Genomic DNA, 68,391 nt, shown 5'->3' with positions numbered 1-68,391 from the left:
CTCTTCGCCGTTGCCCTCGAACCAGCTCTTCACGGACTACGGCGACGCTTAGAAGGACTTACCCTCCGTTCCGTAACCTTTCGATGTGGTGCATACGCCGACGATGTGATGTTCTTAGCACGGTCTGGTGACGAAATACACACGGCGTTTTCCTGGCTCCACCAGTATGGGGCGGTGGCAGGCAGTGTGCTCAACCTTCGGAAATCACGCTACATGGAGGTAGGACGAGGAATGCCTGCAGGTCTGGCCGTACCTCTGACAAAGGTCCCGATGCTCAAGTGTTTAGGGATATCACTCCATCGACAAATACAACGCACGGCGGCCTTTACGTATCGTATGGTCTTACGACGACTCCGTTTAGAGGCTCGTCTCAATAAATTCAGATCATTGAACATTTTGCAACGCGCCCAATACGTTAATGTGTACATGGCTTCTCACCTTAACCATTACGCCCATGTACTGCCGATAACGGACACGATGGCTTCCAGGATACAGGCAGTGTTTGGACACGTGGTGAACAATGGTGCTGTTTTCAAGATCCGTTTTGTTACGCTTACTTTACCCTTCGACAAAGGCGGTGTTGGACTCACTCACGTCAAGCACAGAGCGCTGGCACTGTATCTCCGTTCCATGAGGCGACTCTGGCTTTCACCAACAGCCAGTCTCCCAGGCCTACTGATTGAAGAAATGGCCCCACGTACGCTGTACCCACCGGTACCAGTTGGACATTTATCGCCCTCGCTGTCACACATTAGAACGTTTTTCGTAGAGCATAGCTATGTGTTGCGAGTTATATCGGAGACACGGAATCCGACAGCGAAGACTTATTATAGTGCTCTCCAGCACTGGACTCCGGATAACGACATTGTACGGCGCCACCCTACGGTCGACTGGCCACGAGTATGGCGAGCCATCCACGCGCCGTTCCTGTCTACTTTCGTGCGGTCGACGTGGTATGTGGTCGTTAACGAGAAACTTCCAACCCGACAACGGCTGCATGCCATTCACCTAATTGACGACCCTGTGTGCCCCCGTTGCATGACGTTAGACACGGACGAACATAGACTGAACTGTGGCCCCGCGCGTGAGTGCTGGAAACTGATCCGCCAGATCCTGGCTTTCCTGCTCCGCCGCCCCTACGTTTCGATTTTACCCCAAGAACTCTTTCATCCCGACGCTGTCTATTTCCCTGTGACCCGGATGAATGCGGTTAATTGGGTACGAGGAATGGCGATACACTACATATACCGCGATGGAGACAAAGACGTCCTCGATTTATGGTACTATATGATCGACGAGTTTCTGGTCTTAACGAACAGACAGGATTACCGGAACCTTTTTGCGAACTATTTGGGTTCGTCATTCATGGACCCTCCACCCAGCTGGGGTGTGCCGGGTGTGAGAAGACATTAACTTGTAGATGTGATCTTTCCACGATTCCCCTATGGTAACAGAAACAGTCTCTGACTGTGTGCAGCGGCCCCGGGCGCTCCAACGATTGGTGGCTGGTGATGTCCAATGCAATGACGACCGCCCGTTCCTGGCCGCCCGCCTAGCAATGTGACCGCGGCGAGCAAGATGGCCCTTTTTAGTTCACTTTATTGGCAACTTTTTGCGCATGGCTGTGTTGTTTTTTTTTATGCATTATCAAAAAAAAAATGTAGTTAGTAGTTTGTGAAATAAGCATTGTAGGCTGTGATTATATTTTTGTTGAGCTTAATAATTAGTGTGTGTAGAAACACCATTTTCTTTAAGTATTCATTGACATATTTCTGTACATGTTATTTGCATAAGTGCCTTAGTACAACTTCAGTTTTGTGGCTTTGTCATCGCAATTTCCATGAAAGTAACCAAAAAGATGGGAGGTTATTTTATGCACAGACTGATTTTTTCTTTTCTTTTTTTGTAATACTTTTATTTTCCATTTGAAGTGTAAAATTTGAGCTTAATTGTTATGAAAAAAAAGGGTAGCGTCTTAAATTAGAAATAATAATAAAAAAAAAAATTGGTAGAGTACTTGCCCGCGAAGGGCGGGGGTCCCGAGTTCGAGTCTCGGTCCATTTAAATAAAAAAAAAGGGGGGTAGCGTCTTTGATTCATAATCAAAACGTCTAAAAAAAAAAAATGGATAAGGCGTCGGACTTCGGATCCGAAGATTGCAGGTTCGAATCCTGTCACGGTCGTGTTTTTCCATTTCTGAAAAAGAAACATATCTTTTTAATGTAGCAATTGAGCAGTACGAAACCGTCTGAATGTTGCCGTCGAGCATTTTGTGCTTGGAGATGGTCTTGAACCTGAAACACACACAACAAGACAGGTGTTAACTAGCGAAATGAACGGCAGAGTGGCCTCACCGCGAGGTGTGACTGGCACTTGCACATCTAAAACAACGTCGGAAAGTAACTCGTTCGGCTTTTGAGTCACATCAAGTATGTGTGTTAATTTTGACGCCGCTAGCTCTGCAGATTGTCATGCAATTCCTTTACCTCTCAGAAATGATTATGAAATAAAAGTGAAGTACGTGACGAGTGTGACGTTAGGAAAACATTAGGAAGCATGGAGAGATTCTGTATGGGACCACCCAACCCAAACGATTACTGTGTGATCTGATGCCAATCAGGTATCCAACGAGGCAGCACGGCTAGCTCAGTCGGTAGAGCATGAGACTCTTATTCACAGGGTCGTGGGTTCGAGCCCTACGCTGGCCGGAACGGAATTTCTTTCCGCTGCAGATGTAAATTACCGATTTTCTGATTAACGTGATGTAATGGAAATAGCAACTATAAATTTGCCTACGTCTCCATCAGTCGCAAGAAAACTGTATTTGAAGTGAAGGTGATTTTGTAGACATGTGTGAAAGTCATGTTCTGAAGTGCAAGTGGTTTTGGTTGGAGAGAACACGGCTACGTGTCAGATGTGTAGCCAAGCAGTAATGGGTCGCCATTGCTGCAAATATTAGTCGAAAATATGAAGTGTTGTCAGCTGAAGTCTGATGATTCAGACAACCGTACGGACGAAGTACGCAAAAGTGCCGCTAGGCGGCGCCTGTTTAGGTCAGTGGTAGAGCATTGGTCTAGTAAACCAGGGGTCGTGAGTTCCATCCTCACAGGAGGAAGACGAATTTTGGAAATCAGTTGCGCATCGTGGCCGTATAGCAAACAGTATCTGTGATGAGGAACAATTAGCGACAGGAGTATTATTAAGAATTACTCTCAGATGTGATTAAGGCGAATGGCGCAGATAAAGCATTTGCCAAAGCGGTGCGGCATAAGGTTGGACGAGGCAGTCTGAATTACATTTTATAGATGTATTTCTCACAAATCTCAGAGCCTCTCGCGGTCGTCGTCGTCGTCGTCGTCGTCGTCGTCGTCGTCGTCGTCGTCGTCGTCGCCGCCGCCGCTTCTGCAGAAGTAGCAAATGGCCATCGTAGCAAATGCGGCGAGGAACACCCTGCCATCGATTCCGAATGCGCCAAGTGTGTGGTCTTGTTTTCCTGTCTATGTTTGGTCGGTCTCGTAAAAGGTTGAATGTAACGAATGGGTGGGGAAGAGTAAGGGGCAGCGGCTGTGTGGAACGAAAACACAATTCCTCAGGGGGTGTGAGCGTTTCGAAATGAGTCGTATATAAGTTATACTTGGTCGTCAGTGACCGTGTGGCCTAATGGATAAGGCGTCGGCCTTCGGATCCGAAGATTGCAGGTTCGAATCCTGTCACGGTCGTGTTTTTCCATTTCTGAAAAAGAAACATATCTTTTTAATGTAGCAATTGAGCAGTACGAAACCGTCTGAATGTTGCCGTTGAGCATTTTGTGCTTGGAGATGGTCTTGAGCTTGAAACACACACAACAAGACAGGTGTTAACTAGCGAAATGAACGGCAGAGTGGCCTCACCGCGAGGTGTGACTGGCACTTGCACATCTAAAACAACGTCGGAAAGTAACTCGTTCGGCTTTTGAGTCACATCAAGTATGTGTGTTAATTTTGACGCCGCTAGCTCTGCAGATTGTCATGCAATTCCTTTACCTCTCAGAAATGATTATGAAATAAAAGTGAAGTACGTGACGAGTGTGACGTTAGGAAAACATTAGGAAGCATGGAGAGATTCTGTATGGGACCACCCAACCCAAACGATTACTGTGTGATCTGCTGCCCAGCAGGTACCCAACGAGGCAGCACGGCTAGCTCAGTCGGTAGAGCATGAGACTCTTATTCACAGGGTCGTGGGTTCGAGCCCTACGCTGGGCGGAACGGAATTTTTTCCGCTGCAGAAGTAAATAACCGATTTTCTGATTAACGTGATGTAATGGAAATAGCAACTTTAAAATTTGCCTACGTCTCCATCAGTCGCTAGAAAACTCTATTTGAATTGAAGGTGATTTTGTAGACATGTGTGAAAGTCATGTTCTGAAGTGCAAGTGGTTTTGGTTGGAAAGAACACGGCTACGTGTCAGATGTGTAGCCAAGCAGTAATGGGTCGCCATAGCTGCAAATATTAGTCGAAAATATGAAGTGTTGTCAGCTGAAGTCTGATGATTCAGACGACCGTACGGACGAAGTACGCAAAAGTGCCGCTAGGCGGCGCCTGTTTAGCTCAGTGGTAGAGCATTGGTCTAGTAAACCAGGGATCGTGAGTTCCATCCTCACAGGAGGAAGACGAATCTTGGAAATCAGTTGCGCATCGTGGCCGTATAGAAAGCAGTATCTGTGATGAGGAACAATTAGCGACAGGCGTATTATTAAGAATTACTCTCAGATGTGATTAAGGCGAATGGCGCAGATGAAGCATTTGCCAAAGCGGTATAGCATAAGGTGAGACGAGGCAGTCTGAATTACATTTTATAGATGTATTTCTCACAAATCTCAGAGCCTCTCGCGGTCGTCGTCGTCGTCGTCGTCGTCGTCGTCGTCGTCGCCGCCGCCGCCGCTTCTGCAGAAGTAGCAAATGGCCATCGTAGCAAATGCGGCGAGGAACACCCTGCCATCGATTCCGAATGCGCCAAGTGTGTGGTCTTGTTTTCCTGTCTATGTTTGGTCGGTCTCGTAAAAGGTTGAATGTAACGAATGGGTGGGGAAGAGTAAGGGGCAGCGGCTGTGTGGAACGAAAACACAATTCCTCAGGGGGTGTGAGCGTTTCGAAATGAGTCGTATATAAGTTATACTTGGTCGTCAGTGACCGTGTGGCCTAATGGATCCAGTCGGCCTTTGGCTGTGGAGCGGTGCAGTACGCCCCGGCCGCTCCGTGTCGCGTGTCCAGGTGTATTGTTGTTTACCGCGCCGACGCGCTAGTGTTACGTATTGCCGTCACGTTCCTGCACACGATGGCTCTTTCGTATCGGAAAGCCACGATCAAGCTGCAGTTCGACACTACGTACCCTAGACCCAAGGCCCACGAAGTAGAGCGTTTTTTACGCGATGTGGTACATGTTGATCCTAACGAGCTGATCGGTATCCACTTATCTATTGTCTCCAGCGTCGTATATCTTAAGTTCACTGACGACGAAGCATGTGACAAACTTCTCAGACGCTCGACGGCAGGTTATCGGTTCTGCCACTCAGACAGAAACGTGGGTGTGGTGACGCTTGAACGTGCTGGATTGGGAATCCAAAATGTGCGCGTGTTTGAGCTCCCTTTTGAAGTTCCAGCGGATTTGGTCACCCTTGCTCTTCGACCCTATGGAACAGTTCTCAGCCACACGGCCGAAAAATGGAAGACCTTCGACACCTACCCTGTCCTTAACGGGGTGCGACAAGTCCGTATTGACCTGCATCGCCATATTCCTTCGTATCTCACGATCGCTGGTTGCAGGGCAATAATTATTTACGACGGTCAGCCGAGAACCTGCTCCGGTTGTGGCCAGACGGGACACATGCGTACCGAATGCCTGCAACGCCGTCTCGCGCAGACACCCTCGACCGACCAGATTCGTCCGTCGACACCGACCTCTCTGCCGATTACGTATGTTGCGGCGGCGAGACGGGAGACGCCAGCTGTATATGACGACCCCACTGTATTGGTGCGAGCTTTGGAGGACCCTGCAGTAGCTTCCACGGAGCCCCAAGCGTCTTTCAGTGCTGATGCTACTGATGTCCTTTCGTCGGACCCCGGCGCACCGTCACAACGGCTCGCCGACGGTGCGATGGAAGTTGAAGCACAGGATGCAGCGTCCTCCCCTTGCCCTACGTCGGAAACAGAGGCGCGTCAGCGTAAGCAGAAATCACCCAAGCGTCATAAGAAGCGGCGCAAGACAACCGACGACGTAGAACAGCCCGAGGCGACACCGCTGGAGGACGAGGTGCCTCAACCGCTCCACCGCGCCGACACGGGCGACCCTACCGTCTCACACGGTTCGACGTCGTCTCCCACTACCGCTGGGTCTGGACCACATGGGGATGCGGGAGATCACCGCAGCTCCGACACCGGGGATGCACCCTTGCCTCCGTCTGCCTCTCGAGATCCAGTGGTGTCAACGTCCCTGGGCGACTGGGCGCAGGAAATGGAGTTGCAGGATGCGTTTCAGAACCAAGACGATGCACCGATGCCGATGGCAGCGTCTACGCGGCCGGCGACAGACGCCTAGGACGGCATGAGCACCTCTCGTCGCTGCCTAGCACTTCGCAAGACCGGCGCTCCACGTCACGACTACTGCCCTCCTGTCATACCATGGTCACCTCCCGAGACTTGATGGACCAGGCATACCGCCTCGCCACGATCAACGTCAATGGCATTACATCTGATGTCAAGACCCGTATGCTGAAGGATACGTTACGCGCTGCGGATCTGGACGTTGTTTTCCTTCAAGAAGTCCGATCAGGACTCTGTCTCGATGCCTACGGATATGACGCCTACACTATGCCTGCAGATGTGGGCGGCGGAGGTACGGCGATTCTACTGCGGGAAGGGATAATGGCCACTGATGTCTCCTATTTACCGTCGGCCCGGGGGGTCGCACTCACGATTGGTACAGTACGTCTGGTGAACTTATATGCTCCTTCAGGCACCGGCAAAAGGAGAGAACGGCGCACCTTTTTTGCCGAAGATATAGCCCCGCTCTTCCAGGGCAATACCGACCACTTGGTAGTAGGCGGCGATTTTAATTGTGTGCTCCGCCCATCCGACCAGGAGCCACACTATACCACCTGCCCGGCACTCCAGGCACTTGTACAGGACTTGGCCTTGTTGGACACCTGGATCATCCAACACGGCGACCGTCGAGCACACACCTACTTTACTAGTCACTCCGCGAGCCGTTTGGATCGAGTCTACGTCACCCGCGGCCTACGATCGGCCGTTGTCGACGCTGAGATGTGGCCGGCAGCGTTCACGGATCACCTCGCATATGTTTGTACTCTCACCCTTCCCCGCCAGCGCGTCCGCCGAAGTAGGGGTCCGTGGCGCCTCAATGTGGCTCTTCTTGATGAGATACATTGCAGACGCGCAGTCGAGTCCACATGGAGCAATTGCCACCGGCGTTTACCCGCCTACCGTTCTGTACTTCAATGGTGGTTACGGTGTGCAAAACCCGCACTGTGCCGAACATTAGTCAGCTATGGACGCGACCGAGCGCGCTGGTATACTGCGACTACTGATTTTTACTATGCTGCGCTCCGCGAACTGGCTGTACAACCGCCGTCGCCAGAGCGACAATCAGCAGTACAACGCGTCAAGGCACAATTGCTTCGTATCAACGCCGTACGTCTTGCGGGTGTGCGGGTGCGAGCGAGGACGACTGATGATGTTCGTGGTGAACGACCTTCCCTCCACCATATCATTCAAGAACGCCGAAGACGCAAGAGGCAGCTCATTACCGAGGTTGAGACGGAGGACGGGCGACGCGTTGACGCACAAATGGATATCGTCCGAGCGTTCACACAGTCATATCAACTTCTTTACGAGAGGGAGTCCCACATGAATGTAGGGGTCAGGGAAGTCCTATCTGACCTACCAGTCTCTCGGAACCTACAAGATGATGCTACGCTCTTGTCGGCGGTGACTTTGGAAGAACTGCGAGAGGCTCTGTTGCGTGGCTCTCCCAACAAAACGCCTGGCCCTGACGGCCTCCCTCTTGAATTTTACAAGCGGTTCTTTGATCTCATGGGCCCAATGTGGGTCAGGATGTACAGTGAACTCCTGGACGCCGATTTTCAGGTACCATCTGACTTTACTGAGGGTCTCTTGATCCCTGTGCCCAAACCCGGCGGAGGCCGTCGCCCTCTTGATTTTCGCCCGTTGACAATGCTAAACACTGACTATAAGCTGTTGACACGCATGCTCCGTGAGAGGCTCAAACCTACGGTAATGGCGGCCATTCACACTGATCAAACCTGCCTCGGGGGCGACACTAATGTGTTTACGACTTTAAGCACCTATAGAGACGTGGTGGCGCTCATGCAAACTTGCCGCCTCCAAGGCGCTCTTGTTGCGCTGGACTTCGACCATGCTTTCGACCGCGTTAACCATGGTTTCCTGCGTGCTGTTATGGAACACATCGGTGTCCCGCGCCTGACGACGTCTGTTGTGCTTCGATTGATCCATGGGGCTGTCACGAGGATTATGATCAACGGCTGTCGGTCCGCCCCCGTCCGTGTCAACAGGTCCGTCCGGCAGGGTTGTCCTCTTTCTGCCATGCTCTTCGCCGTTGCCCTCGAACCAGCTCTTCACGGACTACGGCGACGCTTAGAAGGACTTACCCTCCGTTCCGTAACCTTTCGATGTGGTGCATACGCCGACGATGTGATGTTCTTAGCACGGTCTGGTGACGAAATACACACGGCGTTTTCCTGGCTCCACCAGTATGGGGCGGTGGCAGGCAGTGTGCTCAACCTTCGGAAATCACGCTACATGGAGGTAGGACGAGGAATGCCTGCAGGTCTGGCCGTACCTCTGACAAAGGTCCCGATGCTCAAGTGTTTAGGGATATCACTCCATCGACAAATACAACGCACGGCGGCCTTTACGTATCGTATGGTCTTACGACGACTCCGTTTAGAGGCTCGTCTCAATAAATTCAGATCATTGAACATTTTGCAACGCGCCCAATACGTTAATGTGTACATGGCTTCTCACCTTAACCATTACGCCCATGTACTGCCGATAACGGACACGATGGCTTCCAGGATACAGGCAGTGTTTGGACACGTGGTGAACAATGGTGCTGTTTTCAAGATCCGTTTTGTTATGCTTACTTTACCCTTCGACAAAGGCGGTGTTGGACTCACTCACGTCAAGCACAGAGCGCTGGCACTGTATCTCCGTTCCATGAGGCGACTCTGGCTTTCACCAACAGCCAGTCTCCCAGGCCTACTGATTGAAGAAATGGCCCCACGTACGCTGTACCCACCGGTACCAGTTGGACATTTATCGCCCTCGCTGTCACACATTAGAACGTTTTTCGTAGAGCATAGCTATGTGTTGCGAGTTATATCGGAGACACGGAATCCGACAGCGAAGACTTATTATAGTGCTCTCCAGCACTGGACTCCGGATAACGACATTGTACGGCGCCACCCTACGGTCGACTGGCCACGAGTATGGCGAGCCATCCACGCGCCGTTCCTGTCTACTTTCGTGCGGTCGACGTGGTATGTGGTCGTTAACGAGAAACTTCCAACCCGACAACGGCTGCATGCCATTCACCTAATTGACGACCCTGTGTGCCCCCGTTGCATGACGTTAGACACGGACGAACATAGACTGAACTGTGGCCCCGCGCGTGAGTGCTGGAAACTGATCCGCCAGATCCTGGCTTTCCTGCTCCGCCGCCCCTACGTTTCGATTTTACCCCAAGAACTCTTTCATCCCGACGCTGTCTATTTCCCTGTGACCCGGATGAATGCGGTTAATTGGGTACGAGGAATGGCGATACACTACATATACCGCGATGGAGACAAAGACGTCCTCGATTTATGGTACTATATGATCGACGAGTTTCTGGTCTTAACGAACAGACAGGATTACCGGAACCTTTTTGCGAACTATTTGGGTTCGTCATTCATGGACCCTCCACCCAGCTGGGGTGTGCCGGGTGTGAGAAGACATTAACTTGTAGATGTGATCTTTCCACGATTCCCCTATGGTAACAGAAACAGTCTCTGACTGTGTGCAGCGGCCCCGGGCGCTCCAACGATTGGTGGCTGGTGATGTCCAATGCAATGACGACCGCCCGTTCCTGGCCGCCCGCCTAGCAATGTGACCGCGGCGAGCAAGATGGCCCTTTTTAGTTCACTTTATTGGCAACTTTTTGCGCATGGCTGCCTTGTTTTTTTTTATGCATTATCAAAAAAAAAATGTAGTTAGTAGTTTGTGAAATAAGCATTGTAGGCTGTGATTATATTTTTGTTGAGCTTAATAATTAGTGTGTGTAGAAACACCATTTACTTTAAGTATTCATTGACATATTTCTGTACATGTTATTTGCATAAGTGCCTTAGTACAACTTCAGTTTTGTGGCTTTGTCATCGCAATTTCCATGAAAATAACCAAAAAGATGGGAGGTTATTTTATGCACAGACTGATTTTTTCTTTTCTTTTTTTGTAATACTTTTATTTTCCATTTGAAGTGTAAAATTTGAGCTTAATTGTTATGAAAAAAAAGGGTAGCGTCTTAAATTAGAAATAATAAAAAAAAAAAAAATTGGTAGAGTACTTGCCCGCGAAGGGCGGGGGTCCCGAGTTCGAGTCTCGGTCCATTTAAATAAAAAAAAAAGGGGGGTAGCGTCTTTGATTCATAATCAAAACGTCTAAAAAAAAAAAAATGGATAAGGCGTCGGACTTCGGATCCGAAGATTGCAGGTTCGAATCCTGTCACGGTCGTGTTTTTCCATTTCTGAAAAAGAAACATATCTTTTTAATGTAGCAATTGAGCAGTACGAAACCGTCTGAATGTTGCCGTCGAGCATTTTGTGCTTGGAGATGGTCTTGAACCTGAAACACACACAACAAGACAGGTGTTAACTAGCGAAATGAACGGCAGAGTGGCCTCACCGCGAGGTGTGACTGGCACTTGCACATCTAAAACAACGTCGGAAAGTAACTCGTTCGGCTTTTGAGTCACATCAAGTATGTGTGTTAATTTTGACGCCGCTAGCTCTGCAGATTGTCATGCAATTCCTTTACCTCTCAGAAATGATTATGAAATAAAAGTGAAGTACGTGACGAGTGTGACGTTAGGAAAACATTAGGAAGCATGGAGAGATTCTGTATGGGACCACCCAACCCAAACGATTACTGTGTGATCTGCTGCCCAGCAGGTATCCAACGAGGCAGCACGGCTAGCTCAGTCGGTAGAGCATGAGACTCTTATTCACAGGATTGTGGGTTCAAGCTCTACGCTGGGCGGAACGGAATTTTTTCCGCTGCAGATGTAAATAACCGATTTTCTGATTAACGTGATGTAATGGAAATAGCAACTTTAAAATTTGCCTACGTCTCCATCAGTCGCAAGAAAACTGTATTTGAAGGTGAAGGTGATTTTGTAGACATGTGTGAAAGTCATGTTCTGAAGTGCAGGTGGTTTTGTTTGGAGAGAATATCGGCTACGTGTCAGATGTGTAGCCAAGCAGTAATGGGTAGCCATAGCTGCTAATATTAGTCGAAAATATGAAGTGTTGTCAGCTGAAGTCTGATGATGCAGACGACCGTACGGACGAAGTACGCAAAAGTGCCGCTAGGCGGCGCATGTTTAGGTCAGTGGTAGAGCATTGGTCTAGTAAACCAGGGGTCGTGAGTTCCATCCTCACAGGAGGAAGACGAATCTTGGAAATCAGTTGCGCGTCGTGGCCGTATAGAAAGCAGTATCTGTGATGAGGAACAGTTAGCGACAGGCGTATTATTAAGAATTACTCTCAGATGTGATTAAGGCGAATGGAGCAGATAAAGCATTTGCCAAAGCGGTATAGCATAAGGTGGGACGAGGCAGTCTGAATTACATTTTATAGATGTATTTCTCACAAATCTCAGAGCCTCTCGCGGTCGTCGTCGTCGTCGTCGTCGTCGTCGTCGTCGCCGCTTCTGCAGAAGTAGCAAATGGCCAGCGTAGCAAATGCGGCGAGGGACACCCTGCCATCGATTCCGAATGCGCAAAGTGTGTGGTCTTCTTTTCCTGTGTATGTTTGGTCGGTCTCGTAAGAGGTTGAATGTAACGAATGGGTGGAAAAGAGTAAGGAGCAGGGGCTGTGTGGAACGAAAACACAGTTCCTCAGGGGGTGTGAGCGTTTCGAAATGGGTCGTATATAAGTTACACTTGGTCGTCAGTGACCGTGTGGCCTAATGGATACAGTTCGGCGCTAGCGGCCGTGCGGAGCGGCGGTCCGATACTTCCGCCTGTGCGGCGTGTGCGAGTGTTTGTTTACTTGTGGACTTAGTCTGCGCGCGGGCTAATAACAACGATCATGGCGAACAAGTACAGAAAAACTACATTACGATTCAATTTCTGCAAAGACTACGAAAGACCAAAGGCTTTAGCAGTGGAACGATTCATACGTGAGGACGTCAAGATACCGCCAAACGATATTGTCGGAATTCACCTGTCCATCGTTAGTCCCACGGTGTATGTTAAGATGGTAAATGACGCGGCGTGTGAGAGAATTCTACGGGCGACAAAAGCAGGTCTCCGATAATGCCATAGTGACGGGAATGTCGGCACGGTAACTGTAGAACATGCTGGTCTGGGTGTACGGACAATACGTGTTTTTGAGCTGCCATTTGAGTTCCCGGCTGACGAAGTTATTGAGGCTTTTAAGCCATACGGCACGGTACATGGTCACACAGCAGAACGCTGGACACAATTCGCCACGTACCCCGTGCTTAACGGAGTGAGACAGATCACTATTGATCTTCAGAAGCATGTACCGTCCTATCTGACAATTGGTGGTTGTAGGGCGGTGGTGATTTACGATGGGCAACCACGTACATGTTCTGGCTGTGGCCAGGAGGGACACCTCAGGTCGAACTGTCTGCAACGGCGGATTACGCAACTGCCTTCAGATGTGCGGGAGCCGTCGCCAGAGATGACAGTACTACCGATCACCTATGCCAAAGCCCTCACTGCGTCCGCTGATGACCGAAAGGACACAGCCCCGGTGGAAGTTCCCGATGGCACTCTCTGAAACCTTGTAGCAGACGTCGGGATGACAGAGGATGCTGCTCCATCTAGCATACAATCTACGGCGACAACACCAGTTGACACCGAACTCCTACCAAGCACACCGATAGTACACGAAGCAGTTCCAGCCACTACGGATGCTGTTCCGTCTGGAACGCACTCTGTGACGACAACATCAGTTTCGACCGAACTCCCGCCAACTTCAACGATGGGACTCGAAACACTTCCAGTTCCTACGGATGCTTTTCTGTCGGGCAGCCGTGATTCCCTACAATCTGAGGACACGGAAGGAAGATCACGCAAACAACGTTCCCCGAAAAGGAGGAAACGGCGTCGTCGCACGACATCTCCTAGGGATGACTCCCCTTGCCCCGACGACGATGCGCCTGTGGAGCAAGACGACACAACAGCCTCTACGAAGCAGCATGAGGCAATGGAAACTGTTCGATCAGACCCGCAGCGGTCTGTCACATTGACGGTAGCGGGACGTGGTGATGCTGAAGAGGAACGACAACCAGTTGGCTCTCCAGACGCAGATGCTGTGGCTATGGACACGAATATATCACTGCCTGCAAAGATGTGGTATGACGATATTGAGGAGGCGCCGGACGTCATACAGAGGCAGAAGGCACTCACAAAGACGGCCTAGTAATTGCTGAAGGTGAAGAGAGAGGGGCGAGAGAACGTCTTCTAACTCAGCCCCCAGCGCCGATGCAGGGAGATATTGTTGCGCCTCGACAGAGTGGGATTCAACGCCATGCGAACCGTATTGCGACATTAAATATAAATGACGTGCGTTCACCAACCAAAATACACCTACTGAAGGAAACGATTTGGGCATCTGATGCGGATATTGCTTTGCTGCAGGAAGTCCACATACCTGCACTCCCACACATCGCAGGCTACCAATCCTATTCGTCACATGGAGATCACAATGGGAGTGGGGTGGCAGTTTACGTGCGAGATGGCTTACCCGTGGAAAACGTGTGTTACCTTCCGTCGGCCCGGGGAATGGCTTTCACGACGTTTGGGACACGCATCAACAATCTTTATGCACCGTCGGGAAACAATCGGCGGCGGGAAAGGGCGCGATTTTATGCAGAAGATATTGCACCACTTTTCCATGGACGTTATGAATGTGTAATAATTGGTGGAGATTTCAACTGTGTTCTCAGCCAGAAAGACCAATGGCCGCAAGCAAACATCAGCCAGGAGTTGCGAATCGTTGTCAGCGACCTTGTACTTAGTGACACGTGGGAATTACGACATGGAGATGCACCGGGATACACCTATGTGACCAGTCATTCGGCGAGCAGATTAGATCGCATTTATATCTCACGGGCTCATGCAAATGATGTCCAGGACGCGGAACGCTGGCCATTGGCATTTTCCGATCACAGCGCTTACATCTGTACGGTGCTTCTTCCCCGTAGAGAGGTGTGGAACAGCAAGGCCCCGTGGAAATTAAACATTCAACATCTACATGGTCCCGAATGTCGTCAACGGATCCTTGAGACATGGACGATGTGCGAGCGAAAGGTTGGAAGGTATGCGACGAAGCTTGATTGGTGGCTGACTTGTGCTAAACCGGCGCTTCGCCGTACGTTCATCTCATATAGCAGGGAGATGGCCGAATGGCGCCGCCGTACGACCGACTTTTATTTTGCAGCTCTGCGCGAACTGGACGATGATCCGCCGGGACCGGATGTCTGGATCGAACGCAAAAGGATAAAAGCTAAATTAGTGGCTTTAGCTCGGAAACATCTTCAGGGAACCATGGTGCGCGCCAGATGTCACGATACGATACGACACGAGATTCCTTCCATGCACCACGTCGTGAATGAACGAAAGCACCGACGACGCGTTTTGGTACGGGAGTTAATTACCCGCGAAGACCGAAGAGTGACGCGTCAAGCGGACATTGTCTCTGCATTCGTCGACCATTACCAACACATCTATCGGGAGGAAGCAGCCCGTGTTGATAACCTCGCACGTATAGCCACATACGTCTCCCGTACACTAACGGTGGAAGACGCTGGAACCTTATTGGAAGCTATTAGCTGTGAGGAAGTACATGATGCGATCGCAAAGGGTGCGTTGAATCGCTCCCCAGGCATTGATGGACTTCCTGCTGAATTTTATCGAGAATTTCGCAACGAAATGGCACCGCGATGGACGGAAATGTACAACGAGTTGTTAAATTCCGATGCACCTATTCCACCGGCTTTTATGGAAGGCCTCTTGGTGCCAGTACGTAAACCGAAGCCAGGAATTACGATCACACATTATCGCCCCATTACCCTGCTTAATGCTGACTATAAGATCTTTGCACGGATGCTAGCGTCCCGATGTCGTATGTTAATTCGTGGCGTTCTCTCCCCAGAACAGACGACACCGGGTGGATCGGTGAATGTGCAAACAGCTACTAGCGAATGCCGTGATGTAATAGCGCTGGCGGAGGAGTGCCGGCTTAAAGCGGCGATGGTGGCGGTTGATTTTGACAGTGCTTTTGATAAGGTGCGCCACAACTATCTGTACGCTGTACTGGAACAAATGGGATTTCCAGACTGTTTTACTGGTCTCATTAGAAGGATTTATGGGAGCGCACAATCCTTGGTACACGTTAATGGGCGTATAGCAGGGCCCATTCAAATTCGACGTTCCATTCGCCAGGGCTGCCCTCCTTCGATGCTGCTGTTCGCGATAGCGTTGGAACCATTAATTGGGAGGCTAACAAATTCTCTTTCTGGGGTGGAACTGCGGGGCTACACCTTCAAATGTCGTGCTTATGCGGACGACCTCCTGCTGCTCGTTCGTTCTGAGGAAGAGGTGAAGACGGTTCTTGAACTGTTGTTGGACAACAGTGTGACGGCGGGTAGTGCAGTGAACATGAACAAATCGGCAGCAATGCCGGTTGGAAAGGGCCTTACGCCGGAAGAAATCAGTCCATTTCCTTATGTGCAACAATTCCGCTATCTCGGCATAGACTTTACCTCATCTGTGAAACATACTGCGGCAGTTAACTACCGACGTATTTTACAGACAACACGTACCATGGTCCGCCAACATCTCCTACGACGCCTTGATCCTTTGCAGCGAGTCGAATATCTGAACACTTATGTGGTTTCTCGAATGGTGCATATTTCGCAGATCCTGCCCCTACCACTCACGCTCGGGCATCGACTTCAATCAGCACTAGGCTATTTTGTGATGATTGGGTCGCCCCTCAAGGTGCGATACGCAACGCTCACGCTCCCTACGGACAAGGGGGGACTCGGACTTACGAATGTTCGCTGCCGAGCGACGGCGCTCCTTCTAGCCACGATGTACAAGCAATGGCGTAGCGGGCGTGATTCCCTTACATCCCGCCTACTGGATCTCCTAGTTCCAGCGTCCCTCACACCTCCGGTGGCGGTGGGCAACATTACGCCACATTTTGCGCATGTATCAACATTTATCGTGGAACTTAGTTATATCAGAGACGAGCTTCCGCGCACGAGACCACCATGCGCGAAGGATTTTTATGTTTGGCTGCTACGACGGATAAGTCGTAATGTCATTGAACTGAAACACCCCACGTTGCATTGGCCGAAGATTTGGAGACATGTGCACCAAAAATTCTTTCCTACCTTCGTTCGGGCACTGTGGTTCTCTGTCACCTGTGGCAAGTTCAACACCAACCAACGACTCCATGCAATTGGACTAGTGGACACTCCACTGTGCCCGAAATGTCGCCAAGTGGATGACGACCATCACCGCTTAACTTGTATCGCGGTGGAGGACGTATGGCTCCTAGGACGACAGATGGTGGCTTGCTACCTCCGTGTGACCCCGCAACATATTACACCTGCTTCCTTCTTACATCTGGAGAGTGACTACTTTCCGGCGACTAAATCACAGTCGATCATCTGGGTCAAAGGTTGGACGATCGCGTACCTCTATTGGGATGCTGCCAAGTCGCGACTCGACTTTTGGTATTTCTTACAGCAAGCCCACTATGAGGTTCATAGATGGTCACACTATCGGAAAACCTTTGCCAACTATCTTCAGGCAGTCTTCCTCGACCCCCCACGCAGTTGGGATGTGCCGGGTGCAGTCGGTGTGCACATTTGACAGCTGATAATGAACCTCACGCTTCTCTCAACGCTCCATATGTAATGCACATACTATACCATGAAATGATCTACATGATCTACATGTTCCTTTTAACAGGGTGATTGTGGAAAATAAATAAATATAATAAATAAAAACAACATCCCTGTATCCCTTTTCCTTTACATTTTGTGATTTATTGTACAATGATTTTCTTTTGTTTTTGTTTTAGCAGAGGATGCATTAAAAAAAAAAAAAAAGGTCAGTAGTGTGCTATGCTCTCATGTGGCCGATCTGCGTTAGATTCTACGTACCTTGCGGTGCGGTTTCATTTTCTTTTTTTAATTGTATTAAAAATTGTAACGATTAAAAAAAAATGGATAAGGCGTCGGACTTCGGATCCGAAGATTGCAGGTTCGAATCCTGTCACGGTCGTGTTTTTCCAGTTCTGAAAAAGAAACATATCTTTTTAATGTAGCAATTGAGCAGTACAAAACCGTCTGAATGTTGCCGTTGAGCATTTTGTGCTTGGAGATGATCTTGAGCTTGAAACACACACAACAAGACAGGTGTTAACTAGCGAAATGAACGGCAGAGTGGCCTCACCGCGAGGTGTGACTGGCACTTGCGCATCTAAAACAACGTCGGAAAGTAACTCGTTCGACTTTAGAGTCACATCAAGTATGTGTGTTAATTTTGACGCCGCTAGCTCTGCAGATTTTCATGCAATTACTTTACCTCTCAGAAGTGAATATGATATAAAAGTGAAGTACGTGACGAGTGTGACGTTAGGAAAACATTAGGCAGCATGGAGAGATTCTGTATGGGACCAACCAACCCAAACGATTACTGTGTGATCTGCTGCCCAGCAGGTATCCAACGAGGCAGCACGGCTAGCTCAGTCGGTAGAGCATGAGACTCTTATTCACAGGGTCGTGGGTTCGAGCCCTACGCTGGGCGGAACGGAAGTTTTTTCCGCTGCAGATGTAAATTACCGATTTTCTGATTAACGTGATGTAATGGAAATAGCAACTTTAAAATTTGCCTACGTCTCCATCAGTCGCAAGAAAACTGTATTTGAAGGTGAAGGTGATTTTGTAGACATGTGTGAAAGTCATGTTCTGAAGTGCAGGTGGTTTTGTTTGGAGAGAATATCGGCTACGTGTCAGATGTGTAGCCAAGCAGTAATGGGTCGCCATAGCTGCTAATATTAGTCGAAAATATTAAGTGTTGTCAGCTGAAGTCTGATGATTCAGACGACCATACGGACGAAGTACGCAAAAGTGCCGCTAGGCGGCGCCTGTTTCGCTCTGTGGTAGAGCATTGGTCTAGGAAACCAGGGGTCGTGAGTTCCATCCTCACAGGAGGAAGACGAATCTTGGAAATCAGTTGCGCGTCGTGGCCGTATAGAAAGCAGTATCTGTGATGAGGAACAATTAGCGACAGGCGTATTATTAAGAATTACTCTCAGATGTGATTAAGGCGAATGGAGCAGATAAAGCAATAGCCAAAGCGGTATAGCATAAGGTGGGACGAGGCAGTCTGAATTACATTTTATAGATGTATTTCTCACAAATCTCTGAGCCTCTCGCGGTCGTCGCCGTCGTCGTGCCGCTTCTGCAGAAGTAGCAAATGGCCATCGTAGCAAATGCGGCGAGGAACACCCTGCCATCGATTCCGAATGCGCAAAGTGTGTGGTCATCTTTTCCTGTCTATGATTGGTCGGTCTCGTAAGAGGTTGAATGTAGCGAATGGGTGGAAAAGAGTAAGGGGCAGGGGCTGTGTGGAACGAAAACACAGTTCCTCAGGGGGTGTGAGCGTTTCGAAATGTGTCGTATATAAGTTACTCTTGGTCGTCAGTGACCGTGTGGCCTAATGGATAAGGCATCGGACTTCGGATCCGAAGATTGCAGGTTCGAATCCTGTCACGGTCGTGTTTTTCCAGTTCTGAAAAAGAAACATACCGTTTTAATGTAGCAATTGAGCAGTACGAAACCGTCTGAATGTTGCTGTTGACCATTTTGTACTTGGAGATGATCTTGAACCTGAAACACACACAACAAGACAGGTGTTAACTAGCGAAATGGTCGGCAGAGTGCCCTCACCGCGAGTTTTGACTGGCACTTGCACATCTAAAACAACGTCGGAAAGTAACTCGTTCGGCTTTTGAGTCACATCAAGTATGTGTGTTAATTTTGACGCCGCTAGCTCTGCAGATTGTCATGCAATTCCTTTACCTCTCAGAAATGATTATGAAATAAAAGTGAAGTACGTGACGAGTGTGACGTTAGGAAAACATTAGGGAGCATGGAGAGATTCTGTATGGGACCACCCAACCCAAACGATTACTGTGTGATCTGCTGCAACGTGGCAGCACGGATAGCTCAGTCGGTAGAGCATGAGACTCTTATTCACAGGGTCGTGGGTTCGAGCCCTACGCTGGCCGGAAGGGAATTTTTTTCCGCTGCAGATGTAAATTACCGATTTTCTGATTAACGTGATGTAATGGAAATAGCAACTATAAATTTGCCTACGTCTCCATCAGTCGCAAGAAAACTGTATTTGAAGTGAAGGTGATTTTGTAGACATGTGTGAAAGTCATGTTCTGAAGTGCAAGTGGTTTTGGTTGGAGAGAACACGGCTACGTGTCAGATGTGTAGCCAAGCAGTAATGGGTCGCCATTGCTGCAAATATTAGTCGAAAATATGAAGTGTTGTCAGCTGAAGTCTGATGATTCAGACAACCGTACGGACGAAGTACGCAAACGTGCCGCTAGGCGGCGCCTGTTTAGGTCAGTGGTAGAGCATTGGTCTAGTAAACCAGGGGTCGTGAGTTCCATCCTCACAGGAGGAAGACGAATTTTGGAAATCAGTTGCGCATCGTGGCCGTATAGCAAACAGTATCTGTGATGAGGAACAATTAGCGACAGGAGTATTATTAAGAATTACTCTCAGATGTGATTAAGGCGAATGGCGCAGATAAAGCATTTGCCAAAGCGGTGCGGCATAATGTTGGACGAGGCAGTCTGAATTACATTTTATAGATGTATTTCTCACAAATCTCAGAGCCTCTCGCGGTCGTCGTCGTCGTCGTCGTCGTCGTCGTCGTCGTCGTCGCCGCTTCTGCAGAAGTAGCAAATGGCCATCGTAGCAAATGCGGCGAGGGACACCCTGCCATCGATTCCGAATGCGCAAAGTGTGTGGTCTTGTTTTCCTGTCTATGTTTGGTCGGTCTCGTAAGAGGTTGAATGTAACGAATGGGTGGGGAAGAGTAAGGGGCAATGGCTGTGTGGAACGAAAACACAGTTCCTCAGGGGGTGTGAGCGTTTCGAAATGAGTCGTAAATAAGTTATACTTGGTCGTCAGTGACCGTGTGGCCTAATCGATAAGGCGTCGGACTTCGGATCCGAAGATTGCAGCTTCGAATCCTGTCACGGTCGTGTTTTTCCAGTTCTGAAAAAGAAACATATCGTTTTAATGTAGCAATTGAGCAGTACGAAACCGTCTGAATGTTGCTGTTGAGCATTTTGTGCTTGGAGATGGTCTTGAGCTTGAAACACACACAACAAGACAGGTGTTAACTAACGAAATGAACGGCAGAGTGGCCTCACCGCGAGGTGTGACTGGCACTTGCACATCTAAAACAACGTCGGAAAGTAACTCGTTCGACTTTTGAGTCACATCAAGTATGTGTGTTAATTTTGACGCCGCTAGCTCTGCAGATTTTCATGCAATTCCTTTACCTCTCAGAAGTGAATATGATATGAAAGTGAAGTACGTGACGAGTGTGACGTTAGGAAAACATTAGGCAGCATGGAGAGATTCTGTATGGGACCAACCAACCCAAACGATTACTGTGTGATCTGCTGCCCAGCAGGTATCCAACGAGGCAGCACGGCTAGCTCAGTCGGTAGAGCATGAGACTCTTATTCACAGGGTCGTGGGTACGAGCCCTACGCTGGGCGGAACGGAATTTTTCTCCGCTGCAGATGTAAATTACCGATTTTCTGATTAACGTGATGTAATGGAAATAGCAACTTTAAAATTTGCCTACGTCTCAATCAGTCGCAAGAAAACTGTATTTGAAGTTGAAGGTGATTTTGTAGACATGTGTGAAAGTCATGTTCCGAAGTGCAGGTGGTTTTGTTTGGAGAGAACACGGCTACGTGTCAGATGTGTAGCCAAGCAGTAATGGGTCGCCATAGCTGCTAATATTAGTCGAAAATATGAAGTGTTGTCAGCTGAAGTCTGATGATTCAGACGACCGTACGGACGAAGTACGCAAAAGTGCCGCTAGGCGGCGCCTGTTTCGCTCTGTGGTAGAGCATTGGTCTAGTAAACCAGGGGTCGTGAGTTCCATCCTCACAGGAGGAAGACGAATCTTGGAAATCAGTTGCGCGTCGTGGCCGTATAGAAAGCAGTATCTGTGATGAGGAACAATTAGCGACAGGCGTATTATTAAGAATTACTCTCAGATGTGATTAAGGCGGATGGCGCAGATAAAGCATTTGCCAAAGCGGTATAGCATAAGGTGGGACGAGGCAGTCTGAATTACATTTTATAGACGTATTTCTCACAAATCTCTGAGCCTCTCGCGGTCGTCGTCGTCGCCGCCGCTTCTGCAGAAGTAGCAAATGGCCATCGTAGCAAATGCGGCGAGGGACACCCTGCCATCGATTCCGAATGCGCAAAGTGTGTGGTCTTCTTTTCCTGTCTATGTTTGGTCGGTCTCGTAAGAGGTTGAATGTAACGAATGGGTGGGGAAGAGTAAGGGGCAGTGGCTGTGTGGAACGAAAACACAGTTCCTCAGGGGGTGTGAGCGTTTCGAAATGAGTCGTAAATAAGTTATACTTGGTCGTCAGTGACCGTGTGGCCTAATCGATAAGGCGTCGGACTTCGGATCCAAAGATTGCAGCTTCGAATCCTGTCACGGTCGTGTTTTTCCAGTTCTGAAAAAGAAACATATCGTTTTAATGTAGCAATTATGCAGTACGAAACCGTCTGAATGTTGCTGTTGAGCATTTTGTGCTTGGAGATGGTCTTGAGCTTGAAACACACACAACAAGACAGGTGTTAACTAGCGAAATGAACGGCAGAGTGGCCTCACCGCGAGGTGTGACTGGCACTTGCACATCTAAAACAACGTCGGAAAGTAACTCGTTCGACTTTTGAGTCACATCAAGTATGTGTGTTAATTTTGACGCCGCTAGCTCTGCAGATTTTCATGCAATTCCTTTACCTCTCAGAAGTGAATATGATATGAAAGTGAAGTACGTGACGAGTGTGACGTTAGGAAAACATTAGGCAGCATGGAGAGATTCTGTATGGGACCAACCAACCCAAACGATTACTGTGTGATCTGCTGCCCAGCAGGTATCCAACGAGGCAGCACGGCTAGCTCAGTCGGTAGAGCATGAGACTCTTATTCGCAGGGTCGTGGGTACGAGCCCTACGCTGGGCGGAACGGAATTTTTCTCCGCTGCAGATGTAAATTACCGATTTTCTGATTAACGTGATGTAATGGAAATAGCAACTTTAAAATTTGCCTACGTCTCAATCAGTCGCAAGAAAACTGTATTTGAAGTTGAAGCTGATTTTGTAGACATGTGTGAAAGTCATGTTCCGAAGTGCAGGTGGTTTTGTTTGGAGAGAACACGGCTACGTGTCAGATGTGTAGCCAAGCAGTAATGGGTCGCCATAGCTGCTAATATTAGTCGAAAATATGAAGTGTTGTCAGCTGAAGTCTGATGATTCAGACGACCGTACGGACGAAGTACGCAAAAGTGCCGCTAGGCGGCGCCTGTTTCGCTCTGTGGTAGAGCATTGGTCTAGTAAACCAGTGGTCGTGAGTTCCATCCTCACAGGAGGAAGACGAATCTTGGAAATCAGTTGCGCGTCGTGGCAGTATAGAAAGCAGTATCTGTGATGAGGAACAATTAGCGACAGGCGTATTATTAAGAATTACTCTCAGATGTGATTAAGGCGGATGGCGCAGATAAAGCATTTGCCAAAGCGGTATAGCATAAGGTGGGACGAGGCAGTCTGAATTACATTTTATAGACGTATTTCTCACAAATCTCTGAGCCTCTCGCGGTCGTCGTCGTCGTCGTCGTCGCAACCGCTTCTGCAGATGTAGCAAATGGCCAGCGTAGCAAATGCGGCGAGGGACACCCTGCCATCGATTCCGAATGCGCAAAGTGTGTGGTCTTCTTTTCCTGTCTATGTTTGGTCGGTCTCGTAAGAGGTTGAATGTAACGAATGGGTGGGGAAGAGTAAGGGGCAGTGGCTGTGTGGAACGAAAACACAGTTTCTCAGGGGGTGTGAGCGTTTCGAAATGAGTCGTAAATAAGTTATACTTGGTCGTCAGTGACCGTGTGGCCTAATCGATAAGGCGTCGGACTTCGGATCCAAAGATTGCAGGTTCGAATCCTGTCACGGTCGTGTTTTTCCAGATCTGAAAAAGAAACATACCGTTTTAATGTAGCAATTGAGCAGTACGAAACCGTCTGAATGTTGCTGTTGACCATTTTGTACTTGGAGATGATCTTGAACCTGAAACACACACAACAAGACCGGTGTTAACTAGCGAAATGGTCGGCAGAGTGCCCTCACCGCGAGTTTTGACTGGCACTTGCACATCTAAAACAACGTCGGAAAGTAACTCGTTCGGCTTTTGAGTCACGTCGAGTATGTGTGTTAATTTTGACGCCGCTAGCTCTGCAGATTTCATGCAATTCCTTTACCTCTCAGAAATGATTATGAAATAAAAGTGAAGTACGTGACGAGTGTGACGTTAGGAAAACATTAGGGAGCATGGAGAGATTCTGTATGGGACCACCCAACCCAAACGATTACTGTGTGATCTGCTGCCCAGCAGGTATCCAACGAGGCAACACGGCTAGTTCAGTCGGTAGAGCATGAGACTCTTATTCACAGGGTTGTGGGTTCGAGCCCTACGCTGGCTGGAACGGAATTTTTTTCCGCTGCAGATGTAAATTACCGATTTTCTGATTAACGTGATGTAATGGAAATAGCAACTATAAATTTGCCTACGTCTCCATCAGTCGCAAGAAAACTGTATTTGAAGTGAAGGTGATTTTGTAGACATGTGTGAAAGTCATGTTCTGAAGTGCAAGTGGTTTTGGTTGGAGAGAACACGGCTACGTGTCAGATGTGTAGCCAAGCAGTAATGGGTCGCCATTGCTGCAAATATTAGTCGAAAATATGAAGTGTTGTCAGCTGAAGTCTGATGATTCAGACAACCGTACGGACGAAGTACGCAAACGTGCCGCTAGGCGGCGCCTGTTTAGGTCAGTGGTAGAGCATTGGTCTAGTAAACCAGGGGTCGTGAGTACCATCCTCACAGGAGGAAGACGAATTTTGGAAATCAGTTGCGCATCGTGGCCGTATAGCAAACAGTATCTGTGATGAGGAACAATTAGCGACAGGAGTATTATTAAGAATTACTCTCAAATGTGATTAAGGCGAATGGCGCAGATAAAGCATTTGCCAAAGCGGTACGGCATAAGGTTGGACGAGGCAGTCTGAATTACATTTTATAGATGTATTTCTCACAAATATCAGAGCCTCTCGCGGTCGTCGTCGTCGTCGTCGTCTTCGCCGCCGCCGCTTCTGCAGAAGTAGCAAATGGCCATCGTAGCAAATGCGGCGAGGGGCACCCTGCCATCGATTCCGAATGCGCAAAGTGTGTGGTCTTGTTTTCCTGTCTATGTTTGGTCGGTCTCGTAAGAGGTTGAATGTAACGAATGGGTGGGAAAGAGTAAGGGGCAGCGGCTGTGTGGAACGAAAGCACAATTCCTCAGGGGGTGTGAGCGTTTCGAGATGAGTCGTATATAAGTTATACTTGGTCGTCAGTGACCGTATGGCCTAATCGATAAGGCGTCGAACTTCGGATCCGAAGATTGCAGGTTCGAATCCTGTCACGGTCGTGTTTTTCCAGTTCTGAAAAATAAACATATCGTTTTAATGTAGCAATTGAGCAGTACGAAACCGTCTGAATGTTGCTGTTGAGCATTTTGTGCTTGGAGATGGTCTTGAGCTTGAAACACACACAACAAGACAGGTGTTAACTAGCGAAATGAACGGCAGAGTGGCCTCACCGCGAGGTGTGACTGGCACTTGCACATCTAAAACAACGTCGGAAAGTAACTCGTTCGACTTTTGAGTCACATCAAGTATGTGTGTTAATTTTGACGCCGCTAGCTCTGCAGATTTTCATGCAATTCCTTTACCTCTCAGAAGTGAATATGATATAAAAGTGAAGTACGTGACGAGTGTGACGTTAGGAAAACATTAGGCAGCATGGAGAGATTCTGTATGGGACCAACCAACCCAAACGAGTACTGTGTGATCTGCTGCCCAGCAGGTATCCAACGAGGCAACACGGCTAGCTCAGTCGGTAGATCTTGAGACTCTTATTCGCAGGGTCGTGGGTACGAGCCCTACGCTGGGCGGAACGGAATTTTTCTCCGCTGCAGATGTAAATTACCGATTTTCTGATTAACGTGATGTAATGGAAATAGCAACTTTAAAATTTGCCTACGTCTCAATCAGTCGCAAGAAAACTGTATTTGAAGGTGAAGGTGATTTTGTAGACATGTGTGAAAGTCATGTTCTGAAGTGCAGGTGGTTTTGTTTGGAGAGAACACGGCTACGTGTCAGATGTGTAGCCAAGCAGTAATGGGTCGGCATAGCTGCTAATATTAGTCGAAAATATGAAGTGTTGTCAGCTGAAGTCTGATGATTCAGACGACCATACGGACGAAGTACGCAAAAGTGCCGCTAGGCGGCGCCTGTTTCGCTCTGTGGTAGAGCATTGGTCTAGTAAACCAGGGGTCGTGAGTTCCATCCTCACAGGAGGAAGACGAATCTTGGAAATCAGTTGCGCGTCGTGGCCGTATAGAAAGCAGTATCTGTGATGAGGAACAATTAGCGACAGGCGTATTATTAAGAATTACTCTCAGATGTGATTAAGGCGAATGGCGCAGATAAAGCATTTGCCAAAGCGGTATAGCATAAGGTGGGACGAGGCAGTCTAAATTACATTTTATAGATGTATTTCTCACAAATCTCTGAGCCTCTCGCGGTCGTCGTCGTCGTCGCTTCTGCAGAAGTAGCAAAAGGCCATCGTAGCAAATGCGGCGAGGGACACCCTGCCATCGATTCCGAATGCGCAAAGTGTCTGGTCTTGTTTTCCTGTCTATGTTTGGTCGGTCTCGTAAGAGGTTGAATGTAACGAATGGGTGGGAAAGAGTAAGGGGCAGCGGCTGTGTGGAACGAAAGCACAATTCCTCAGGGGGTGTGAGCGTTTCGAGATGAGTCGTATATAAGTTATACTTGGTCGTCAGTGACCGTGTGGCCTAATGGATAAGGCATCGGACTTCGGATCCGAAGATTGCAGGTTCGAATCCTGTCACGGTCGTGTTTTTCCAGATCTGAAAAAGAAACATACCGTTTTAATGTAGCAATTGAGCAGTACGAAACCGTCTGAATGTTGCTGTTGACCATTTTGTACTTGGAGATGATCTTGAACCTGAAACACACACAACAAGACCGGTGTTAACTAGCGAAATGGTCGGCAGAGTGCCCTCACCGCGAGTTTTGACTGGCACTTGCACATCTAAAACAACGTCGGAAAGTAACTCGTTCGGCTTTTGAGTCACGTCAAGTATGTGTGTTAATTTTGACGCCGCTAGCTCTGCAGATTGTCATGCAATTCCTTTACCTCTCAGAAATGATTATGAAATAAAAGTGAAGTACGTGACGAGTGTGACGTTAGGAAAACATTAGGGAGCATGGAGAGATTCTGTATGGGACCACCCAACCCAAACGATTACTGTGTGATCTGCTGCCCAGCAGGTATCCAACGAGGCAACACGGCTAGTTCAGTCGGTAGAGCATGAGACTCTTATTCACAGGGTTGTGGGTTCGAGCCCTACGCTGGCTGGAACGGAATTTTTTTCCGCTGCAGATGTAAATTACCGATTTTCTGATTAACGTGATGTAATGGAAATAGCAACTATAAATTTGCCTACGTCTCCATCAGTCGCAAGAAAACTGTATTTGAAGTGAAGGTGATTTTGTAGACATGTGTGAAAGTCATGTTCTGAAGTGCAAGTGGTTTTGGTTGGAGAGAACACGGCTACGTGTCAGATGTGTAGCCAAGCAGTAATGGGTCGCCATTGCTGCAAATATTAGTCGAAAATATGAAGTGTTGTCAGCTGAAGTCTGATGATTCAGACAACCGTACGGACGAAGTACGCAAACGTGCCGCTAGGCGGCGCCTGTTTAGGTCAGTGGTAGAGCATTGGTCTAGTAAACCAGGGGTCGTGAGTACCATCCTCACAGGAGGAAGACAAATTTTGGAAATCAGTTGCGCATCGTGGCCGTATAGCAAACAGTATCTGTGATGAGGAACAATTAGCGACAGGAGTATTATTAAGAATTACTCTCAGATGTGATTAAGGCGAATGGCGCAGATAAAGCATTTGCCAAAGCGGTGCGGCATAATGTTGGACGAGGCAGTCTGAATTACATTTTATAGATGTATTTCTCACAAATCTCAGAGCCTCTCGCGGTCGTCGTCGTCGTCGTCGTCGTCGCCGCCGCCACCGCTTCTGCAGAAGTAGCAAATGGCCATCGTAGCAAATGCGGCGAGGAACACCCTGCCATCGATTCCGAATGCGCAAAGTGTGTGGTCTTCTTTTCCTGTCTATGTTTGGTCGGTCTCGTAAGAGGTTGAATGTAACGAATGGGTGGAAAAGAGTAAGGGGCAGGGGCTGTGTGGAACGAAAACACAGTTCCTCAGGGGGTGTGAGCGTTTCGAAATGGGTCGTATATAAGTTACACTTGGTCGTCAGTAACCGTGTGGCCTAATGGATAAGGCGTCGGACTTCGGATCCGAAGATTGCAGCTTCGAATCCTGTCACGGTCGTGTTTTTCCATTTCTGAAAAAGCAACATACCGTTTTAATGTAGCAATTGAGCAGTACGAAACCGTCTGAATGTTGCTGTTGACCATTTTGTGTATGGAGATGGTCTTGAGCTTGAACACACACAACAAGACCGGTGTTAACTAGCGAAATGGTCGGCAGAGTGGCCTCACCGCGAGGTGTGACTGGCACTTGCACATCTAAAACAACGTCGGAAAGTAACTCGTTCGACTTTTGAGTCACATCAAGTATGTGTGTTAATTTTGACGCCGCTAGCTCTGCAGATTTTCATGCAATTCCTTTACCTCTCAGAAGTGAATATGATATAAAAGTGAAGTACGTGACGAGTGTGACGTTAGGAAAACATTAGGCAGCATGGAGAGATTCTGTATGGGACCAACCAACCCAAACGAGTACTGTGTGATCTGCTGCCCAGCAGGTATCCAACGAGGCAGCACGGCTAGCTCAGTCGGTAGATCTTGAGACTCTTATTCGCAGGGTCGTGGGTACGAGCCCTACGCTGGGCGGAACGGAATTTTTCTCCGCTGCAGATGTAAATTACCGATTTTCTGATTAACGTGATGTAATGGAAATAGCAACTTTAAAATTTGCCTACGTCTCAATAAGTCGCAAGAAAACTGTATTTGAAGGTGAAGGTGATTTTGTAGACATGTGTGAAAGTCATGTTCTGAAGTGCAGGTGGTTTTGTTTGGAGAGAACACGGCTACGTGTCAGATGTGTAGCCAAGCAGTAATGGGTCGGCATAGCTGCTAATATTAGTCGAAAATATGAAGTGTTGTCAGCTGAAGTCTGATGATTCAGACGACCATACGGACGAAGTACGCAAAAGTGCCGCTAGGCGGCGCCTGTTTCGCTCTGTGGTAGAGCATTGGTCTAGTAAACCAGGGGTCGTGAGTTCCATCCTCACAGGAGGAAGACGAATCTTGGAAATCAGTTGCGCGTCGTGGCCGTATAGAAAGCAGTATCTGTGATGAGGAACAATTAGCGACAGGCGTATTATTAAGAATTACTCTCAGATGTGATTAAGGCGAATGGTGCAGATAAAGCATTTGCCAAAGCGGTACGGCATAAGGTTGGACGAGGCAGTCTGAATTACATTTTATAGATGTATTTCTCACAAATATCAGAGCCTCTCGCGGACGTCGTCGTCGTCGTCGTCGACGTCGTCTTCGCCGCCGCCGCTTCTGCAGAAGTAGCAAATGGCCATCGTAGCAAATGCGGCGAGGGACACCCTGCCATCGATTCCGAATGCGCAAAGTGTGTGGTCTTCTTTTCCTGTCTATGTTTGGTCGGTCTCGTAAGAGGTTGAATGTAACGAATGGGTGGGAAAGAGTAAGGGGCAGCGGCTGTGTGGAACGAAAACACAATTCCTCAGGGGGTGTGAGCGTTTCGAGATGAGTCGTATATAAGTTATACTTGGTCGTCAGTGACCGTGTGGCCTAATGGATAAGGCATCGGACTTCGGATCCGAAGATTGCAGGTTCGAATCCTGTCACGGTCGTGTTTTTCCAGTTCTGAAAAAGAAACATACCGTTTTAATGTAGCAATTGAGCAGTACGAAACCGTCTGAATGTTGCTGTTGACCATTTTGTACTTGGAGATGATCTTGAACCTGAAACACACACAACAAGACCGGTGTTAACTAGCGAAATGGTCGGCAGAGTGCCCTCACCGCGAGATTTGACTGGCACTTGCACATCTAAAACAACGTCGGAAAGTAACTCGTTCGGCTTTTGAGTCACATCAAGTATGTGTGTTAATTTTGACGCCGCTAGCTCTGCAGATTGTCATGCAATTCCTTTACCTCTCAGAAATGATTATGAAATAAAAGTGAAGTACGTGACGAGTGTGACGTTAGGAAAACATTAGGAAGCATGGAGAGATTCTGTATGGGACCACCCAACCCAAACGATTACTGTGTGATCTGCTGCCCAGCAGGTATCCAACGAGGCAGCACGGCTAGCTCAGTCGGTAGAGCATGAGACTCTTATTCACAGCGTCGTGGGTTCGAGCCCTACGCTGGCCGGACCGGAATTTTTTTCCGCTGCAGATGTAAATTACCGATTTTCTGATTAACGTGGTGTAATGGAAATAGCAACTTTAAAATTTGCCTACGTCTCCATCAGTCGCAAGAGAACTGTATTTGAAGTGAAGGTGATTTTGTAGACATGTGTGAAAGTCATGTTCTGAAGTGCAAGTGGTTTTGGTTGGAGAGAACACGGCTACGTGTCAGATGTGTAGCCAAGCAATAATGGGTCGCAATAGCTGCAAATATTAGTCGAAAATATGAAGTGTTGTCAGCTGAAGTCTGATGATTCAGACGACCGTACGGACGAAGTACGCAAAAGTGCCGCTAGGCGGCGCCTGTTTAGCTCAGTGGTAGAGCATTGGTCTAGTAAACCAGGGGTCGTGAGTTCCATCCTCACAGGAGGAAGACGAATCTTGGAAATCAGTTGCGCGTCGTGGCCGTATAGAAAGAAGTATCTGTGATGAGGAACAATTAGCGACAGGAGTATTATTAAGAATTACTCTCAGATGTGATTAAGGCGGATGGCGCAGATAAAGCATTTGCCAAAGCGGTATAGCATAAGGTGGGACGAGGCAGTCTGAATTACATTTTATAGATGTATTTCTCACAAATCTCAGCGCCTCTCACGGTCGTCGTCGTCGTCGTCGTCGTCGTCGTCGTCTTGCCGCCGCTTCTGCAGAAGTAACAAATGGCCATCGTAGCAAATGCGGCGAGGGGCACCCTGCCATCGATTCCGAATGCGCAAAGTGTGTGGTCTTCTTTTCCTGTCTATGTTTGGTCGGTCTCGTAAGAGGTTGAATGTAACGAATGGGTGGGAAAGAGTAAGGGGCAGCGGCTGTGTGGAACGAAAACACAATTCCTCAGGGGGTGTGAGCGTTTCGAGATGAGTCGCATATAAGTTACACTTGGTCGTCAGTGACCGTGTGGCCTAATGGATAAGGCGTCGGACTTCGGATCCGAAGATTGCAGGTTCGAATCCTGTCACAGTCGTGTTTTTCCAGTTCTGAAAAAGAAACATATCGTTTTAACGTAGCAATTGAGCAGTACGAAACCGTCTGAATGTTGCTGTTGAGCATTTTGTGCTTGGAGATGGTCTTGAGCATGAAACACACACAACAAGACAGGTGTTAACTAGCGAAATGGTCGGCAGAGTGGCCTCACCGCGAGGTGAGACTGGCACTTGCACATCTAAAACAACGTCGGAAATTAAATCGTTCGGCTTTTGAGTCACATCAAGTAAGTGTGTTAATTTTGACGCCGCTAGCTCTGCAGATTTTCATGCAATTCCTTTACCTCTCAGAAGTGAATATGATATAAAAGTGAAGTACGCGACGAGTGTGACGTTAGGAAAACATTAGGCAGCATGGACAGATTCTGTATGGGACCACAAAACCCAAACGAGTACTGTGTGATCTGCTACCCAGCAGGTATCCAACGCGGCAGCACGGCTAGCTCAGTCGGTAGAGCATGTGATTCTTAATCAGAGGGTCGTGGGTTCCAGCCCTACGCTGGGCGGAACGGAATTTTTTCCGCTGCAGATGTAAATTGCCGATTTTCTGACTAACGTGATGCAATGGAAATAGCAACTTTAAAATTTGCCTACGTCTCCATCAGTCGCAAGAGAACTGTATTTGAAGTGAAGGTGATTTTGTAGACATGTGTGAAAGTCATGTTCTGAAGTGCAAGTGGTTTTGGTTGGAGAGAACACGGCTACGTGTCAGATGTGTAGCCAAGCAGTAATGGGTCGCCATAGCTGCAAATATTAGTCGAAAATATGAAGTGTTGTCAGCTGAAGTCTGATGATTCAGACGACCGTACGGACGAAGTACGCAAAAGTGCCGCTAGGCGGCGCCTGTTTAGGTCAGTGGTAGAGCATTGGTCTAGTAAACCAGGGGTCGTGAGTTCCATCCTCACAGGAGGAAGACGAATTTTGTAAATCAGTTGCTCATCGTGGCCGTATAGCAAACAGTATGTGTGATGAGGAACAATTAGCGACAGGAGTATTATTAAGAATTACTCTCAGATGTGATTAATGCGAATGGCGCAGATAAAGCATTTGCCAAAGCGGTACGGCATAAGATTGGACGAGGCAGTCTGAATTACATTTTATAGATGTATTTCTCACAAATCTCAGAGCCTCTCGCGTTCGTCGTCGTCGTCGTCGTCGTCGTCGTCGCCGCCGCTTCTGCAGAAGTAGCAAATGGCCATCGTAGCAAATGCGGCGAGGGACACCCTGCCATCGATTCCGAATGCGCAAAGTGTGTGGTCTTGTTTTCCTGTCTATGTTTGGTCGGTCTCGTAAGAGGTTGAATGTAACAAATGGGTGGGAAAGAGTAAGGGGCAGCGGCTGTGTGGAGCGAAAGCACAATTCCTCAGGGGGTGTGAGCGTTTCGAGATGAGTCGTATATAAGTTACACTTGGTCGTCAGTGACCGTGTGGCCTAATGGATAAGGCGTCGGACTTCGGATCCGAAGATTGCAGGTTCGATTCCTGTCACGGTCGTGTTTTTCCAGTTGTGAAAAAGAAACATACCGTTTTAATGTAGCAATTGAGCAGTACGAAACCGTCTGAATGTTGCTGTTGACCATTTTGTGTATGGAGATGGTCTTGAGCTTGAACACACACAACAAGACCGGTGTTAACTAGCGAAATGGTCGGCAGAGTGGCCTCACCGCGAGGTGTGACTGGCACTTGCACATCTAAAACAACGTCGGAAAGTAACTCGTTCGGCTTTTGTGTCACATCAAGTATGTGTGTTAATTTTGACGCCGCTAGCTCTGCAGATTGTCATGCAATTCCTTTACCTCTCAGAAATGATTATGAAATAAAAGTGAAGTACGTGACGAGTGTGACGTTAGGAAAACATTAGGAAGCATGGAGAGATTCTGTATGGGACCACCCAACCCAAACGATTACTGTGTGATCTGCTGCCCAGCAGGTATCCAACGAGGCAGCACGGCTAGCTCAGTCGGTAGAGCATGAGACTCTTATTAACAGGGTCGTGGGATCGAGCCCTTCGCTGGCCGGAACGGAATTTTTTTCCGCTGCAGATGTAAATTACCGATTTTCTGATTAACGTGGTGTAATGGAAATAGCAACTTTAAAATTTGCCTACGTCTCCATCAGTCGCTAGAAAACTGTATTTGAAGTAAAGGTGATTTTGTAGACATGTGTGAAAGTCATGTTCTGAAGTGCAAGTGGTTTTGGTTGGAGAGAACACGGCTACGTGTCAGATGTGTAGCCAAGCAGTAATGGGTCGCAATAGCTGCAAATATTAGTCGAAAATATGAAGTGTTGTCAGCTGAAGTCTGATGATTCAGACGACCGTACGGACGAAGTACGCAAAAGTGCCGCTAGGCGGCGCCTGTTTAGCTCAGTGGTAGAGCATTGGTCTAGTAAACCAGGGGTCGTGAGTTCCATCCTCACAGGAGGAAGACGAATTTTGGAAATCAGTTGCGCATCGTGGCCGTATAGCAAACAGTATCTGTGATGAGGAACAATTAGCGACAGGAGTATTATTAAGAATTACTCTCAGATGAGATTAAGGCGAATGACGCAGATAAAGCATTTGCCAAAACGATACGGCATAAGTTTGGACGAGGCAGTCTGAATTACATTTTATAGATGTATTTCTCACAAATATCAGAGCCTCTCGCGGTCGTCGTCGTCGTCGTCGTCGTCGTCGTCGTCTTCGCCGCCGCCGCTTCTGCAGAAGTAGCAAATGGCCATCGTAGCAAATGCGGCGAGGGACACCCTGCCATCGATTCCGAATGCGCAAAGTGTGTGGTCTTCTTTTCCTGTCTATGTTTGGTCGGTCTCGTAAGAGGTTGAATGTAACGAATGGGTGGGAAAGAGTAAGGGGCAGCGGCTGTGTGGAACGAAAGCACAGTTCCTCAGGGGGTGTGAGCGTTTCGAAATGAGTCGTATGTAAGTTACAATTGGTCGTCAGTGACCGTGTGGCCTAATGGATAAGGCGTCGGACTTCGGATCCGAAGATTGCAGGTTCGAATCCTGTCACGGTCGTGTTTTTCCAGTTCTGAAAAAGAAACATACCGTTTTAATGTAGCAATTGAGCAGTACGAAACCGTCTGAATGTTGCTGTTGACCATTTTGTACTTGGAGATGGTCTTGAACCTGAAACACACACAACAAGACCGGTGTTAACTAGCGAAATGGTCGGCAGAGTGCCCTCACCGCGAGTTTTGACTGGCACTTGCACATCTAAAACAACGTCGGAAAGTAACTCGTTCGGCTTTTGAGTCACATCAAGTATGTGTGTTAATTTTGACGCCGCTAGCTCTGCAGATTGTCATGCAATTCCTTTACCTCTCAGAAATGATTATGAAATAAAAGTGAAGTACGTGACGAGTGTGACGTTAGGAAAACATTAGGAAGCATGGAGAGATTCTGTATGGGACCACCCAACCCAAACGATTACTGTGTGATCTGCTGCCCAGCAGGTATCCAACGAGGCAGCACGGCTAGCTCAGTCGGTAGAGCATGAGACTCTTATTCACAGGGTCGTGGGTTCGAGCCCTACGCTGGCCGGAACGGAATTTTTTTCCGCTGCAGATGTAAATTACCGATTTTCTGATTAACGTGGTGTAATGGAAATAGCAACTTTAAAATTTGCCTACGTCTCCATCAGTCGCTAGAAAACTGTATTTGAAGTGAAGGTGATTTTGTAGACATGTGTGAAAGTCGTGTTCTGAAGTGCAAGTGGTTTTGGTTGGAGAGAACACGGCTACGTGTCAGATGTGTAGCCAAGCAATAATGGGTCGCAATAGCTGCAAATATTAGTCGAAAATATGAAGTGTTGTCAGCTGAAGTCTGATGATTCAGACGACCGTACGGACGAAGTACGCAAAAGTGCCGCTAGGCGGCGCCTGTTTAGCTCAGTGGTAGAGCATTGGTCTAGTAAACCAGGGGTCGTGAGTTCCATCCTCACAGGAGGAAGACGAATCTTGGAAATCAGTTGCGCGTCGTGGCCGTATAGAAAGAAGTATCTGTGATGAGGAACAATTAGCGACAGGCGTATTATTAAGAATTACTCTCAGATGTGATTAAGGCGGATGGCGCAGATAAAGCATTTGCCAAAGCAGTATAGCATAAGGTGGGACGAGGCAGTCTGAATTACATTTTATAGATGTATTTCTCACAAATCTCAGAGCCTCTCACGGTCGTCGTCGTCGTCGTCGTCTTGCCGCCGCTTCTGCAGAAGTAACAAATGGCCATCGTAGCAAATGCGGCGAGGGACACCCTGCCATCGATTCCGAATGCGCAAAGTGTGTGGTCTTCTTTTCCTGTCTATGTTTGGTCGGTCTCGTAAGAGGTTGAATGTAACGAATGGGTGGGAAAGAGTAAGGGGCAGCGGCTGTGTGGAACGAAAACACAATTCCTCAGGGGGTGTGAGCGTTTCGAGATGAGTCGCATATAAGTTACACTTGGTCGTCAGTGACCGTGTGGCCTAATGGATAAGGCGTCGGACTTCGGATCCGAAGATTGCAGGTTCGAATCCTGTCACAGTCGTGTTTTTCCAGTTCTGAAAAAGAAACATATCGTTTTAACGTAGCAATTGAGCAGTACGAAACCGTCTGAATGTTGCTGTTGAGCATTTTGTGCTTGGAGATGGTCTTGAGCATGAAACACACACAACAAGACAGGTGTTAACTAGCGAAATGGTCGGCAGAGTGGCCTCACCGCGAGGTGAGACTGGCACTTGCACATCTAAAACAACGTCGGAAATTAAATCGTTCGACTTTTGAGTCACATCAAGTAAGTGTGTTAATTTTGACGCCGCTAGCTCTGCAGATTTTCATGCAATTCCTTTACCTCTCAGAAGTGAATATGATATAAAAGTGAAGTACGTGACGAGTGTGACGTTAGGAAAACATTAGGCAGCATGGACAAATTCTGTATGGGACCACAAAACCCAAACGAGTACTGTGTGATCTGCTACCCAGCAGGTATCCAACGCGGCAGCACGGCTAGCTCAGTCGGTAGAGCATGTGATTCTTAATCACAGGGTCGTGGGTTCGAGCCCTACGCTGGGCGGAACGGAATTTTTTCCGCTGCAGATGTAAATTACCGATTTTCTGACTAACGTGATGCAATGGAAATAGCAACTTTAAAATTTGCCTACGTCTCCATCAGTCGCAAGAGAACTGTATTTGAAGTGAAGGTGATTTTGTAGACATGTGTGAAAGTCATGTTCTGAAGTGCAAGTGGTTTTGGTTGGAGAGAACACGGCTACGTGTCAGATGTGTAGCCAAGCAGTAATGGGTCGCCATAGCTGCAAATATTAGTCGAAAATATGAAGTGTTGTCAGCTGAAGTCTGATGATTCAGACGACCGTACGGACGAAGTACGCAAAAGTGCCGCTAGGCGGCGCCTGTTTAGGTCAGTGGTAGAGCATTGGTCTAGTAAACCAGGGGTCGTGAGTTCCATCCTCACAGGAGGAAGACGAATTTTGTAAATCAGTTGCTCATCGTGGCCGTATAGCAAACAGTATGTGTGATGAGGAACAATTAGCGACAGGAGTATTATTAAGAATTACTCTCAGATGTGATTAATGCGAATTTCGCAGATAAAGCATTTGCCAAAGCGGTACGGCATAAGATTGGACGAGGCAGTCTGAATTACATTTTATAGATGTATTTCTCACAAATCTCAGAGCCTCTCGCGTTCGTCGTCGTCGTCGTCGTCGTCGTCGCCGCCGCCGCTTCTGCAGAAGTAGCAAATGGCCATCGTAGCAAATGCGGCGAGGGACACCCTGCCATCGATTCCGAATGCGCAAAGTGTGTGGTCTTGTTTTCCTGTCTATGTTTGGTCGGTCTCGTAAGAGGTTGAATGTAACAAATGGGTGGGAAAGAGTAAGGGGCAGCGGCTGTGTGGAACGAAAGCACAATTCCTCAGGGGGTGTGAGCGTTTCGAGATGAGTCGTATATAAGTTACACTTGGTCGTCAGTGACCGTGTGGCCTAATGGATAAGGCGTCGGACTTCGGATCCGAAGATTGCAGGTTCGAATCCTGTCACGGTCGTGTTTTTCCAGTTCTGAAAAAGAAACATACCGTTTTAATGTAGCAATTGAGCAGTACGAAACCGTCTGAATGTTGCTGTTGACCATTTTGTACTTGGAGATGATCTTGAACCTGAAACACACACAACAAGACCGGTGTTAACTAGCGAAATGGTCGGCAGAGTGCCCTCACCGCGAGTTTTGACTGGCACTTGCACATCTAAAACAACGTCGGAAAGTAACTCGTTCGGCTTTTGAGTCACATCAAGTATGTGTGTTAATTTTGACGCCGCTAGCTCTGCAGATTGTCATGCAATTCCTTTACCTCTCAGAAATGATTATGAAATAAAAGTGAAGTACGTGACGAGTGTGACGTTAGGAAAACATTAGGGAGCATGGAGAAATTCTGTATGGGACCACCCAACCCAAACGATTACTGTGTGATCTGCTGCCCAGCAGGTATCCAACGAGGCAGCACGGCTAGCTCAGTCGGTAGAGCATGAGACTCTTATACACAGGGTTGTGGGTTCGAGCCCTACGCTGGCCGGAACGGAATTTTTTTCCGCTGCAGATGTAAATTACCGATTTTCTGATTAACGTGATGTAATGGAAATAGCAACTATAAATTTGCCTACGTCTCCATCAGTCGCAAGAAAACTGTATTTGAAGTGAAGGTGATTTTGTAGACATGTGTGAAAGTCATGTTCTGAAGTGCAAGTGGTTTTGGTTGGAGAGAACACGGCTACGTGTCAGATGTGTAGCCAAGCAGTAATGGGTCGTCATTGCTGCAAATATTAGTCGAAAATATGAAGTGTTGTCAGCTGAAGTCTGGTGATTCAGACAACCGTACGGACGAAGTACGCAAACGTGCCGCTAGGCGGCGCCTGTTTAGGTCAGTGGTAGAGCATTGGTCTAGTAAACCAGGGGTCGTGAGTTCCATCCTCACAGGAGGAAGACGAATTTTGGAAATCAGTTGCGCATCGTGGCCGTATAGCAAACAGTATCTGTGATGAGGAACAATTAGCGACAGGAGTATTATTAAGAATTACTCTCAGATGAGATTAAGGCGAATGGCGCAGATAAAGCTTTTGCCAAAGCGGTACGGCATAAGGTTGGACGAGGCAGTCTGAATTACATTTTATAGATGTATTTCTCACAAATATCAGAGCCTCTCGCGGTCGTCGTCGTCGTCGTCGTCGTCGTCTTCGCCGCCGCCGCTTCTGCAGAAGTAGCAAATAGCCATCGTAGCAAATGCGGCGAGGGACACCCTGCCATCGATTCCGAATGCGCAAAGTGTGTGGTCTTCTTTTCCTGTCTATGTTTGGTCGGTCTCGTAAGAGGTTGAATGTAACGAATGGGTGGGAAAGAGTAAGGGGCAGCGGCTGTGTGGAACGAAAACACAATTCCTCAGGGGGTGTGAGCGTTTCGAGATGAGTCGTATATAAGTTATACTTAGTTGTCAGTGACCATGTGGCCTAATGGATAAGGCATCGGACTTCGGATCCGAAGATTGCAGGTTCGAATCCTGTCACGGTCGTGTTTTTCCAGTTCTGAAAAAGAAACATACCGTTTTAATGTAGCAATTGAGCAGTACGAAACCGTCTGAATGTTGCTGTTGACCATTTTGTACTTGGAGATGATCTTGAACCTGAAACACACACAACAAGACCGGTGTTAACTAGCGAAATGGTCGGCAGAGTGCCCTCACCGCGAGTTTTGACTGGCACTTGCACATCTAAAACAACGTCGGAAAGTAACTCGTTCGGATTTTGACTCACATCAAGTATGTGTGTTAATTTTGACGCCGCTAGCTCTGCAGATTGTCATGCAATTCCTTTACCTCTCAGAAATGATTATGAAATAAAAGTGAAGTACGTGACGAGTGTGACGTTAGGAAAACATTAGGGAGCATGGAGAAATTCTGTATGGGACCACCCAACCCAAACGATTACTGTGTGATCTGCTGCCCAGCAGGTATCCAACGAGGCAGCACGGCTAGCTCAGTCGGTAGAGCATGAGACTCTTATTCACAGGGTTGTGGGTTCGAGCCCTACGCTGGCCGGAACGGAATTTTTTTCCGCTGCAGATGTAAATTACCGATTTTCTGATTAACGTGATGTAATGGAAATAGCAACTATAAATTTGCCTACGTCTCCATCAGTCGCAAGAAAACTGTATTTGAAGTGAAGGTGATTTTGTAGACATGTGTGAAAGTCATGTTCTGAAGTGCAAGTGGTTTTGGTTGGAGAGAACACGGCTACGTGTCAGATGTGTAGCCAAGCAGTAATGGGTCGCCATTGCTGCAAATATTAGTCGAAAATATGAAGTGTTGTCAGCTGAAGTCTGATGATTCAGACAACCGTACGGACGAAGAACGCAAACGTGCCGCTAGGCGGCGCCTGTTTAGGTCAGTGGTAGAGCATTGGTCTAGTAAACCAGGGGTCGTGAGTTCCATCCTCACAGGAGGAAGACGAATTTTGGAAATCAGTTGCGCATCGTGGCCGTATAGCAAACAGTATCTGTGATGAGGAACAATTAGCGACAGGAGTATTATTAAGAATTACTCTCAGATGTGATTAAGGCGAATGGCGCAGATAAAGCATTTGCCAAAGCGGTACGGCATAAGGTTGGACGAGGCAGTCTGAATTACATTTTATAGATGTATTTCTCACAAATCTCAGAGCCTCTCGCGTTCGTCGTCGTCGTCGCCGTCGTCTTCGCCGAAGCCGCTTCTGCAGAAGTAGCAAATGGCCATCGTAGCAAATGCGGCGAGGGACACCCTGCCATCGATTCCGAATGCGCAAAGTGTGTGGTCTTGTTTTCCTGTCTATGTTTATTTGGTCTCGTAAGAGGCTGAATGTAACGAATGGGTGGGAAAGAGTAAGGGGCAGCGGCTGTGTGGAACGAAAGCACAGTTCCTCAGGGGGTGTGAGCGTTTCGAAATGAGTCGTATGTAAGTTACAATTGGTCGTCAGTGACCGTGTGGCCTAATGGATAAGTCGTCGGACTTCGGATCCGAAGATTGCAGGTTCGTATCCTGTCACGGTCGTGTTTTTCCAGTTCTGAAAAAGAAACATACCGTTTTAATGTAGCAATTGAGCAGTACGAAACCGTCTGAATGTTGCTGTTGACCATTTTGTACTTGGAGATGGTCTTGAACCTGAAACACACACAACAAGACCGGTGTTAACTAGCGAAATGGTCGGCAGAGTGCCCTCACCGCGAGTTTTGACTGGCACTTGCACATCTAAAACAACGTCGGAAAGTAACTCGTTCGGCTTTTGAGTCACATCAAGTATGTGTGTTAATTTTGACGCCGCTAGCTCTGCAGATTGTCATGCAATTCCTTTACCTCTCAGAAATGATTATGAAATAAAAGTGAAGTACGTGACGAGTGTGACGTTAGGAAAACATTAGGAAGCATGGAGAGATTCTGTATGGGACCACCCAACCCAAACGATTACTGTGTGATCTGCTGCCCAGCAGGTATCCAACGAGGCAGCACGGTTAGCTCAGTCGGTAGAGCATGAGACTCTTATTCACAGGGTCGTGGGTTCGAGCCCTACGCTGGCCGGAACGGAATTTTTTTCCGCTGCAGATGTAAATTACCGATTTTCTGATTAACGTGGTGTAATGGAAATAGCAACTTTAAAATTTGCCTACGTCTCCATCAGTCGCTAGAAAACTGTATTTGAAGTGAAGGTGATTTTGTAGACATGTGTGAAAGTCATGTTCTGAAGTGCAAGTGGTTTTGGTTGGAGAGAACACGGCTACGTGTCAGATGCGTAGCCAAGCAATAATGGGTCGCAATAGCTGCAAATATTAGTCGAAAATATGAAGTGTTGTCAGCTGAAGTCTGATGATTCAGACGACCGTACGGACGAAGTACGCAAAAGTGCCGCTAGGCGGCGCCTGTTTAGCTCAGTGGTGGAGCATTGGTCTAGTAAACCAGGGGTCGTGAGTTCCATCCTCACAGGAGGAAGACGAATCTTGGAAATCAGTTGCGCGTCGTGGCCGTATAGAAAGAAGTGTCTGTGATGAGGAACAATTAGCGACAGGCGTATTATTAAGAATTACTCTCAGATGTGATTAAGGCGGATGGCGCAGATAAAGCATTTGCCAAAGCGGTATAGCATAAGGTGGGACGAGGCAGTCTGAATTACATTTTATAGATGTATTTCTCACAAATCTCTGAGCCTCTCACGGTCGTCGTCGTCGTTGTCGTCGCCGCTTCTGCAGAAGTAGCAAATGGCCATCGTAGCAAATGCGGCGAGGGACACCCTGCCATCGATTCCGAATGCGCAAAGTGTGTGGTCTTGTTTTCCTGTCTATGTTTGGTCGGTCTCGTAAGAGGTTGAATGTAACAAATGGGTGGGAAAGAGTAAGGGGCAGCGGCTGTGTGGAACGAAAGCACAATTCCTCAGGGGGTGTGAGCGTTTCGAGATGAGTCGTATATAAGTTACACTTGGTCGTCAGTGACCGTGTGGCCTAATGGATAAGGCGTCGGACTTCGGATCCGAAGATTGCAGGTTCGAATCCTGTCACAGTCGTGTTTTTCCAGTTCTGAAAAAGAAACATATCGTTTTAACGTAGCAATTGAGCAGTACGAAACCGTCTGAATGTTGCTGTTGAGCATTTTGTGCTTGGAGATGGTCTTGAGCATGAAACACACACAACAAGACAGGTGTTAACTAGCGAAATGGTCGGCAGAGTGGCCTCACCGCGAGGTGTGACTGGCACTTGCACATCTAAAAGAACGTCGGAACATAAATCGTTCGACTTTTGAGTCACATCAAATAAGTGTGTTAATTTTGACGCCGCTAGCTCTGCAGATTTTCATGCAATTCCTTTACCTCTCAGAAGTGAATATGATATAAAAGTGAAGTACGTGACGAGTGTGACGTTAGGAAAACATTAGGCAGCATGGACAGATTCTGTATGGGACCACAAAACCCAAACGAGTACTGTGTGATCTGCTGCCCAGCAGGTATCCAACGAGGCAGCACGGCTAGCTCAGTCGGTAGAGCATGTGATTCTTAATCACAGGGTCGTGGGTTCGAGCCCTACGCTGGGCGGCACGGAATTTTTTCCGCTGCAGATGTAAATTACCGATTTTCTGACTAACGTGATGTAATGGAAATAGCAACTTTAAAATTTGCCTACGTCTCCATCAGTCGCAAGAAAACTGTATTTGAAGTGAAGGTGATTTTGTAGACATGTGTGAAAGTCATGTTCTGAAGTGCAAGTGGTTTTGGTTGGAGAGAACACGGCTACGTGTCAGATGTGTAGTCAAGCAGTAATGGGTCGCCATAGCTGCAAATATTAGTCGAAAATATGAAGTGTTGTCAGCTGAAGTCTGATGATTCAGACGACCGTACGGACGAAGTACGCAAAAGTTCCGCTAGGCCGCGCCTCTTTAGCTCAGTGGTAAAGCACTGGTCTAGTAAACCAGGGGTCGTGAGTTCCATCCTCACAGGAGGAAGGCAAATTTTGGAAATCAGTTGCGCATCATGGCCGCATAGCAAACAGTATCTGTGATGACGAACAATTAGCGACAGGCGTTTTATTAAGAATTGCTCTGAGATGTGATTAAGGCGAATGGCGCAGGTAAAGCATTTGCCAAAGCTGTATGGCATAAGGTGGGACGAGGCAGTCTGAATTACATTTTATAGATGTATTTCTCACAAATCTCTGAGCCTCTCACGGTCGTCGTCGTCGTTGTCGTCGCCGCTTCTGCAGAAGTAGCAAATGGCCATCGTAGCAAATGCGGCGAGGGACACCCTGCCATCGATTCCGAATGCGCAAAGTGTGTGGTCTTGTTTTCCTGTCTATGTTTGGTCGGTCTCGTAAGAGGTTGAATGTAACGAATGGGTGGGAAAGAGTAAGGGGCAGCGGCTGTGTGGAACGAAAACACAATTCCTCAGGGGGTGTGAGCGTATCGAGATGAGTCGTATATAAGTTATACTAGATCGTCAGTGACCGTGTGGCCTAATGTATAAGGCGTCGGTCTTTGGATCCGAAGATTGCAGGTTCGAATCCTGTCACGGTCGTGCTTTTCCAGTTCTGAAAAAGAAACGTACCGTTTTAATGTAGCAATTGTGCAGTACGAAACCGTCTGATTGTTGCTGTTGACCATTTTGTGCTTGGAGATGGTCTTGAGCTTGAAACACACACAATAAGACCGGTGTTAACTAGCGAAATGGTCGGCAGAGTGCCCACACCACGTGGTTTGACTGGCACTTGCACATCTAAAACAACGTCGGAAAGTAACTCGGTTCGGCTTTTGAGTCACGTCAAGTATGTGTGTTAATTTTGACGCCGCAAGCTCTGCAGATTGTCATGCAATTCCTATACCTCTCAGAATTGATTATGAAATAAAAGTGAAGTACGTGACGATTGTGACGTTAGGAAAACATTAGGCAGCATGGAGAAATTCTGTATGGGACCAACAAACCCAAACGAGTACTGTGTAATCTGCTACCCAGCAGGTATCAACGAGGCAGCAGTGCCAGCTCAGTCGGTAGAGCATGAGACTCTTAATCACAAGGTCGTGTGTTCGAGCCCCACGCTGGGCGGAACGGAATTTTTCTCCGCTGCAGATGTAAATTACCGATTTTCTGGTTAACGTGATGTAATGGAAATAGCAACTTTAAAATTTGCCTACGTCTCAATCAGTCGCAAGAAAACTGTATCTGAAGGTGAAGGTGATTTTGTAGACATGTGTGAAAGTCATGTTCTGAAGTGCAGGTGGTTTTGTTTGGAGAGAACATCGGCTACGTGTCAGATGTTTAGCCAAGCAGTAATGGGTCGCCATAGCTGCAAATATTAGTCGAAAATATGAAGTGTTGTCAGCTGAAGTCTGATGATTCAGACGACCGTACGGACGAAGTACGCAAAAGTTCCGCTAGGCCGCGCCTCTTTAGCTCAGTGGTAGAGCACTGGTCTAGTAAACCAGGAGTCGTGAGTTCCATCCTCACAGGAGGAAGGCAAATTTTGGAAATCAGTTGCGCATCATGGCCGCATAGCAAACAGTATCTGTGATGACGAACAATTAGCGACAGGCGTTTTATTAAGAATTACTCTCAGATGTGATTAAGGCGAATGGCGCAGATAAAGCATTTGCCAAAGCTGTATGGCATAAGGTGGGACGAGGCAGTCTGAATTACATTTTATAGATGTGTTTCTCACAAATCTCTGAGCCTCTCACAGTGGTCGACGTCGTCGTCGTTGTCGCCGCCGCCGCCGCTTCTGCAGAAGTAGCAAATGGCCATTGTAGCAAATGCGGCGAGGGACACCCTGCCATCGATTCCGAATGCGCAAAGTGTGTGGTCTTGTTTTCCTGTCTGTGTTTGGTCGGTTTCGTAAGAGCTTGAATGTAAAGAATGGGTGGGAAAGAGTAAGGGGCAGCGGCTGTGTGGAACGAAAACACAATCCCTCAGGGGGTGTGAGCGTTTCGAGATGAGTCGTACATAAGTTATACTAGATCGTCAGTGACCGTGTGGCCCAATGGATAAGGCGTCGGACTTCGGATCCGAAGATTGCAGGTTCGAATCCTGTCACGGTCGTGCTTTTCCAGTTCTGAAAAAGAAACATACCGTTTTAATGTAGCAATTGTGCAGTACGAAACCGTCTGAATGTTGCTGTTGACCATTTTGTGCATGGAGATGGTCTTGAGCTTGAAACACACACAATAAGACCGGTGTTAACTAGCGAAATGGTCGGCAGAGTGCCCACACCACGAGGTTTGACTGGCACTTGCACATCTAAAACAACGTCGGAAAGTAACTCGTTCGGCTTTTGAGTCACGTCAAGTATGTGTGTTAATTTTGACGCCGCTAGCTCTGCAGATTGTCATGCAACTCCTTTACCTCTCAGAAATGATTATGAAATAAAAGTGAAGTACGTGACGAGTGTGACGTTAGGAAAACATTAGGAAGCATGGAGAGATTCTGTATGGGACCACCCAACCCAAACGAGTACTGTGTGATATGCTACCCAGCAGATATCCACCGAGGCAGCACGGCTTGCTCAGTCGGTAGAGCATGAGACTCTTAATCACAGGGTCGTGGGTTCGAGGCCTACGCTGGGCGGAACGGAATTTTTCTCCGCTGCAGATGTAAATTACCGATTTTCTGATTAACGTGATGTAATGGAAATAGCAACTTTAAAATTTGCCTACGTCTCAATCAGTCGCAAGAAAACTGTATTTGAAGGTGAAGGTGATTTTGTAGACATGTGTGAAAGTCATGTTCTGAAGTGCAGGTGGTTTTGTTTGGAGAGAACATCGGCTACGTGTCAGATGTTTAGCCAAGCAGTAATGGGTCACCATAGCTGCAAATATTAGTCGAAAATATGAAGTGTTGTCAGCTGAAGTCTGATGATTCAGACGACCGTACGGACGAAGTACGCAAAAGTTCCGCTAGGCCGCGCCTCTTTAGCTCAGTGGTAGAGCACTGGTCTAGTAAACCAGGAGTCGTGAGTTCCATCCTCACAGGAGGAAGACGAATTTTGGAAATCAGTTGCGCGTCATGGCCGTATAGCAAACAGTATCTGTGATGACGAACAATTAGCGACAGGCGTTTTATTAAGAATTGCTCTCAGATGTGATTAAGCCGAATGGCGCAGATAAAGCATTTGCCAAAGCTGTATGGCATAAGGTGGGACGAGGCAGTCTGAATTACATTTTATAGATGTATTTCTCACAAATATATGAGCCTCCCACGGTCGTCGTCGTTGTCGCCGCCGCCGCCGCTTCTGCAGAAGTAGCAAATGGCCATCGTAGCAAATGCGGCGAGGGACACCCTGCCATCGATTCCGAATGCGCAAAGTGTGTGGTCTTGTTTTCCTGTCTATGTTTGGTCGGTCTCGTAAGACGTTGAATGTAACAAATGGGTGGGAAAGAGTAAGGGGCAGCGGCTGTGTGGAACGAAAGCACAATTCCTCAGGGGGTGTGAGCGTTTCGAGATGAGTCGTATATAAGTTACACTTGGTCGTCAGTGACCGTGTGGCCTAATGGATAAGGCGTCGGACTTCGGATCCGAAGATTGCAGGTTCGAATCCTGTCACAGTCGTGTTTTTCCAGTTCTGAAAAAGAAACATATCGTTTTAACGTAGCAATTGAGCAGTACGAAACCGTCTGAATGTTGCTGTTGAGCATTTTGTGCTTGGAGATGGTCTTGAGCATGAAACACACACAACAAGACAGGTGTTAACTAGCGAAATGGTCGGCAGAGTGGCCTCACCGCGAGGTGTGACTGGCACTTGCACATCTAAAAGAACGTCGGAACATAAATCGTTCGACTTTTGAGTCACATCAAGTAAGTGTGTTAATTTTGACGCCGCTAGCTCTGCAGATTTTCATGCAATTCCTTTACCTCTCAGAAGTGAATATGATATAAAAGTGAAGTACGTGACGAGTGTGACGTTAGGAAAACATTAGGCAGCATGGACAGATTCTGTATGGGACCACAAAACCCAAACGAGTAATGTGTGATCTGCTGCCCAGCAGGTATCCAACGAGGCAGCACGGCTAGCTCAGTCGGTAGAGCATGTGATTCTTAATCACAGGGTCGTGGGTTCGAGCCCTACGCTGGGCGGCATGGAATTTTTTCCGCTGCAGATGTAAATTACCGATTTTCTGACTAACGTGATGTAATGGAAATAGCAACTTTAAAATTTGCCTACGTCTCCATCAGTCGCAAGAAAACTGTATTTGAAGTGAAGGTGATTTTGTAGACATGTGTGAAAGTCATGTTCTGAAGTGCAAGTGGTTTTGGTTGGAGAGAACACGGCTACGTGTCAGATGTGTAGTCAAGCAGTAATGGGTCGCCATAGCTGCAAATATTAGTCGAAAATATGAAGTGTTGTCAGCAGAAGTCTGATGATTCAGACGACCGTACGGACGAAGTACGCAAAAGTTCCGCTAGGCCGCGCCTCTTTAGCTCAGTGGTAAAGCACTGGTCTAGTAAACCAGGGGTCGTGAGTTCCATCCTCACAGGAGGAAGGCAAATTTTGGAAATCAGTTGCGCATCATCGCCGCATAGCAAACAGTATCTGTGATGACGAACAATTAGCGACAGGCGTTTTATTAAGAATTGCTCTGAGATTTGATTAAGGCGAATGGCGCAGGTAAAGCATTTGCCAAAGCTGTATGGCATAAGGTGGGACGAGGCAGTCTGAATTACATTTTATAGATGTATTTCTCACAAATCTCTGAGCCTCTCACGGTCGTCGTCGTCGTTGTCATCGCCGCTTCTGCAGAAGTAGCAAATGGCCATCGTAGCAAATGCGGCGAGGGACACCCTGCCATCGATTCCGAATGCGCAAAGTGTGTGGTCTTGTTTTCCTGTCTATGTTTGGTCGGTTTCGTAAGAGCTTGAATGTAAAGAATGGGTGGGAAAGAGTAAGGGGCAGCGGCTGTGTGGAACGAAAACACAATCCCTCAGGGGGTGTGAGCGTTTCGAGATGAGTCGTACATAAGTTATACTAGATTGTCAGTGACCGTGTGGCCTAATGGATAAGGCGTCGGACTTCGGATCCGAAGATTGCAGGTTCGAATCCTGTCACAGTCGTGCTTTTCCAGTTCTGAAAAAGAAACATACCGTTTTAATGTAGCAATTGTGCAGTACGAAACCGTCTGAATGTTGCTGTTGACCATTTTGTGCATGGAGATGGTCTTGAGCTTGAAACACACACAATAAGACCGGTGTTAACTAGCGAAATGGTCGGCAGAGTGCCCACACCACGAGGTTTGACTGGCGCTTGCACATCTAAAACAACGTCGGAAAGTAACTCGTTCGGCTTTTGAGTCACGTCAAGTATGTGTGTTAATTTTGACGCCGCTAGCTCTGCAGATTGTCATGCAACTCCTTTACCTCTCAGAAATGATTATGAAATAAAAGTGAAGTACGTGACGAGTGTGACGTTAGGAAAACATTAGGCAGCATGGAGAAATTCTGTATGGGACCAACAAACCCAAACGAGTACTGTGTGATATGCTACCCAGCAGATATCCACCGAGGCAGCACGGCTTGCTCAGTCGGTAGAGCATGAGACTCTTAATCACAGGGTCGTGGGTTCGAGCCCTACGCTGGGCGGAACGGAATTTTTCTCCGCTGCAGATGTAAATTACCGATTTTCTGATTAACGTGATGTAATGGAAATAGCAACTTTAAAATTTGCCTACGTCTCCATCAGTCGCAAGAAAACTGTATTTGAAGGTGAAGGTGATTTTGTAGACATGTGTGAAAGTCATGTTCTGAAGTGCAGGTGGTTTTGTTTGGAGAGAACATCGGCTACGTGTCAGATGTTTAGCCAAGCAGTAATGGGTCACCATAGCTGCAAATATTAGTCGAAAATATGAAGTGTTGTCAGCTGAAGTCTGATGATTCAGACGACCGTACGGACGAAGTACGCTAAAGTTCCGCTAGGCCGCGCCTCTTTAGCTCAGTGGTAGAGCACTGGTTTGGTAAACCAGGAGTCGTGAGTTCCATCCTCACAGGAGGAAGACGAATTTTGGAAATCAGTTGCGCGTCATGGCCGTATAGCAAACAGTATCTGTGATGACGAACAATTAGCGACAGGCGTTTTATTAAGAATTGCTCTCAGATGTGATTAAGCCGAATGGCGCAGATAAAGCATTTGCCAAAGCTGTATGGCATAAGGTGGGACGAGGCAGTCTGAATTACATTTTATAGATGTATTTCTCACAAATATCTGAGCCTCCCACGGTCGTCGTCGTTGTCGCCGCCGCCGCCGCTTCTGCAGAAGTAGCAAATGGCCATCGTAGCAAATGCGGCGAGGGACACCCTGCCATCGATTCCGAATGCGCAAAGTGTGTGGTCTTGTTTTCCTGTCTATGTTTGGTCGGTCTCGTAAGAGGTTGAATGTAACGAATGGGTGGGAAAGAGTAAGGGGCAGCGGCTGTGTGGAACGAAAGCACAATTCCTCAGGGGGTGTGAGCGTTTCGAGATGAGTCGTATATAAGTTATACTTGGTCGTCAGTGACCGTGTGGCCTAATGGATAGACAGTTCCGCTTGAGACGCGACAGCGATCGGACGTGCTGTGTATTCGATCCGCCGTTACCTTCTGTGTGTGACGTTTCTTTGTCTTCTGTTTTTCTTTGTTTCATTGCCTTAGTGTTTGTTTTGTGTCTTGCGTTGTATTGCGGCTTTTGCGCATTAATTAAGAGTTATGGTTTCCCGGTTGTTTCCGCGGAAGTGTACTCTCAGTTTTCAGTTTAACAAGGCTACCAGGAATGTCCAACCGACATCGTTGGAAATTCACGAATGGATTGTGGACACGATTGTCATTACATCGGACCAGGTACATACGGCGTATTTTGATACAGAATTATACTGCTTTTTTGTGAAATTGTTGAACCCGGTTTTGCTGGATAAGATATTACTTAAACATGGTGAGCAAGTGTCGTTCCGTCATAGGGATGGTTCTGTTAGCAGTGTTACTGTCTCAAATGCTGAAATTACGTATACCACAGTTCGGGTTTACAATTTACCCCCTGAAGTTGACAACAGGTATCTTAAGGAAGCTTTGCTTGGTTATGGTACTGTTCGGTCAATTAGAAATGAACGTTGGTCTGCACAACATAAGCTGCAATGTTATAATGGTGTCAGATCAGTTGAAATGCATATTAAGTCTAATATACCGTCCCATCTGGTTGTATGTGGTTATCGTGTACATCTTACTTATGAGAGGCAGTTTGGTACATGTTTCCTATGTAATGAACATGGTCATGTTCGAGCTAATTGCCCTAAGCGGGTATTTGTGCTTAAAAATGGCCTAGCACAGCGCCGCAAATTAACGGTTGCCGATCTTGTGCCAGCAGCTTCCTCCACTGTTTCCTATCTGCCTCCTGCAGTAGCTTCTTCACAACAGGTGTCACCCTCCCCTGATGCAGGTTTTCCTCCGCTACCCACTCGCCCAGACGTATCGGCTGCTCCTATACCGATTCCGTCTGTTTCCAACAACAAACGCCGTCGTGCTAGTGATACCGGTAGCACTGATGACGAAGCTGCTGTTTCGCAGCCGGTTTGCGAATCTCATGAGAGAATTCCAGAATCTCCCATGCCTGTTTCGGAATCTGTTCCCGCTATGTCTCCTGCTTTGCCTGATGACGTCAAACTTGCTGCCATGCCGTCGGCGCAAGAGCCACAACATTCGGTCGAGGTGTTGTTGATATCCCCACCGCCACAGGCATCACAACATGTTGACGACACTTCGGTGGAGACGGCTGTTTGTCGGAACACCGCTCCTAGAACTGCGCGCTCCGCATCAGCAGACTCCAAACCTATCTTACCACCTCCTACACTTCCAATACCTACACATTCTGAAACCGGTGCCGATGTTCCTGATGCAGTTGTCCCCTTGATGGCTCCTCCTTCTGACTCCTCTCGCCCTGCTAATCCTTCGGACGCTTTGGTTGACGTGCCTGATCTCGAACCCCCCACTCCGCCTGCTCTTGAATCTGGTGTGCATCAGATACGTCGTCGCGTGAAAGTGCCCCCCAATCTCCACGCGGTGCGGAAGAAACATAAGCATGCGAAGGACGACTCTGATTCCGTTGATTCTGGACAATCACCCTCTGCCATGTCTGATGTTGATGATATGGATGTAGTTGCTTCTAGTGTGGTGTAGTTTGGGTTCATTTCCCATTTTTTGGTAGATGTTGCAGGCGTACACGTTCATTACCTTAAATATAAATGGCATTCAATCTGCTCTGAAGTTAGCGTCTCTGCAGCAGTTTATTTATGACTCTGCAGCTGATATTGTTTTCCTGCAGGAAGTCTCAGTTGCACACCTGTTTGTTCCTGGTTTTCGCACTATTATAAATTTTGCACCTGAGTTTTCTGCAGGTACTGCTTTCCTAATTCGTGACGGTATCCCCGTTACCGAAATTGAGCTTTTAGACTCGGGACGGGGCATTGGTTGTCGGTTATTTGACACGACCTTGGTTAACATTTACGCCCCCTCTGGTTCTAGCAAGCGGCAGGAAAGGTCTCGTTTTTATAAAGAGGATCTGATTTACCCTTTACGAAAAAATCCTGCGACCTTGATATTGGGGGGCGATTTTAATTGTGTGTTACAAGCTAAAGACCAATCCCCTCATTTTAATTATTGTTTCGAGCTACATTCTCTTGTACGTCAATTACGACTACGCGATGCGTGGGAGGTTAAACACCCCACCTTAGTTAAATTTACATTTTTTACTGCCACCTCAAGTAGTCGACTTGACCGATTGTATATTTCTGATCCCCTTAGTGTTTCTGTTTTAGATGTAGATGTTATTCCAGCCAGTTTTACGGATCATTGTGCCCTTGCTGTTATAATTAATTTGGAGCGTCAACCTCTTAAACTTTATAGGCCGCTGTGGAAATTAAATGTCTCCTTGCTCGATGACCCTGACATCGAACCTCTAATACAGACGGCGTGGGACATTTGTTTACGTTCTCTGCGATACTGTCCGTCTAAGCTTCACTGGTGGATCCACTGTGTGAAGCCAAAACTACGTCGCACTTTAATGTCCTACAGTTATAATAGAGCGCGAGATCAGAAACTGACTTTTGAGTATTACTATTCGGTGCTTCGCGAACTTTATGATAATTCTACAATGACATGTGCCCACCTTTCTGAGATTCGGAAAATTAAGGCCAAGCTTCTTAGTATTAAGCGGCCTTAGATGGAAGGATTGAAGATTAAATCTAAACCACCGTCCACGTTAGCACATGAAATGACTTCTATGTACCATCTGTTTCGTCACCACAAGAACCGTCGACGTGTATTGATTGACGGCCTTATGGCAGCTGATGGTCGCCGGCTTACCTTACAGAATCAAATAACCCATGAAATTACCTGCTACTATGAGACGTTATATACTGCGGCTGATTCTGATCAGATTGATGTTGACGAGATTTTAACTGCTATCCCATCAGTTTTAACAGAGGACCATAATGCGAAATTTTTAGCTCCTTTTACTGCAGACGAAATTTCAGCTTTCATTGCTTGTTCAGCATCTCACAAATCTCCTGGTCCTGATGGCCTACCTAAGGAGTTTTTTGTTCGCTTTTGGCATATTATAGGGCCTGTTTTTACGGATATTGTGAATGAAATCTTGAATGGTGGCACAATTCCAGCCGATTTCAAGAGAGGTACGGTTGTCCTGACACCTAAATCTGCTGGTTTGAAGACAGCTAGTGACTTTCGTCCTTTAACCCTTTTAAATTTTGACTATAAGACGGCCGCTAGGGCTGTTAATGCACGTCTATCCCTTTTGCTTACACCTGTGATACCTCCTTGTCAAAGCTGCTTTCCAGGGCGCTCCATATTGACGTCTCTGGCGGGGTATCGTGATGTCGTGTCGATTGTCGCTGTCACCAATATTTCCTGTGCGCTTTTATTTGTTGATTTTAGTAAGGCTTTTGATCGTGTGTCCCATTCATTTTTAGAGCTTCTGCTGCGCCGGCTCGGTTTTAATGAACAGGCGCTGCTGGTACTTAAGAATATGACGACTGGCATTTCTGCTAAGATTGACATTAATGGCCAGCTAACAAAGGTCATTGATATTCAACTTGGCTTCCCGCAAGGTAGTCCTTTATCCATGACCCTTTATGCTCTCTCCCTTTAACCACTCCTCACACGTCTCAACTCGACACTTCGTGGTCTTACTATCTCTGGGGTTACCCAGACGGCAACAGCTTATGCTGATGATTTGGTTGTTTTGCTTCGTTCCACCACAGAAGTGCCGCAGTTGAAAATGGAAGTCGATAAATTTTCTGCGGCCTCAGGTTCTCGTATCAATCCCCGTAAAAGCAAGCTCCTGAATTTGCGGGGCTTTGAAAGTGTGGTTGTTCCGTGGGTTACAGCTGTTGAACACCATACACATTTAGGTATCTATTTTGAACGTTGTCCTCTTCGGATGGCTGCAAAAAATTGGCAAGTGGCCATTTCCAAGCTGCAAGGTGTTTTATTAGAACACTCATGGCGTTCGATACCGCTACTGCAAAAAAAGCGAGTATTAGACACTTATGTTTTATGTAAAGTATATTACGTTGCTCAGTTGTTTCCGCTTCCCCGAATGCAGGGTGCAAAAATGGTCCAGCTCATTAACAGATATATTTGGCGGGGGCATATTTTTAAATTACGTTGTGATGTTCTTACGAAGCCGCGTCTTGAGGGCGGCTTGTCGTTCACAGATGTCCGTGTCAAGGCTGCTGCCCTTTATGTTAAGCGAACCCTCCATCTTTTATTATCTGAGTCCCCGACTGTTACTTCGCGATTATTCCATGTCGTTCGTCCTGCGAGCTTGTCACCGCCCATTAACGTTGGGCCTCTAAATGAGAAGCTACGGCATGTTCGGGACTTCTACATAGAGATTAGTTACCTAGATCTCCATTTACAACGTCGTCCTGTTATTACTACGCTAACCCTGCTTGACAAATGGCCCCGGTCTTCTTCTTCCAACCCGATTGTTTTGCATTATCCCAGTTTTAATTGGCGTAACATATGGACGAATATTAGCTTACCCGTTCATTCAGCAACTGTTGCCTCCCTATGGTATAAGGTAGTTAATCAGCTGATTCCTACGAACGAACGCCTTCATCGTATAGGTTTATGTGTCTCTCCGCTTTGTCAAACGTGTGGTTGTGTTGATACACTCCAACACCGATTTACCTGCGCTGACCGTCATCGCATGTGGCACTGGCTGCGCCGACAATTGGCTTTACTCACCAGGAGCTCCGAATCGGCATTTAAGACTGATATTCTCTGCTGGCCGGACACGGTTTTTTATCCCCGGACCAAGAACAACACAGTTATGTGGCTTCTTGGCCGTTACATTTTTGCGGTGGTTTGATGATCATGGTATTACCGATTTTATTTCATTTACTGGTTACATGCTTCATGAGTACTGGACGCAAAAGTCTTTCCCACACCTTAAGAGAGACTTTGTGAATATGCTTACTATTGTTTTCGAAAAGCAGGGAGTTGGTTAAGTTTCAATTTCTATTGATCGCTCCTGCGCCTGAATCATTAATGGAACCGGTATAGGGGCATACTGAGCTAACTTCATGACAAGGAAGACATTCTCGCTAGTTCTTAGGTACAATCTTGGCAGGAAGGCAAAATAACTGTTTGGGTAGACAACGCTACATAAGTCCCGTGTTCACATATAAGTATCATAAGACTCCGAACCAAAGACAATTACAACGTATTGGTGACACTGTGCTTCAGTGCAGGGAGGAGGAGACGTCATGGCCAGGCCTCGGCATACGACCCCTGCCCAACGCGCCTCCACCTACTTGCCCTGGGTCATTACAAAGGAAAAAAAAGCAAAAAGAAAATGGATAAAGCGTCGGACTTCGGATCTGAAGATTACAGGTTCGAATGCTGTCACGCTCGTGTTTTTCAAGTTCTGAAAAAGAAACATACCGTTTTAATGTCGCAATTGAACAGTACGAAACCGTCTGAATGTTGCTGTTGACCATTTCTTCCTTGGAGATGCTCTTGAGCTTGAAACACTCACAACAAGACCGGTGATAAAAAAAAAGAAGTGGTACAGCACTTGTCTAATAAACCAGGTGTCGTAAGTTCCATCCTCACATTAGAAAGATGAATTTTGGAAATCAGTTGCGCGTCGTGGCCGTATAGCAAACAGTATCTGTGATGACGAACAATTAGCGATAGGCCTTTTATTAAGAATTACTCTCAGATGTGATTTAGGCGAATGGCGCAGATAAAGCCTTTGCCAAAGCGGTACAGCATAAGGTGGGACGAGGCAGTCTGAATTACATTTTATAGATGTATTTCTCACAAATCTCAGAGCCTCTCGCGGTCGTCGTCGTCGCCGCCGCCGCTTCTGCAGACGTAGCAAATGGCCAACGTAGCAAATGCGGCGAGGGACGCCCTGCCTTCGATTCCGAATGCACAAAGTGTGTGGTCTTGTTTCCCAGTCTATATTTGGTCGGTCACGTAAGAGGTTGAATGTAAAGATTGGGTGGGAAAGAGCAAGGGGCAGCGGGTGTAGAACGAAAACACAAATCATCAGGGGTGTGACCGTTTCGAGATGAGTAGTATATAAGTTGCAATTGGTCGTCAGTGACCGTGTGGCCTAATGCATAAGACATCGGACTTCGGATCTGAAGGACACAGGTTCGAATGCTGTCACTATCGTGTTTTTCCAGTTCTGAAAAAAAAGAGATGGTAGAGCGCTCGCTTAGTGTGCGAGAGGTACTGGGATCGATACCCGGCGCCTCCAGAATTTTTAACACACCTACATGCGCACCTTGCCATGGAAGTGGAATAATTCCCAACCAGCAGAGGTGTGTAGGCAGATACAAGCGAACGATTAGCATCCGCAATTGGCAAGCATCGAAACTACTTGGAACTCATGTGTATATAACCGTGTCCTCGCCTTTGTACTCTGGTACCTTCGCTGCTACAAACCAACCAACCATCGTGTCCGTGCACATCAGAGTCGCAAAGAATGGAGCAGAGCCAGGCTTGGTCGTGTGTGCAGCCGTAGCTCATTTGGCAGATCGTTTCCTTAGCGTGTGAAAGGAGTCGGGTTCAAGCCCCGGCTCCTCCATGTTTTGTGGTCAGTGCATGGTAAGTGTTGGTCTCGGCGAACATAAAGGCACGCAAGAAGTTGCAAAACCAGCGTCACAGACTGATATGATGTAATGATGTATACTGTCATAAGGAGAGCAAGATGTAACTGTGGGGACCGGCTGTTATCGTGGTGTCATCGAGTGCAGATCTGTCTTAGGTATCACGGCTTAACGTCATTGAAGTCTAGAGAGTGGGCAACACATACGTCTTGCTCGGAGCGGTGTCCGAACTCTATTTTCGACGTTATGCGTGCCACTTTCATTGTGGCCAACCACGATTCGATACAGAATGCACGAACCCTGAAAGACACCCTAACTGATACATAGAGAGTAGTGTTAGTCTGCAGAATCATGGGAGTGCAAGGGTCTGTGACGGTGATATGGCTGTATGTAGACCTATTAGTCAACTGGGGGCTGGGCGTAGCTCAGATGGTAGAGCGTTCGCTTAGTGTGCGAGAGGTACTTGGATCGATACCCGGCGCCTCCAGAATCTTTAACACTCCTACATGCCCACCTTGCCATGGAAGTGGAATAATTCCCAACCAGCAGAAGTGTCTAGGCAGATACAAGAGAACGATTAGCATCCGCAATTGGCAAGCGTGCTTTTATTCGTGCGCAGGAAGCACCCTCCTCCCACACCTACACTTTATTTAGAAACAGTACAAATGTTCCCATAACATTCTCAAGCCTATGTCGGAAAGATCTGCCATGCGCCGAGTTCACGTAAATCCCACTGCACGTTCCCATTCTTTGCGTGCAGTCGGCTACTACTGGTGTTGCTGGTTGTGACTGCCGATAACAGATGCCGTAGTAATCAATTCATGGAGTGAGTTGTATGTTTTGTGATAGTCTGTCTCTGACAAGCAAGCACAGGTGATATGGGTGCGAACACAGGAAGCTTGCAGCCCCTCGCTGCATGCAGACACAGAGCAGCCACACTACGAGAGCGGCCTAAGCCGTAGGCGAAATGTGCTCATTCGCTTTGGCGCGACGTCGAACTATAAATGAGGCTGTCACTAGCGTGAGCGTCGTGTAAAGTCGGAAAAGTCGGCTGCATGGATGATTGCCAAGTTTGGGGAGCGTTTCGTAGTATGATCAGTGCAATGGAGACGCGGAAACTTGCTGTGTCCCAGTGTTTTGCAGTTGGACGACAAGAGTTTTACACAGTAGCAAAGAGCAAGGCACTGAGTTGGCATGAACGATGGAGAGCACAATGGGGCTCGAGATGTGCTTGTTACTTCAGGTGCTGTGTGATTGTCGACAAGGAGTGAAGTGGACCAATTTGTGACCGCCCTTTCAATTTAAGACGTTAAAAACAGACGGAATTTGCATTCGTAATACCAGAGCATCGAAACTACTTGGAACTCTTGTGTATATGAACGTGTCCGCGCCTTTGTACTCTGGTACCTTCGCTGCTACAAACCAACCAACCATCGTATCCGTGCACATCAGAGTCGCAAAGAATGGAGAATAGCCAGGCTTGGTCGTGTGTGCAGCCGTAGCTCAGTTGGCAGATCGTTCGCTTAGCGTGTGAAAGGTGTCGGATTCAAGCACCGGCTCCTCCATGTTTTGTGGTCAGTGCATGGTAAGTGTTGGTCTCGGCGAACATAAAGGCACGCAAGAAGTTGCAAAACCAGCGTCACAGACTGATATGTTGTATACTGTCATAAGGAGAGCAAGATGTAAGTGTGGGGACCGGCTGTTATCGTGGTGTCATCGAGTGCAGATCTGTCTTAGGTATCACGGCTTAACGTCATTGAAGTCTAGAGAGTGGACAACACGTACGTCTTACTCAGAGCGGTGTCCGAACTCTATTTTCGGCGTTATACGTGCCACTTTCATTGTGGCCAACTACGATTCGATACAGAATGCACGAAACCTGAAAGACACCCTCACTGATACATAGAGAGTAGTGTTTGTCTGCGGAATAATGGGAGTGCAAGGGTCTGTGACGTTGATATGGCTGTATGTAGACCTATTAGTCAACGGGTGGGTCGGCGTAGCTCAGATGGTTGAGCGCTCGCTTAGTGTGCGAGAGGTACTGGGATCGATATCTGGCGCCTCCAAAACTTTTAACACTCCTACATGCGCACCTTTCCATGGAAGTGGTATAATTCCCAACCAGCAGAGGTGTCTAGGCAGATACAAGAGAACGATTAGCATCCGCAATTGGCAAGCGTGCTTTTATTCGTGCGCAGGAAGCACCCTCCTCCCACACCTACACTTAATTTAGAAACAGTACAAATGTTCCCATAAGATTCTCAAGCCTACGTCGGAAAGATCTGCCTTGCGCCGAGTTCACGTAAATCCCACTGCACGTTCCCATTCTTTGCGTGCAGTCGGCTACTACTGGTGTTGCTGGTTGTGACTGCTGATAACAGATGCCGTAGTAATCAATTCATGGAGTGAGTTGTATGTTTAGAGATAGTCTGTCTCTGACAAGCAAGCACAGGTAATATAAGGGTCGAACACAGGAAGCTTGCAGACCCTCGCTGCCTGCAGACACAAATGCAGCCACACTAGGAGAGCGGCCTAAGCCGTAGGCGAAATGTGCTCATTCGCTTTGGCGCGACGTCGAACTATAAATGAGGCTGTCACTAGCGTGAGCGTCGTGTAAAGTCGGAAAAGTCGGCTGCATGGGTGATTGCCAAGTTTGGGGAGCGTTTCGTAGTATGATCAGTGCAATGGAGACGCGGAAACTTGTTGTGTCCCAGTGTTTTGCAGTTGGACGACAAGAGTTTTACACAGTAGCAAAGAGCAAGGCACTGAGTTGGCATGAACGATGGAGAGCACAATGGGGCTCGAGATGTGCTTCTTACCTCAGGTGCTGTGAGATTGTCGACAAGGAGTTAAGTGGACCAATTTGTGACCGCCCTTTCAATTTAAGACGTTAAAAACAGACGGAATTTGCATTCGTAATACCAGAGCATCGAAACTACTTGGAACTCTTGTGTATATGAACGTGTCCGCGCCTTTGTACTCTGGTACCTTCGCTGCTACAAACCAACCAACCAGCGTGTCCGTGCACATCAGAGTCGCAAAGAATGGAGAATAGACAGGCTTGGTCGTGTGTGCAGCCGTAGCTCAATTGGCAGATCGCTCGCTTAGCGTGTGAAAGGTGTCGGGTTCAAGCCCCGGCTTCTCCACGTTTTGTGGTCAGTTCATGGTAAGTGTTGGTCTCGGCGAACATAAAGGCACGCAAGAAGTTGCAAAACCAGCGTCACAGACTGATATGATGTATACTGTCATAAGGAGAGCAATATGAAAGTGTGGGGACCGGCTGTTATCGTGGTGTCATCGAGTGCAGATCTGTCTTAGGTATCACGGCTTAACGTCATTGAAGTCTAGAGAGTGGACAACACGTTCGTCCTACTCAGAGCGGTGTCCGAACTCTATTTTCGACGTTATGCGTGCCACTTTCATTGTGGCCAACAACGATACGATACAGAATGCACGAAACCTGAAAGACACCCTCACTGATACATAGAGAGTAGTGTTTGTCTGCGGAATAATGGGAGTGCAAGGGTCTGTGACGTTGATATGGCTGTATGTAGACCTGTTAGTCAACGGGTGGGTGGGCGCAGCTCAGATGGTAGAGAGGTACTGGGATCGATACCCGGCGCCTCCAGAATTTTTAACACTCCTACATGCGCACCTTGCCATGGAAGTGGAATAATTCCCAACCAGCAGAGGTGTCTAGGCAGATACAAGCGAACGATTAGCGTCCGCAATTGGCAAGCGTGCTTTTATTCGTGCGCAGGAAGCACCCTTCTCCCACACCTACACTTAATTTAGAAACAGTACAAATGTTCCCATAAGATTCTCAAGCCTACGTCGGAAAGATCTGCCTTGCGCCGAGTTCACGTAAATCCCACTGCACGTTCCCATTCTTTGCGTGCAGTCGGCTGCTACTGGTGTTGCTGGTTGTGACTGCTGATAACAGATGCCGTAGCAATCAATTCATGGAGTGAGTTGTATGTTTTGCGACAGTCTGTCTTTGACAAGCAAGCACAGGTGATATAGGGGCGAACACAGGAAGCTTGCAGCCCCTCGCTGCCTGCAGACACAGAGCAGCCACACTAGGAGAGCGGCCTAAGCCGTAGGCGAAATGTGCTCATTCGCTTTGGCGCGAAGTCGAACTATAAATGAGGCTGTCACTAGCGTGAGCGTCGTGCAAAGTCGGAAAACTCGGCTGCATGGGTGATTTCCAAGTTTGGGGAGCGTTTCGTAGTATGATCAGTGCAATGGAGACGCGGAAACTTGTTGTGTCCCAGTGTTTTGCAGTTGGACGACAAGAGTTTTACACAGTAGCAAAGAGCAAGGCACTGAGTTGGCATGAACGATGGAGAGCACAATGGGGCTCGAGATGTGCTTCTTACCTCAGGTGCTGTGAGATTGTCGACAAGGAGTTAAGTGGACCAATTTGTGACCGCCCTTTCAATTTAAGACGTTAAAAACAGACGGAATTTGCATTCGTAATACCAGAGCATCGAAACTACTTGGAACTCTTGTGTATATGAACGTGTCCGCGCCTTTGTACTCTGGTACCTTCGCTGCTACAAACCAACCAACCATCGTGTCCGTGCACATCAGAGTCGCAAAGAATGGAGAAGAGCCAGGCTTAGTCGTGTGTGCAGCCGTAGCTCAGTTGGCAGATCGTTCGCTTAGTGTGTGAAAGGTGTCGGGTTCAAGCACCGGCTCCTCCATGTTTTGTGGTCAGTGCATGGTAAGTGTCGGTCTCGGCGAACATAAAGGCACGCAAGAAGTTGCAAAACCAGCGTCACAGACTGATATGATGTATACTGTCATAAGGAGAGCAAGATGTAAGTGTGGGGACCGGCTGTTATCGTGGTGTCATCGAGTGCAGGTCTGTCTTAGGTATCACGGCTTAACGTCATTGAAGTCTAGAGAGTGGACAACACGTTCGTCTTACTCAGAGCGATGTGCGAACTCCATTTTCGACGTTATGCGTGCCACATTCATTGTGGCCAACTACGATTCGATACAGAATGCACGAAACCTGAAAGACACCCTCACTGATACATAGAGAGTAGTGTTTGTCTGCGGAATAATGGGAGTGCAAGGGTCTGTGACGTTGATATGGCTGTATGTAGACCTATTAGTCAACGGGTGGGTGGGCGTAGCTCAGATGGTAGAGCGCTCGCTTAGTGTGCGAGAGGTAACGGGATCGATACCTGGCGTAATACCAACTGTCCTTATCTCTTTATAAACAGGCATTCTCTGACGCCTGTAATAACGTCTACGTGCTAATCTTTCTGGTTTGGAGTCTTTCCATCCTCGTGATGTTATTGCGTACAGGACCTGGAACATTCGTGAAGTTGTCTATACTATGGAGAGTGATAACTACATTGAGTCTACTGCACCTATGTGGATAAGGACAAGAGGAAGACGACGTCTTGTTTAAGATGATGGAATTTATATTTGGGTTAAGCAGAGTGGTAGAACGCTCTCTTAGTGTGCGAGAGGTACTGGGATCGATACCCGGCGCCTCCAGAATTTTTAACACTCCTACATGCGCACCTTGCCATGGAAGTGGAATAATTCCCAACCAGCAGAGGTGTCTAGGCAGATACAAGCGAACGATTAGCATCCGCAATTGGCAAGCGTGCTTTTATTCGTGCGCAGGAAGCACCCTTCTCCCACACCTACACTTAATTTAGAAACAGTACAAATGTTCCCATAAGATTCTCAAGCCTACGTCGGAAAGATCTGCCTTGCGCCGAGTTCACGTAAATCCCACTGCACGTTCCCATTCTTTGCGTGCAGTCGGCTGCTACTGGTGTTGCTGGTTGTGACTGCTGATAACAGATGCCGTAGCAATCAATTCATGGAGTGAGTTGTATGTTTTGCGACAGTCCGTCTTTGACAAGCAAGCACAGGTGATATAGGGGCGAACACAGGAAGCTTGCAGCCCCTCGCTGCCTGCAGACACAGAGCAGCCACACTAGGAGAGCGGCCTAAGCCGTAGGCGAAATGTGCTCATTCGCTTTGGCGCGAAGTCGAACTATAAATGAGGCTGTCACTAGCGTGAGCGTCGTGCAAAGTCGGAAAAGTCGGCTGCATGGGTGATTGCCAAGTTTGGGGAGCGTTTCGTAGTATGATCAGTGCAATGGAGACGCGGAAACTTGTTGTATCCCAGTGTTTTGCAGTTGGACGACAAGAGTTTTACACAGTAGCAAAGAGCAAGGCACTGAGTTGGCATGAACGATAGAGAGCACAATGGGGCTCGAGGTGTGCTTGTTACCTCAGGTGCTGTGTGATTGTCGACAATGAGTGAAGTGGACCAATTTGTGACCGCCCTTTCAATTTAAGACGTTAAAAACAGACGGAATTAGCATTCGTAGTACCAGAGCATCGAAACTACTTGGAACTCTTGTGTATATGAACGTGTCCGCGCCTTTGTACTCTGGTACCTTCGCTGCTACAAACCAACCAACCATCGTGTCCGTGCACATCAGAGTCGCAAAGAATGGAGAAGAGCCAGGCTTAGTCGTGTGTGCAGCCGTAGCTCAGTTGGCAGATCGTTCGCTTAGTGTGTGAAAGGTGTCGGGTTCAAGCACCGGCTCCTCCATGTTTTGTGGTCAGTGCATGGTAAGTGTCGGTCTCGGCGAACATAAAGGCACGCAAGAAGTTGTAAAACCAGCGTCACAGACAGATATGATGTATACTGTCATAAGGAGAGCAAGATGTAAGTGTGAGGACCGGCTGTTATCATGGTGTCATCGAGTGCAGGTCTGTCTTAGGTATCACGGCTTAACGTCATTGAAGTCTAGAGAGTGGGCAACACGTACGTCTCACTCAGAGCGGTGTCCGAACTCTATTTTCGACGTTATGCGTGCCACTTTCATTGTGGCCAACTACGATACGATACAGAATGCACGAAACCTGAAAGACAGCCTCACTGATACATAGAGAGTAGTGTTTGTCTGCGGAATAATGGGAGTGCAAGGGTCTGTGACGTTGATATGGCTGTATGTACTCCAATTAGTCAACGGGGGGGGGGGGGGGGGGGGGAGGGCGTAGCTCAGATGGTAGAGCGCTCGCTTAGTGTGCGAGAGCTACTGGGATCGATACCCGGCGCCTCCAGAATTTTTAACACTCCTACATGCGCACCTTGCCATGGAAGTGGAATAATTCCCAACCAGCAGAGGTGTCTAGGCAGATACAAGCGAACGATTAGCGTCCGCAATTGGCAAGCGTGCTTTTATTCGTGCGCAGGAAGCACCCTTCTCCCACACCTACACTTAATTTAGAAACAGTACAAATGTTCCCATAAGATTCTCAAGCCTACGTCGGAAAGATCTGCCTTGCGCCGAGTTCACGTAAATCCCACTGCACGTTCCCATTCTTTGCGTGCAGTCGGCTGCTACTGGTGTTGCTGGTTGTGACTGCTGATAACAGATGCCGTAGCAATCAATTCATGGAGTGAGTTGTATGTTTTGCGACAGTCTGTCTTTGACAAGCAAGCACAGGTGATATAGGGGCGAACACAGGAAGCTTGCAGCCCCTCGCTGCCTGCAGACACAGAGCAGCCACACTAGGAGAGCGGCCTAAGCCGTAGGCGAAATGTGCTCATTCGCTTTGGCGCGAAGTCGAACTATAAATGAGGCTGTCACTAGCGTGAGCGTCGTGCAAAGTCGGAAAACTCGGCTGCATGGGTGATTGCCAAGTTTGGGGAGCGTTTCGTAGTATGATCAGTGCAATGGAGACGCGGAAACTTGTTGTGTCCCAGTGTTTTGCAGTTGGACGACAAGAGTTTTACACAGTAGCAAAGAGCAAGGCACTGAGTTGGCATGAACGATGGAGAGCACAATGGGGCTCGAGATGTGCTTCTTACCTCAGGTGCTGTGAGATTGTCGACAAGGAGTGAAGTGGACCAATTTGTGACCGCCCTTTCAATGTAAGACGTTAAAAACAGACGGAATTTGCATTCGTAATACCAGAGCATCGAAACTACTTGGAACTCTTGTGTATATGAACGTGTCCGCGCCTTTGTACTCTGGTACCTTCGCTGCTACAAACCAACCAACCATCGTGTCCGTGCACATCAGAGTCGCAAAGAATGGAGAATAGCCAGGCTAGGTCGTGTGTGCAGCCGTAGCTCAATTGGCAGATCGCTCGCTTAGCGTGTGAAAGGTGTCGGGTTCAAGCCCCGGCTTCTCCATGTTTTGTGGTCAGTGCATGGTAAGTGTTGGTCTCGGCGAACATAAAGGCACGCAAGAAGTTGTAAAACCAGCGTCACAGACTGATATGATGTATACTGTCATAAGGAGAGCAAGATGTAAGTGTGGGGACCGGCTGTTATCGTGGTGTCATCGAGTGCAGATCTGTCTTAGGTATAACGGCTTAACGTCATTGAAGTCTAGAGAGTGGGCAACACGTACGTCTTACTCAGAGCGGTGTCCGAACTCTATTTACGACGTTATGCGTGCCACTTTCATTGTGGCCAACTACGATACGATACAGAATGCACGAAACCTGAAAGACACCCTCACTGATACATAGAGAGTAGTGTTTGTCTGCGGAATAATGGGAGTGCAAGGGTCTGTGACGTTGATATGGCTGTATGTAGACCTATTAGTCAACGGGTGGGTGGGCGTAGCTCAGATGGTAGAGCGCTCGCTTAGTGTGCGAGAGGTACCGGGATCGATACCTGGCGTAATACCAACTGTCCTTATCTCTTTATAAACAGGCATTATCTGACGCCTGTAATAACGTCTACGTGCTAATCTTTCTGGTTTGGAGTCTTTCCATCCTCGTGATGTTATTGCATACAGGACCTGGAACATTCGTGAAGTTGTCTATACTATGGAGAGTACTAACTACATTGAGTCTACTGCACCTATGTGGATAAGGACAAGAGGAAGACGACGTCTTGTTTAAGATGATGGAATTTATATTTGGGTTAAGCAGAGTGGTAGAGCGCTCTCTTAGTGTGCGAGAGGTACTGGGATCGATACCCGGCGCCTCCAGAATTCTTAACACTCCTACATGCGCACCTTGCCATGGAAGTGGAATAATTCCCAACCAGCAGAGGTGTCTTGGCAGATACAAGCGAACGATTAGCATCCGCAATTGGCAAGCGTGCTTTTATTTGTGCGCAGGAAGCACCCTCCTCCGACACATACACTTAATTTAGAAACAGTACAAATGTTCCCATAAGATTCTCAAGCCTACGTCGGAAAGATCTGCCTTGCGCCGATTTCACGTAAATCCCACTGCACGTTCCCATTCTTTGCGTGCAGTCGGCTACTACTGGTGTTGCTGGTTGTGACTGCTGATATCAGATGCCGTAGCAATCAATTCATGGAGTGAGTTGTATGTTTAGAGATAGTCTGTCTCTGACAAGCAAGCACAGGTGATATAGGTGCGAACACATTAAGCTTGCAGCCCCTCGCTGCCTGCAGACACAGAGCAGCCACACTAGGAGAGCGGCCTAAGCCGTAGGCGAAATGTGCTCATTCGCTTTGGCGCGAAGTCGAACTATAAATGAGGCTGTCACTAGCGTGAGCGTCGTGCAAAGTCATAAAAGTCGGCTGCATGGGTGATTGCCAAGTTTGGGGAGCGTTTCGTAGTATGATCAGTGCAATGGAGACGCGGAAACTTGTTGTGTCCCAGTGTTTTGCAGTTGGACGACAAGAGTTTTACAGAGTAGCAAAGAGCAAGGCACTGAGTTGGCATGAACGATAGAGAGCACAATGGGGCTCGAGGTGTGCTTGTTACCTCAGGTGCTGTGTGATTGTCGACAAGGAGTGAAGTGGACCAATTTGTGACCGCCCTTTCAATTTAAGACGTTAAAAACAGACGGAATTAGCATTCGTAGTACCAGAGCATCGAAACTACTTGGAACTCTTGTGTATATGAACGTGTCCGCGCCTTTGTACTCTGGTACCTTCGCTGCTACAAACCAACCAACCATCGTGTCCGTGCACATCAGAGTCGCAAAGAATGGAGAATAGCCAGGCTTGGTCGTGTGTGCAGCCGTAGCTCAATTGCTAATTCTGGCTTTAGCCGTCGCCGCGGTCGGACGTGCTTGTTGTTTACTCCGCGTACGTTAGCGCTCTCGACGGTGTTTGGTGTTTACGTGAAGTTAGCTGTACATTTTCGCTGTTATTTTTTGAGTGGTGTCTCTGATAAGTGTTTTTGTAGTGCTTTCGTCCGTTCCACGTCTCGTGCTTCGCCGCAATTTCGGTTGTTGCCTAAATTTCGTCGGAACCGACGACCATGTCTGACACCGTCAGGAAGAATACTTTAGTCTTCTCGTTCGAGAAAGAAACACGGCCGGTCCAACCCACTGCGCTGGAAATCCACGATTGGCTGACTGAGGTAATCGGTATAAATTCTGACTCTGTTCATACCACGCAATTAGATGCTGAAAAATACTGTGTTTTTGTTAAATTTCTGAACTCAGTGACAGTCGATAAGTTGCTTGCAAAATGGGGTAATTCCGTCGAATTTGTTCATCGAGACGGTTCAAAAAGTAATGTCTCTGTACGAAAAGCTGATATCATGTACACCAATGTCAGGATTTTGAATGTTCCAATTGAAATTGATAATCAGTTGATCAAGGACGCTCTATCTAAATATGGCGAAGTTAAATCTATCTATAACGAAAGATGGTCGAAGCTATACAAGATACAGTGTTTTAATGGCATTAGATCCGTTGAAATGGAGGTGAAAGCCAACATTCCGTCCCATATATCCGTTGCAGGCCATAAAGCACATGTTGTGTATTCTGGTCAGGAGCGCACGTGCAATATTTGCAATGAGACAGGTCATTTCCGACAAGATTGTCCGCGCCGTGTTTTTGTTCTTCGGAACAATCTAACACAGCGTCAAAAACTGACTCTCAGCAATGTCTTACCAAATAGCACTTCCCTTCTTTCGGTTAACGACAGTGGTGCATGTACTTCTGCAGTGCCCGCCATAACTACTACGGAGTTCCCTCCCCTGAGCGTCATTACATCACACCCTTCTGTTCCCGATTGCGATCTCCAGAATAAGAAGCGACCGTTGGAAACGACCGATGACGGCTCGGACGGCGAGTCCGCCCGTAATTCGCCTTCCACCCGCAAGCAGAAGCAGTGTAATGCGGATGTGCTCGAGGAAACAAACAGTACATGTATTGACGTGACGACAGCCGCTGAGGCAACCCGGCCGCTGTCGGCGGCTGAACGGGTACAAACGGTCCACGGAGGGGACGCAGTAACGATTGTCGCGGAGACGGAAGAGGCGCACTCCGAAGCACAAGAGGTGACGGAGCGGAACCCAACTCAAGAACTTACAGACCCACAAACCGCCGACTCAGTCAGTGCTCTGGAGCTAGTGACGGAAGAACAAGGAAATGGCACTCGTAAAAAGGACGCTGTTGAGGCAGCTTCGGTCACAACGGTGGTAAAGATAGACAATCCGAATGACGGCGCGTTGAACCAAGATGTCCGAAGACGCCGACTCAAACCGCAACCTACTCTCAAAGCTTCCCGTAACCAAAGCAAACAACAACCAGCACAAGAGGAAGCGACGGCCAAGAACGTCTTGTATGAAATCATCACGGAAAGACCTAAGGAGGTACCTTCAAGTGACATTAGTGATGCAAAGCCCCTCGGTAAAACTAAAACCCGAGATGTTCGGAATCCTGCACCAAAATGAGGCTGTAAGATGAAAAAAAAAAGGATTTTGTTGAACCAGTTTCATTTCTAATTGTACTACTGTCTTAGTCATATTTCAGAGGAACCAGATGAAGTGTTTACCGAGCTTCAAATACTGACTATTCTTTAGATGTTTGTTTAAGCGGAGTCGTTTCTCCCTTCTAGAAGCTGCACATCTCTTTTTTTTTTATTAATATTTTGTTATCTTTTTAATCACTTATTTACTTTTTATGCACACTAAATGTCCCAGGCATATACAATTACGACTATCAATATTAACAGGATTACATCCGTGACTAAAGTTACAGCGCTCAAGGATTATTTATATGAGTCAGGGACGGACATTGCTTTCCTACAGGAAGTAGTGCTGACTAATCTTACAGTGCCTGGATATTTGGCGATTTTAAATGTCTCACTTGACACCAACGTCGGTACAGCAATTTTAGTCAGGGAGGGGATTCCTGTCTCGGATATCGAGAGGTTGGACTCCGGCAGAGCGATAGGTATAAAAGTCTTTGGTTCTACCCTTATCAATCTGTATGCCCCTTCTGGCACATCCAATAGAATGGAAAGAGCACAGTTCTATAAAGAAGAAATCATTTATTTATTACGGAAAAACCCAAAAGATCTTATAATAGGCGGTGATTTTAATTGTGTGATAAATAAGAAAGACCAGGTTCCGAATTTTAACAACTGCAATGAACTGCAGCGTTTCGTTACTGTTTTACAGCTTAAAGATGCTTGGGAAATAATGTATCCCACATTTGTGGCATTTACATTCCTAGGTCCTCACTCACGTAGCAGGATCGACAGACTCTACATATCGCAAAGTCTAGTTAGCTCCTTCATTAAAGCAGAGACGATTCCAGTTTACTTTTCTGATCATAGCTCC

The 68,391-nt window shown here is 47.6% G+C and overlaps 34 non-coding genes across 34 annotated transcripts; all 34 read left to right on the top strand.

The window, feature by feature from the left end:
• The first annotated feature begins 2,630 nt into the window (after positions 1–2,630).
• Trnak-cuu (transfer RNA lysine (anticodon CUU)) lies at positions 2,631–2,707 on the top strand. The gene has a single exon. It is a non-coding gene; the product is annotated as a tRNA-Lys (tRNA).
• A 938-nt stretch (positions 2,708–3,645) lies between these two features.
• Trnar-ucg (transfer RNA arginine (anticodon UCG)) lies at positions 3,646–3,718 on the top strand. The gene has a single exon. It is a non-coding gene; the product is annotated as a tRNA-Arg (tRNA).
• Positions 3,719–4,170: 452 nt separating this feature from the next.
• Trnak-cuu (transfer RNA lysine (anticodon CUU)) lies at positions 4,171–4,243 on the top strand. Its single transcript has one exon. It is a non-coding gene; the product is annotated as a tRNA-Lys (tRNA).
• A 13,834-nt stretch (positions 4,244–18,077) lies between these two features.
• On the top strand, positions 18,078–18,150 carry Trnak-cuu (transfer RNA lysine (anticodon CUU)). The gene has a single exon. It is a non-coding gene; the product is annotated as a tRNA-Lys (tRNA).
• Positions 18,151–19,051: 901 nt separating this feature from the next.
• Positions 19,052–19,124, top strand: Trnar-ucg (transfer RNA arginine (anticodon UCG)). The gene has a single exon. It is a non-coding gene; the product is annotated as a tRNA-Arg (tRNA).
• A 435-nt stretch (positions 19,125–19,559) lies between these two features.
• Trnak-cuu (transfer RNA lysine (anticodon CUU)) lies at positions 19,560–19,636 on the top strand. Its single transcript has one exon. It is a non-coding gene; the product is annotated as a tRNA-Lys (tRNA).
• A 920-nt stretch (positions 19,637–20,556) lies between these two features.
• Positions 20,557–20,629, top strand: Trnar-ucg (transfer RNA arginine (anticodon UCG)). Its single transcript has one exon. It is a non-coding gene; the product is annotated as a tRNA-Arg (tRNA).
• A 2,928-nt stretch (positions 20,630–23,557) lies between these two features.
• On the top strand, positions 23,558–23,630 carry Trnar-ucg (transfer RNA arginine (anticodon UCG)). The gene has a single exon. It is a non-coding gene; the product is annotated as a tRNA-Arg (tRNA).
• A 2,928-nt stretch (positions 23,631–26,558) lies between these two features.
• On the top strand, positions 26,559–26,631 carry Trnar-ucg (transfer RNA arginine (anticodon UCG)). The gene has a single exon. It is a non-coding gene; the product is annotated as a tRNA-Arg (tRNA).
• A 1,439-nt stretch (positions 26,632–28,070) lies between these two features.
• On the top strand, positions 28,071–28,143 carry Trnar-ucg (transfer RNA arginine (anticodon UCG)). The gene has a single exon. It is a non-coding gene; the product is annotated as a tRNA-Arg (tRNA).
• A 1,446-nt stretch (positions 28,144–29,589) lies between these two features.
• Trnar-ucg (transfer RNA arginine (anticodon UCG)) lies at positions 29,590–29,662 on the top strand. Its single transcript has one exon. It is a non-coding gene; the product is annotated as a tRNA-Arg (tRNA).
• A 448-nt stretch (positions 29,663–30,110) lies between these two features.
• On the top strand, positions 30,111–30,187 carry Trnak-cuu (transfer RNA lysine (anticodon CUU)). Its single transcript has one exon. It is a non-coding gene; the product is annotated as a tRNA-Lys (tRNA).
• Positions 30,188–31,107: 920 nt separating this feature from the next.
• Positions 31,108–31,180, top strand: Trnar-ucg (transfer RNA arginine (anticodon UCG)). Its single transcript has one exon. It is a non-coding gene; the product is annotated as a tRNA-Arg (tRNA).
• Positions 31,181–32,619: 1,439 nt separating this feature from the next.
• Trnar-ucg (transfer RNA arginine (anticodon UCG)) lies at positions 32,620–32,692 on the top strand. Its single transcript has one exon. It is a non-coding gene; the product is annotated as a tRNA-Arg (tRNA).
• Positions 32,693–34,140: 1,448 nt separating this feature from the next.
• Trnar-ucg (transfer RNA arginine (anticodon UCG)) lies at positions 34,141–34,213 on the top strand. The gene has a single exon. It is a non-coding gene; the product is annotated as a tRNA-Arg (tRNA).
• A 448-nt stretch (positions 34,214–34,661) lies between these two features.
• Trnak-cuu (transfer RNA lysine (anticodon CUU)) lies at positions 34,662–34,738 on the top strand. Its single transcript has one exon. It is a non-coding gene; the product is annotated as a tRNA-Lys (tRNA).
• Positions 34,739–35,646: 908 nt separating this feature from the next.
• Positions 35,647–35,719, top strand: Trnar-ucg (transfer RNA arginine (anticodon UCG)). Its single transcript has one exon. It is a non-coding gene; the product is annotated as a tRNA-Arg (tRNA).
• A 452-nt stretch (positions 35,720–36,171) lies between these two features.
• Trnak-cuu (transfer RNA lysine (anticodon CUU)) lies at positions 36,172–36,244 on the top strand. Its single transcript has one exon. It is a non-coding gene; the product is annotated as a tRNA-Lys (tRNA).
• Positions 36,245–37,158: 914 nt separating this feature from the next.
• Positions 37,159–37,231, top strand: Trnar-ucg (transfer RNA arginine (anticodon UCG)). Its single transcript has one exon. It is a non-coding gene; the product is annotated as a tRNA-Arg (tRNA).
• A 1,442-nt stretch (positions 37,232–38,673) lies between these two features.
• On the top strand, positions 38,674–38,746 carry Trnar-ucg (transfer RNA arginine (anticodon UCG)). The gene has a single exon. It is a non-coding gene; the product is annotated as a tRNA-Arg (tRNA).
• Positions 38,747–39,194: 448 nt separating this feature from the next.
• Positions 39,195–39,271, top strand: Trnak-cuu (transfer RNA lysine (anticodon CUU)). Its single transcript has one exon. It is a non-coding gene; the product is annotated as a tRNA-Lys (tRNA).
• Positions 39,272–41,686: 2,415 nt separating this feature from the next.
• Trnar-ucg (transfer RNA arginine (anticodon UCG)) lies at positions 41,687–41,759 on the top strand. Its single transcript has one exon. It is a non-coding gene; the product is annotated as a tRNA-Arg (tRNA).
• Positions 41,760–42,211: 452 nt separating this feature from the next.
• Positions 42,212–42,284, top strand: Trnak-cuu (transfer RNA lysine (anticodon CUU)). Its single transcript has one exon. It is a non-coding gene; the product is annotated as a tRNA-Lys (tRNA).
• A 335-nt stretch (positions 42,285–42,619) lies between these two features.
• Positions 42,620–42,691, top strand: Trnat-agu (transfer RNA threonine (anticodon AGU)). Its single transcript has one exon. It is a non-coding gene; the product is annotated as a tRNA-Thr (tRNA).
• A 495-nt stretch (positions 42,692–43,186) lies between these two features.
• On the top strand, positions 43,187–43,259 carry Trnaq-uug (transfer RNA glutamine (anticodon UUG)). The gene has a single exon. It is a non-coding gene; the product is annotated as a tRNA-Gln (tRNA).
• Positions 43,260–44,122: 863 nt separating this feature from the next.
• On the top strand, positions 44,123–44,194 carry Trnat-agu (transfer RNA threonine (anticodon AGU)). The gene has a single exon. It is a non-coding gene; the product is annotated as a tRNA-Thr (tRNA).
• A 507-nt stretch (positions 44,195–44,701) lies between these two features.
• On the top strand, positions 44,702–44,774 carry Trnar-ucg (transfer RNA arginine (anticodon UCG)). The gene has a single exon. It is a non-coding gene; the product is annotated as a tRNA-Arg (tRNA).
• Positions 44,775–45,637: 863 nt separating this feature from the next.
• On the top strand, positions 45,638–45,709 carry Trnat-agu (transfer RNA threonine (anticodon AGU)). The gene has a single exon. It is a non-coding gene; the product is annotated as a tRNA-Thr (tRNA).
• A 498-nt stretch (positions 45,710–46,207) lies between these two features.
• Trnar-ucg (transfer RNA arginine (anticodon UCG)) lies at positions 46,208–46,280 on the top strand. The gene has a single exon. It is a non-coding gene; the product is annotated as a tRNA-Arg (tRNA).
• Positions 46,281–46,732: 452 nt separating this feature from the next.
• On the top strand, positions 46,733–46,805 carry Trnak-cuu (transfer RNA lysine (anticodon CUU)). The gene has a single exon. It is a non-coding gene; the product is annotated as a tRNA-Lys (tRNA).
• Positions 46,806–47,140: 335 nt separating this feature from the next.
• Positions 47,141–47,212, top strand: Trnat-agu (transfer RNA threonine (anticodon AGU)). Its single transcript has one exon. It is a non-coding gene; the product is annotated as a tRNA-Thr (tRNA).
• Positions 47,213–47,707: 495 nt separating this feature from the next.
• On the top strand, positions 47,708–47,780 carry Trnar-ucg (transfer RNA arginine (anticodon UCG)). Its single transcript has one exon. It is a non-coding gene; the product is annotated as a tRNA-Arg (tRNA).
• Positions 47,781–48,232: 452 nt separating this feature from the next.
• Positions 48,233–48,305, top strand: Trnak-cuu (transfer RNA lysine (anticodon CUU)). Its single transcript has one exon. It is a non-coding gene; the product is annotated as a tRNA-Lys (tRNA).
• A 338-nt stretch (positions 48,306–48,643) lies between these two features.
• On the top strand, positions 48,644–48,715 carry Trnat-ggu (transfer RNA threonine (anticodon GGU)). The gene has a single exon. It is a non-coding gene; the product is annotated as a tRNA-Thr (tRNA).
• Positions 48,716–68,391: the final 19,676 nt, after the last annotated feature.

Source organism: Schistocerca gregaria, unplaced genomic scaffold (assembly GCF_023897955.1).
Source record: "Schistocerca gregaria isolate iqSchGreg1 unplaced genomic scaffold, iqSchGreg1.2 ptg000180l, whole genome shotgun sequence".
Taxonomy (NCBI): domain Eukaryota; kingdom Metazoa; phylum Arthropoda; class Insecta; order Orthoptera; family Acrididae; genus Schistocerca; species Schistocerca gregaria.
The sequence above is the reverse complement of the archived record's forward strand: the minus strand, read 5'-3'. Positions and strand labels throughout refer to the sequence as shown.